This window comes from Lactuca sativa, chromosome 9 (genome assembly GCF_002870075.4).
Source record: "Lactuca sativa cultivar Salinas chromosome 9, Lsat_Salinas_v11, whole genome shotgun sequence".
Lineage (NCBI taxonomy): Eukaryota > Viridiplantae > Streptophyta > Magnoliopsida > Asterales > Asteraceae > Lactuca > Lactuca sativa.
The window spans coordinates 67,294,503-67,366,591 of record NC_056631.2 but is presented as its reverse complement, the minus strand read 5'-3'; the positions used below and the strand labels follow the sequence as shown (position 1 = coordinate 67,366,591).

Here is a 72,089-nt window from a genome sequence, read left to right as displayed (position 1 = left end):
TGAATTGTAATTATGTGATAGTTACAAAATAAGGTAAGGATTATCTTATAAGTGTGGTGAACGAATTTAAGGTTGGAAAGCCTTAGAATTCGAGTATGATAAGGATTCAAGAATTATCTTATTGGTTGCTTAATGGATAATCAACTAGATAAGGATAATGACTGAAACCCTATCTCTACACCTATATAAACACCCCTAGGGTTATGAATTCGTGTATCCCTTCCCAAGAGGTGCCAAATACGAATTCTAACCTCTCTCCTCTCTCTATATACCTTCTCCACTTGCTTATGGTGTTTGTAAGCCATTAGAGGAGTGACACTTGTGACTCTCTGCTTTCCAAGGTCAATTCAAGGAGGAATTAGATTGTTATTGCTATATAACAATCAAGGTATGTTCTTAAACCTATTTACATGTGAATTCTGATTTCCATATGCTAGAATTAGGGTTCAAAGTCTTGGATTCAAAGTATGTACAATAGAGAAACCTAGATCCGAGCTTTAGGGTTTGTATGAGCACATAGGATGTCTTATGACCAAAACCCATCAAGAACATCCTATGTGCTCATGCAAACCCTAATGCTTGGATCTAGGTTTCTCTATTGTACATGCAATGTATCCATGACTTACAATCTAAGATCTAACATATTATAAACTGAAATTAGGATTTAGAGAATTACCTTTGATTGTTATGTAGCAATAACAATCTCATTTCCTCCTTACAATGACTTTAGAAAGCTTAGAGTCACAATTGTCACTCCTCTAATGGCTCACAAACACCAATAGCAAGAGGATGAAGAACAAGGAGAGAGAAGGCTGCCCAAAAACGTCTAGAAACCCTAGAGGAACTCTTCACCACGTTTTTGGGGCTTAAGGGTGCTATATATACATGTAGGCTATTAGGGTTTTAAACTAGGAAACCCTAATCTGACTGCTTAAGCCCTAAGCAGCCCATGGATTCCTTTGGTATATCCCTTGGACGATTTCTAACGGGCTTCCCCATAGAATTCGTCCAACTTATATATAATTAAGTAATCAATAGCCCAAATGCAATTATCTTATAATTACAGTTCCAGTCCCTTAAGTTTAATTAATCTCTTTTAGCCACAAAATTAATTATCAATTAATTCTTGACTAATATTAATTAAACAATATGATTTCTCCTTTAATATATTATTCTCATAATATATTAATAAATCATAATTAATCTTCTCTCTCCATAATTCATCCTATCAAGTTGATTTGGTGAAGGCAACCCAAAAAGACCATAATTAATCTTCTCTCTCCATAATTCATCCTATCAAGTACATACCAAAATAGTTATGGACTTAGACACTAATCCAACAGTCTCCCACTTGGATAAGTCTAATAACTATTCTGTGTATGACTTCAGATCCTGATCTGCAATCGTAGCTTTCCAAAGCCGTTGTCAACTCTGATCTTATCAGATATGCATGTCCTTTAGATAAGGGATCATATATTCCTCCATTCTAGATATCGTATAGATATAAGACATGAATTCTAATCATTCTCTCTATACTATTTCCCGACTTCCGATTTATGACGACTGACAACAGACTACAATTGAACTATCAATTTAGTCCCGGCTTGGCCAAGCACTTAGGTGCCATCACTAAATCATCGAGGAACCCAAAGATATCGCTTTTATCCTACTTTGGATAAAAGGAACGGATAAACTTTGATTCAATGCTTGCTTGCACTCACTTACAGAATCACACACAACAATATCTTTTATAACACCAAGTTACTGGTGCGTTTACATATTATCAATGTGCAACCGACTCGCAAGATACAACTCACACATCTCGGTTTCAAGAATATAAGATGTTATCGTCTCACCAATCATTCGTGATATAATTCATGAAGTGATCCAAGTGAGTGTGGGTTTAATCCAATGCTCAAATCATATTCATAAACACTCATGAACGTTGCAACAACCATTTGCTTATGTCTAATACACTTTAGACAATCCACACACCAATTCATGACACTCTTCATTCATACCTACTTCCAACATATGAACGACTGTGGTCCGTTCGAATAATTTGATTATTCTGAAATAATTAATTATTCAGGAAGTCAAAACATGCAAAGTGAAACACAAGAATAATACTAATTCCATATGGCCCCAAACTTTGGGTATAAATAAAAACATTTTATTTAATCACTATATTGATTACTCATTATTTGTTGTTTCGGTTAATCAAATTCTTCCTTGAATTATTACTACGCTTGTCCCATTCTCTTAGCATACACACAATGTTTACCTATGGTCCTTACTTTGTGAAATAGATCAAATGAACACATTTCCAATCATACTTATTTCACAACTCCCAATTCTTATCACAAGTGTAAGAATATCAAATTCTTGCCACTTATGGAATATTCTAGATTCTAACATTTTATGCAATGATCCTTTCGTAATGTCATAGCACAAAAAATCACAATGATTATTGCCAATGAAATTACAAAGTCCTCTATTTGAGATTGTTACAATACAACTCCATAGATGTGATGTCTCCCACTCAAAGTACATTCCTTTGAACATCCTTTTGCATAAAATTTTCTAATCTAGACATAGACTCTCAATATCCAACTCCTAATATGGAAACATTTCCATATTTTCCATATGACAACTCATTCTTAATAGAATCTTATCTATTCATAATAATGTCGATATGGTCCATCCAATACCATACTTCCAACTACTCACAAGCGACCAATCCTCAGTGAGCTTTGGATCGTTCTTTGATAGTTGTTTAATTATCTTAGTCAAAACCAATTCTTGTCCTTTTTCCCTCTAAATGCGCTAGACATTTGGAAAATTTTAGAATGGTCAAATATTATAGCATTTGCAATCAATCCTATACCTGAAGCGTATGGGACACGATGCATAATGTCTTACATAAAGATATGATACTTTATCAATCTTTTGCCATAATATTTTATGTGTCACTTTCTCACAATTCGAACTATGAAGAGGGATGCCATAATCATAATCGAAATTTGAGAACGCACTATGTATCCTTGACTAAATTTATTAACATTCCACAACCTAAGCCTTTAGATTTGAAATGAAGCATAATATTCTCTCCCTTAATTATAGCAAAACAACATTTCAACCCTTACGACTTTGCAAAGTATAACTCTTGTTTTCTATAATTAATATTGCTAACTTGCAATACTTGCCATAATAATCATACAAGCACAACATTTATGCTCCCACTATGATGATTATTATCACATAAGCATAACTCTTATGCTCCCACTAGCTTTGACATGTATTCAGAAACAGCTTAACTTCCAGAAAACAATTCCTATTGAATTTCTTAAGTTCATATTTCTAATGCTTTGATAATCCTTTATCTAAGCTTCTCAAACTTATACACCTTTCCCTTAGATAGTTCAGATGTGTGTCTAAACAATTCAGACTTATTGCCAAATCTCACAATTCGAATCATGGAAAGGGATACCGTAACCATAATCGGATTTGAGAATACAATTTTCACAATCACTATCTTCTTAAAATCTCTCTTAGTGAAAGCATTTCCCCACAGTCATTTTCATGAAGGAGAGAATCTTATGACACTTAGATTTTTATGGTGTATGTATTCCTATCCATGCGAATTTGTCACAACCAATGTTTACGACAAATCCAAACTCATATGGACTGAACTTTCTTAATCTTGACCTTTTGCCTTATGGTAACACGGCTGCGCACCATGTCTTCCAAGTAGTCAAGCAGCTCACCCTTTCTTATCAATGTACTTTTCATTGATCAAGGTGCTTGCCTTTTATGCGTTCAAATGAGAACTCATAGAACTTACATGCATAATTAACTCAATTGGAACGACACAAAAACAATATAGTGTTAACACGATAGGTTGTAAACCTCAAGTCATGTGCTAGTGATGATCGATAAGGTTTATTCTTGATTAGTTCTTGAAACTTTTCAAGACCATTAAGACTCCCATTGACTCCTTGACATATAAGATTCTCTTTTCAATAAACATTTCTTGACAAACAAATATTCAAGAGTTAGTGTAGCTTTTATCAAAACAAAACACTTCATAAAATTGCTCCTAGTTGGTCTTTGTCTTATCCAAGACATCACAACTTTCCACATTTGATGAATGTTATAAACCTTCTTAAGATTTGTCACTCAATGTCACAATCTTAACTTTAAGACTTGTTTTGTAACGAAGTATGATTGGCCTTTTGATTTAACCATTTCTTCAATTCTTGATTTCTCTTCTCAGACATATAATTATACCAAGACTCACTTAGAGGATCAATTGAGATATGGTTCTTAATCATTAAGACCTATCATAAAACATGATAAAAGGTACTCTCCCTTCTTTTTATAATAAAGAAACTTTATCTTTCTGCCTACTTGATTCTTCTTATTCGTTCTGCTATTGATTTAAACTCTTTCAATCAATTCAGAATTATACTTAATCTTATAAGTATAATCATATTCACTAAACCTTTAGTAAATCATGACGAATATCTTTATTACTCTTGTGGTGGACTTGATCAACACAAAACTTTGTGTATTCGATATCCTAGTCCTTCACTTGACACTTTGTCAACGAATTAGTCCAATTTCCAAATATGAAATTTCTCATTCATCATGCAACCAAATCGAATGATTCCAAGTTTCTGTCTAATTGAAACTTGGGCGATGAGAAACTCTCCCTATTTGGTAAATTCTTGACATTTCCACAAATAACATAATTAAGAATCAAATCCATTATTGCTAATAATAGAAACATTCGAACATCAATTTTTCATACACGCCATTGCAAGGATAAATAAATAAACAAAATCAAATCTTATTCTATTGCGGAAAAATTTGTCCTTACAATGCAATTCATTGAAAAACTATGTTAATACATATTTCTTAGCAATCTATTCTAACTCTAAGTAGTAGCTCAAGATTCTAATCTTCAAGTAATGTGATCGAAATCCATTTCTTCAAGATTAGATACCGCTCACTTCTTCCCTTAAGCTTCCTCTCTTTTCTTCGATCCTACAAGACATCGAAATGTAATCTTATCACATCATGTATTAAGAATATAGAATAGGAACTTAAAAGAGTTAGTTAATGGATTTTATCTAAAGCAGAGCCATACGTTTTGAATCTCCCATCTCTTAGATCTCTTAGGTAAATAGGGCAGCTTCGTCTCCAATGCCCCTTCTCTTGGCAATAAAAGCAAATTGACTCTTTGGAACAGCATACGAAACTACTTCTGACTTTGCCTTTCTCTTATGATAAAACTTTTCGATCATGGCATGCCTTTCATTGTCATTGCCTATATCCATAGAGGTCTGGAAGGCAGATCCACCAATCAACTTTGCTTCTCCAGTGCGCCAAATCATTGCTGATTCAGCAGCAATAAGCATGTAGATGAGATCAATGAGGGTTACGTCGTGGTTCATCATATAGTACTCTCTTACGAACTCACTATATGAGTCAGGAAGTGACTGAAGAACCTAGTCAACAGCCAACTCCTCATAGAAAACGGATCCCAACATTCTTAACCTATCAATGTGTGACTTCATCTTTAGGACGTGTGTACACACCGACTTTCCTTCTTCATGTTTACTTGCCAAAAGGGCTTGAGTGAGTTTGAACTTTTCAAACCTTCGAACTTGTGGGTTAGGGAGAATAATTAGACGAGGTGGAGGAAGTGAAGCATGATCTCTTGTTCCTCGATCGAATTATGGAATATCATCTTCATGTGGAAAACTTGTTCCATGGGATTTGGGAAGACTATAGTTGTCGTACTTTGACATCTACAAAACGGGAGAATAATAAATTCAAGTTAGTTGATTGATTGAGTCCTTAATAAATCACCCAAATGAGATACTAAGGCTAGGATCCAAGAACATTCCACAACTTGGGAAAGGGATGTCATAACCCAAATTGCAGAACATTTGAAAGTAAGTGAATGACGATTCACTAATTTTCCACCATGAAAAATGAAGAACATATTAAGCTTTAAATGCTTTGAAAACTCCTAGATCCTTTGAGATTCATTGAACTCTTCAATGGCATGTTTAAATCTCGATATGCCCCTCGATTTGTGACTGGGATGTCGAGGATCACAAAACAGGGTGTGAACAACCATGCAAACTTACATGGTGCCCCTACATGTTTCAGTCACCTATTCGATATGCCGGTTAACCACACATGCTCCACCGAACTATGATAAACATTGAGTCACCCTTTGCTACCTTTGCTTAGATCCATTTAGTGTGCCGGTTAACCACACACGCTCCACTAATGTCTTCGCATGGGTACAAAGTGTAATTTCATGGAATTACATCAATTCACTTTTGCCTAGAGTAACTAAGATTGGGAATTTGTAAAAAAAATTAGTTACTTTTGTACTTCATTATACTTATAATGGAAGGTTTATGTCATATCCTACCCGTTCGGCTAACGACCCTCCACTAGTCAAGAGTGCGGTGGGTAAGAGTGGATACCCATTCAATCGCCATTTTATAGGCAATTTCCTTAAACACCCCTTATAGACCAGCTTCGTGAATGAGGCTTACTAACTGTAAGACTGACTGTTTACTCATACATATATATAATATTAGACTTTTAATGTTATACATAGTATAGGGTGTATTTTACACTTTTAAAATATTAGGTGGTCAAATTTAACAATTATACTTTTAATTTAATTAAATTGTGAACCAAAACTTTATGGATTTATTAAACCTCCTTTAATTATACACTTTAATTAATTAATAAAACCATAAGGGTGTGATTTGAACTTTTCAAAACAATACCAGGGTTTTAGAATTTAACATTTCTAAATTAAACTTTTAATCAACTTTTAAATTCCAAAACTTGAGGGCAAGTTTTGAAACATTTCAAAACATTAGGTTTTTAACTATTTAAATTTCAAAACCAAAACTTTTAAGTTCTAATTTAAACTATAAAACTTACATGGGCACAATTGAAACTTTTCACAACACAAGGATCAAATAACAAATAATAGATATCAAACAATTAATTTTGTCATTATCTATATTTGACCTAATCCCATAAGATAATTACCAAATTATTTAAATAATTCATATTTATCATATAAGGAAACTATTATTCAAAAGATTTGAAATTATCTTTTGTTTTATGAAGGATAATCATCCAAATATAATAAAAAACGGATTTTATCATAAAATTACGTTTTTGGTATTAATCCTTCAGCAAAACAGCAAGAAATCCCAATATTCCCTCTGTATGACCCTTGGACTCGCCGAGTCAGGGACTCAACTCGCCGAGTTCATCCACTGACTTACCGAGTCAGGTCGGACAGAGGCCAAAAAATCGATTTTCAGTTAATAATTCAACATAGCATCACATACAACAGAAACCAATCAAGGCTCTGATACCACTGATGGGTTTTAGCCAAAAGGACATCCTATGTGCTCATGCAAACCCTAATGCTTGGATCTAGGTTTCTCTATTGTACATGCAATGTATCCATGACTTACAATCTAAGATCTAACATATTATAAACTGAAATTAGGATTTAGAGAATTACCTTTGATTGTTATGTAGCAATAACAATCTCAATTCCTCCTTACAATGACTTTAGAAAGCTTAGAGTCACAATTGTCACTCCTCTAATGGCTCACAAACACCAATAGCAAGAGGATGAAGAACAAGGAGAGAGAAGGCTGCCCAAAAACGTCTAGAAACCCTAGAGGAACTCTTCACCATGTTTTTGGGGCTTAAGGGTGCTATATATACATGTAGGCTATTAGGGTTTTAAACTAGGAAACCCTAATCTGACTGCTTAAGCCCTAAGCAGCCCATGGATTCCTTTGGTATATCCCTTGGACGATTTCTAACGGGCTTCCCCATAGAATTCGTCCAACTTATATATAATTAAGTAATCCATAGCCCAAATGCAATTATCTTATAATTACAATTCCACTCCCTTAAGTTTAATTAATCTCTTTTAGCCACAAAATTAATTATCAATTAATTCTTGACTAATATTAATTAAACAATATGATTTCTCCTCTATTATATTATTCTCATAATATATTAATAAATCATAATTAATCTTCTCTCTCCATAGTTCATCCTATCAAGTTGCTTTGGTGAAGGCAACCCAAAAGGACCATGCACCATCGGGTCACGTACATACCAAAATAGTTATGGACTTAGACACTAATCCAACAACTCTAAACATGTAGATAACAAGGATGAAGTGCGGTTTAATCTTGATGACCTAGTCAAGATGTGGATATACGACATAATCACTCAAAGCTTGCTCAAAATGATCCTCAATCCGGGTGCAACCGCTCACACTTTTTGGATAAATCTTGAAACTTTATTTCATGATAATCACAAACTCGTGCTATTGAATTAGAACAAGAAATCCAGACTCTTACTCTTAGAGATCTCACATTCTCTCAATATTGTGAACGCATGAAGGTAATATCAGATCTTCTCACCAATATCGGATCTCCTATCCCTGAGCCAACCCTAGTTACATACCTCATAAATGGCTTATCACCAAAATATGACAACATAGCCACTGTTCTACGCCATCAAGGCCCTTTACCATCTTTTCTCAAATGTAAGTCAATACTATCTCTGTAGGAATGAACCTTAAATCGAAACCGACCCACTCAACCTCTCCATATGGACCATGCATCTTCACCACTTCCCTTCTTGCTGGAAGCCCTTTTACTCTTCTACCATGTGCTCCAACTAGCAACAACAACCGTGGAGGTCATAGGCCCTCTTAACCTCGTCGTGGTGGCTCACAAACCAAAAACAGTTGTCATCATCATGTTGTTACCAGTCAGCCACAATCGAGCCTGCCTTGGTCTTCATAATCGGTCCCTTGGCACCCATTTATGTGGTCCTACTCCACATGGAGGCAGCCCTATCGATCACCAAGCCTTGTTTCACATCATCAACAACATCGGCCTTAACAGGGAATCCTCGATACTGCTCCTGCTCACCCCTCGGGTACTACGTTTTCATAACATCAGCTAGCATCAGCTTTCTATGTTATCTCTCCTTTGCCTACACTTTTTCCTCCAGCATAATGGTTCCTACCATTGACCTAGACCAGCCGATAGACATTACATAGGCTCTCCATGCAATGCACCTCAATGATGGCTTAGATTCCAACTTGTATATGGATACATATGCCACCTCTCACCTTGCCTCATACACAAGTAAACTCCAATCTCTTGGCACTAAAAGTAATTTACCACATGTCTTTGTTGGCAATGGTTTACCTATTTCTGTTACACACACCGGTCAAACCATATTTCCCTCTATCCACCAGCGTCTTGGTCACCCTATCGCCCATGTTTTTAATCGTTTAATTTCTAGTCATTTTATTGATTGTAATAAAGTTCAAAACATTATTAGTTTCCAAGCTTTTCAACTTGGAAAAAATGTTTGTTTACCTTTTTCTAGTTCAAACACGTCGTTTCTGGTTTATTTGATATAGTTCACTCTGATTTGTGGGAATCTACGGCTGTGAGCACTAGTGGCATAAAATACTATATTGTTTTTCTATATCACTCCAACCACTTTGTTTGGGTTTACCTTGTTTGTAATAAATCTGATGTCTTCTCCAAGTTCCTTCACTTTATAGCTTTTGTAAAAAACCAATTCAATACTGAAATTAATTCTTTCCAGTGTGACCATGATGGTGAATTTGACAACAAAAAATTCCACCAATTTTTTGACCAACATAGAATCACATTCCGTTTCTCGTACCCTTGTACTTCCTAACACAATGGAAAATACAAACGTATGATCTGTAAAATCAATAACATCATGCACACCCTTCTCTTACATGCTCACCTCCCACCAAATTTTTGGGTTGAAGCGCTTCATATAGTGATTCACCCATTAAACCTAACTCCCTTTATTTTCATTAATAATGAAATCCTATACACTAAGCTCTTTCAAAAACCACCAACATACACTCATCTTCAAGTCTTTGGATGCAGTTGTTATCCTCACATTCCCAAACCATATAAATTAGCCCCTAGGTCCACTCCTTGTATCTTTATTAGATACCCTTCTAATCATCGTGGTTACCGTTGCTGCGATCTTGCCACTCGCAAAATCATCATCTCCCACTATGTCATTTTTTATGAGCTCTCCTTCCCTTTTCGCTTCATGACACCAAATCAAGCTTCATCCTTCTCTTTCCTTGATAACTTTGTTGCCCAATCACCCAGATCTCATGAGTTTCTTACTTCCTCTATACCTACCACTCAAGATGTCACTACCCCTCCTCCCTCACCTCTCGGTCCATCCAATACCACCCACAATCCTCCTTCCCCTCTCGGCTCCCCCATACCTCCTCCCGAACCTTTAAGGAACCCATCCTCACCCATCTGATGGTCACCAGGGGGTTGTTTGGGAATCAAGAAACCCATCCAGCGTCTTATTCTTCACACCTTTATCGAGTCTCATATTCCTCGGTCCCATATTTAAGCCCTTCAAGATCCAAATAGGACCATTGCCATGAAGGATGAGTTTAATGATCTTATTGCCAATAGAACATGGTTCCTAGTTCCGAGGCCTCCTGATTCCAATATTGTGTGCTCCATATGGTTGTTTCGTAAAAAATACAAATTAGATGGTTAACTTGAGCGCTATAAGGCTCGACTGGTTGCTAATGGAAAAATCCAACGACGCGGTGTTGATTGTGATGAGACCTTCAGTGTAGTAGTTAAACCGATATTGATTTTAAAGCTACAATTTTTGAACCGTTGGGATAAATAATCAATGTGTTAATTTAAATAACACTATGGTATCAACTTAAATTAAATTTTAGTTCAACTTCAACAAACCAAATAATATTTTGTATGTAACACCCGTTTATTTATTAGTTAAATAAATTAATTAATGAACGAATGGTAGCCTAAAATAAATAATTATATATGCAGGGTGTTGGGTTCGAGGAGTTAATTGCCACATTTCTATAAGTCGGGGGTTAATAGTGTGTGTTTGGGAACCATTTTATAAATATTTATGAAGACAAGGGCTCCGTGGTAATTACTTGGAATTAATTTAAAAGGAAATGAGGCGGAGGGGTTGATTATGTTGTAATTAAGACATTAGAGGCTATTTTGTAATATATATGGGTCGAATTTGAAAAGGATTTCTGATGTTAGTGTAGAAAGGGTAAAATATGGCCTCATTTTGAAAGAATAAGAAAAGGGAGGGACCAAAGGTGTTGTTATGCAGAAGAGTTTGATGGGCTACGGGAGTATAAAACCCATCACATGTTATCCCTAACCCTAGTATGAAGGCAGCCGCCATCATCGGAAGACCTCCAGCAGCCACCCTCATTTCCTCTCTGCTCCAGCCGCCGCCATGAGAGCTCCTATGCCACCACTTCCTGTCGATTTGAGCTCCACCGTTCGCATGCTGCCTCGCCGGTGTGAGACATGACGACCCCTGCTACCGGAGATGAAGTGTGAAGCCGAGTTCAGCCGCCAACTCTTTCTCCTTCTTGTGCGTTTTCTAATCAGTCAAGGCCGCCAGCGACCATTTCGTCACTAGAGCGCCGCCGCGACGCTGCTGCCGGCCGGAGACGTTAGGAACAACTCGGAGAACCACCGAGGAACGAGGAATACGTTGTTTTCTTTGTTGCTCGAGTCACGAACCGCCGAGAAGATGTTGGTAGGGTCATATGTCGTTTATTTTTCCTATTCCTTCGTTCTTTTTCGAGTTTTGGTGTCGTGATTGACGACTGTGGGTTTGGGTGGTGTGTGTTTCAGCTTCAAGTTCGTGTGTTGTGTTGCTGCGTGATTAGAAGCCAAAAGATACCACTACCACCATATGCCGCCGTGTAGGTGCGTTTTAGTGTGTGTATGAGCGTTTTGATGAGTGTAATATTGTATGTAATAGTTGGTTGGATGGAAATTGAAGAACCGCCACCACCACCACTGTAAGGTGGTGGCTGCCGCCATGCGCCACCGCCGGCCACCATTAGGTAGTTGTGTGGGTGTGTTTAATTAGATTAGTGTGTTTGCGTGTGTTATCGGATTGGTGTTGTAAATTGTAACCAAAATGGAATAAAAGAAATTGAAAACCACCACCTTAGGGTGGTGCCTGCCGCCACCGGCCGCCGTGTCGGGTAGCGGTGTGCTTTGCCTCGTTGTGATTGATTCGTTTGGGGTGCTAGAAACCCTAATGGGCCCAATGAAGCCTAATGGGCTTAGTGAAAACCCTAATTGACTTAATGATATTTTAGTGGGCCTAATTGGCCCAATAAAGCTCCAATTGACCTGCAAGCCCAACAAAGTGATAAAGGGGCTAGTATTTGGATTGGAAAACCCTTATGTCATTTTGGAAGAAGATAATCTATGCATATTGGACTTAATGGATTAAGTCCTTAATGGGTTAAGTAGGAAACTTAACCCTAATCGGCATTTATGTGAAACCCTAACTTCTCTTGGGTTTATTGTTGGGCCTTTCTATTGAGCCTTGATGATTGGATTATTAATGGGCCATCCAAGAATAATTATATTGAATAAAATAATTTAATGGGCATAGGGTAAGTCCCATGTAAGGGGTTGGGCCCAATTTGGAAAATTGGGCCATAAATGGGCCATAGTTGGGCCTTAATGATTATATGATATTGGGCCTTAGAATAAGACCATGTATAGGCCTGTGCCCAATTTGGAAAATTAGGCCATATGCTGGGCTTTGATTCCTAGTTGACTTTGGGCCTATGGATTGGGCCTTGGGCTTGAATACGCCAAGCTTGGGGTAATATAGTAATTATCCAAGTATGTGTTATGGTTATGTAGTGGAACCCAATTATTAATTGGGTGTTATTTTGGTATTGACAGTTCGGGAATCTGTCATCCAGCAGCTGGGGTTGAGTCTGCAGGACTTCAGCAGTGTGGGATTGTGTCTACGGGACTTCAGCAGTGTGAGGTGAGTTACCTTCCAGTAGGGGTGGGTCTAAGGCCACAATGTCGGCCCACCAACAGGGGTAGTTGGTAGATAATTGTCTTTGTGATAATTATCTTGGTATGTTTATGTGATATGCTTATGTGATGTGCTTATGAGACATGTTTATGTGATATGCTATGTGTGTTAGTGGTAGTAGCAGGGAATAGTTTTTCCCTGACTCGGTTGTTAGGATCGAAGGGTAGGTCAGTACCCCATAAATGCCTGACTGTATGATTATATGAAGATATTATATGATAGTGGTAGGGGGTGAAATAGTCCCCGATTACCAGTTGAAAGATACCGATGACGGATACCGGTTGAAAGATACCGATGGCAGATACCGGTTGAAAGATACCAATGGTAAATACCGGTTGAAAGATACCGATGGTAGTTATCGGTTGAAAGATACCGACGGGGTATACAGAACCCATGAAATGCTTATCTGTGTGTTTATGACATGTTAGTATGTGATCAGTATGTTTGTGATATGTTAGTATGTGATCAACATGTTTATGATGTTAGTACGTGATCAATATGTTTATGACATATTATTATGTGATAGTGGTAGGGGTGAAATAGTCCCCGGTTACCGGTTGAAAGATACCGATGGCAGTTACTAGTTGAAAGATACCGATGGTATTATGTGGTATGTGGTATGATGGGGGAACTCACTAAGCTTCGTACTTACGGTTTACAGTTTTGGTTTCAGGTACTTTGTTTCAAAGGAAATGAGTCGGCTTGGTCGCAGAGCATCACACTATGTTTTCCGCAAACGAGATCCTTGGGATTATACTCTGATATGGTTTCATAATATTATATTTTGATTATTCACACTCTGATTTTATGTAATAACCTAATTAAAAATGAAAATTTTGGTCTTGAATTTTGGGATGTTACATTGTAAATAGTTAAAAGTGATAAATTGTAGTGTCTTTCTAATAATGATTATAAGTTTATTAATAAGGAATAAATTTCAAACCAAAAGTGTAATAATAAATAAACTAAATTTCAATATTAAATAATATATTTACTTCTACTTATAAAGTTATGTCTTTAACTTTTAACATATTATACTTCATTTATTAAATTTAATATGTTGTTGTATGTAAACTATTATCAGTTTAAAGCTACAACTTTTGAACAGTTTGGATAAAATACTTAAATTATTACTTTAAATATAAAATTACTGGGTCAACTTAAATATAAATTTCCAGTTCCACTTAAAAAACCAAAGAATATTTTGTGAATAGTTAAAAGTGATAAATTATAGTGATAAATGCAAAAACTACATTATAATCTCAATTTAACTAAAATATTTCCTAACGATATTTTTATAATCATTAAGAGTTTTCAAATAAATAGCTTAAGTAACTTACAATAACAATAGTTAAAATTAACTATGTATAAATGATTATATTGTTACCTTTAAAAACAAAAACCAATATTTGATGTTTTCAATAATTATAATGCCATAAATTAAAATATTAAGCAAATAAATTTTAAAAAATTAATTACAAATAACAACAACTATAAATAACATTAAATCATATATTATATTTAATTTTATTCATGAATAACCCGCGGGTAGAGGACACTCAAACGATTAAGATTATGCAGTTTTAATATATATATATATATATATATATATATATATATATATATATATATATAATTCAAAATAATCAATATATTATATAAACTTAGTATACAAATCATTATATAACAAAACATTATTGTTATATTTAAGAAAACATATATTTGTAAATATTTCAACTACATAGGTATTCCGTATTCCTGCACAACGTACGGGTATTCGCCTAGTTTAGTTATAATCGAGTGAAACTGGAGCATCATAAGATGAAAAAGAATACACAGATTTCAGATAGTTTATGTAGGGTTCAAGATTACGAGGTGATGACACACAGTAGGTGGGGTGGAAGAGACTATGATGTACGATCGATCATATTTTGGATTAAGAATGGGAAGGGCAATCCATGGGTTCTAGAGTGAGGTGAAAACCCCATAAAAATTTATGTTGGAGGTGGGAAGGATGGTGTGTTATTTGTTTCCTTCAATCAACACGAGGTTGAAGTAAGTAATTTTAATCTACGTATGGTTGAGACAATTGGCGATTTTTCTATATTTGACAAGAATGACATGAATTTCGAAACTTAGTATACATGTGGTACTTCCACCGACTGATTTAGGTTAAAGGGACTAAAATGGTAGGTTACAATCCATCTTATGCCCATATAAAGCCAAAAATAAAAACAATAAGGACTGATTCAACCAACTTTGAAAATACTATAGAGCTTTTGTGTCATTTCCCCTAAATATAAAAAGCAACCATGATTTAGACCTAAGCTAAATGGCGAAAACATTTTTTTTGAAAGGTTGATTTGTGGTTAGAAGTTAGTATCACCAAATTAGTTAAATTCGCTGATGCCATAAATAGAACTCGTGACCTCCAATATAAAAGACAAACATTTAACCTAAAATCTTCGCTATTTATATAATGAGAAATCTCCAAAAACAAATACTAATACGTTGGTTTAATTTATGAAAAAAGCCTCAAATTTTATTTTGTTAACAAAAAAGTCTCGATTACCGGATAAAAATTTCAAATTAACTCTTTTCTTTACCGGTAAACTATTTTTTACGCGGCCACCTCCAGAAATAAACCTCCAGAAAAGTTTTATTATATTGTCTCGGTTTATGAAGATGTCCCAATTTTTTTTACTTCAACTCTTTTACTATTTCACTAAAAATATTAAAATTTCTTATTTCAAGTTACGAATCGGAATAAACGTCATCAAACTCCATAAAACTAAGAATCAAGGTCCTATATAACTAATTATTTGCCATAAAACAATGACGACAATATCATTTTGATTATCGTCCATATAATCTATTTCTCACACATATTTATGTTACAAGTATTATAAGATATTCAACCAAATCCTTATTACAATATACCTAAAAGTAAGTTAAATGGAAACCAACTGTTATGTTCATATAAGAAACAATTAACTAATGATAAACAAATCAATACAATAGTAGGTTAGATGAGGTTGTACGGTGTCTAGAAAAAAGTATGAGTTTTATCTTTAAATTGTAAGCATATATGAACAATTCCTTTATGGATCAATTACTTCACATGTCAATAAATTTAAACTTCAGAGCTGCAAAAATATTGTTTAAGTCTGGATTCAATCAAAGACGTGGAAAAATGAGTGAAATTTTTTTTTTTTTATGTTGAAACGAGAACAATCAAATAACATAATTAATTTGATTTAGGGTCTGCAATTAGGTTTCGATGAATAGTAACAAATCAAACTATTGGGCTATATGAATAGTAACAAATCAAACTATTGCATCGAAAGAATTAGATTGATTTTTGGGCCAACCATTGGGATTTAATAGTGATTTTCATATCCGATCCAAAACAAAATACGATGAAGAATATTTTAAGAGACTCACTAGAAAATTATCGAATCTTGAATTGATTATGCACAAAATTTGTTAAATCAAGATCGATCCTTGAACTAATTGCTTCAATCTTCAAGGCACGACTCTAATACCAATTGTTTAGGAAGAAAAACTTGAATTTAACATGTAGAATATCCAAATCCACTCTCTGAACAATACATATCATACAAATGGGAGCTCTACTCTACAATTTAATTTGACTACACTATATATAAAGGAGCTACAATAAATATAAGTCACAAGGTATTTTACTAACATGTCATAAATGGGTATTCCAAGCCTCAAGTCATCCTCCATGGAAAGTTTTGCACCCAACTCTTTAAAATAAAGTTCTGTTTTAGATGGCATACTAATATAACATTGTGATTTTATACTATGTCAAGTGATGAAATAGATGACTTGGTCGCGATTAGTTTGTACGATAGACAACAATGTCATCCATTTACATGATAGAAAATGGTCTTGAAAATGTAAAAAATGGTTAGAACCATGTAATTTTTTTGAACCAAGAAATTTCTTTTGTGTTGTGAAAGAGTAAAATGGCTAAAATAAAATAAAACAATTTGGGACTTTTTAATAAACTGGACCACAGTAATGACACTTTTCTAGAGGTAACCGGATAAAAAATAGTTTAACGGTAGAAAAGGGTTGATTTGAACTTTTTATCTAGTAATCGAGATTTGTTTGTTAACAAAATAAAATTTATGAGTTCTTCATAAACTGGACCAAAATATTAGGAATTTTCTGGAGATTTTCCTTATATAATCAAGTAATAAGATACAATATAAAAAAATAAAAAATAAAAATCATAATTTCGGATATCGGATATCGGATATCCAAAAAAAAATCATAAGTTCGGATATTGGATATCAATTGGATAATCAGATACGAATATTTTTGAACACCCATATAAATGATTGTCGACAACTTTCTTAAGCCCCTTTCAAGAAGTTCTCACATTAGTTTTCATTGTTGAGTTTCTATTAGGGGTATACAACTTACCACATCTTCTGCATTGATCATGTAGCTGACCTTTGTGTTGTCTCGCACAAATCGAAGTTTACAAAATTGTTAGGTTTCGAGTACATCCAAGAAAATGGAAAATGAAGAAAGATATGAAGAATCGATTATACAACAGTGCGAGAGATAGTCAAAATTATTATAATAGAAAGTGTTTTGAGTAGTATGGTGAAAACAATACATTCGACACTTGTTTGTACTAGTAGAAGGGTACAATAGTCTATTTAGTGTTTCTAGTGGATATAAAGTATAAACAAGTATACAACTATTTGTGAAAAGAATATCGTTTTGTTTTTTTCCGAATCTAAAAAGGTTCGGTCATGTTTATATGTAGGTAATTATGTTTTGGATTGCATTATTAAGTCGTTAGATTCCACGTGTTCTTGAGGATTCGACCTTTTATCTTTTGTAAAAGAGTTATCGGTAATGGTGCTAACATGCTTTTCTGGGAGGATATTTGGGCCGGTAACGGTTCTTTAAAGAATACATTTCATCGCTTATATGTTTTGGAGTTGGATAAGTGAATTATTGTTGCTTTGAAACAACAACAACCAGACTTGTTCTATTCTTTTAGGAGAGCGAGAGGTAGTATAGAAGAGTTGCAGTTCCTTGATCTTTCCTCTTTGATGTCTTCGATTTTGCTCATGGATTCAGTTGATAGATAGAGTTGGTCGTTGATTGGTTTGGGTTTATTTTCAGTGGGTCTGCTAAAGCCAAAATTGATAAGCATCTTTTTTTTGTTCTACGTCTCCGACTAGATGGTGTCGTTTAACCCTAGAAAAGTTAATGTTTTTGTTTGACAACTTTCCTTGAACAAACTTCCTACTAGGCATAATCTTTCTTCTAGAGGATTAGAGATAAATTTCATTGTTTATGCTATTGCAACAAGGAAGTGGAGAATGTTTGTCACTTGTTCTTTAAGTGTGACATTTATCTTAAATTCCTAAGGTTATTATACAGGTGGTGGAATTTACTGGTACCTATTATTTTTTTTGTTTTAGAATTTGATTGATAAGGTTGCTACCTTGGCCATGCACTACAAGAAGATTTGGCAACAGCAGCGATACGTGTCGCCGCTAATACCTTTAGCGGCGACATGTCGCTGCAAATGCGTCGCCGGTATTGTCTCGTCGCTAATACGCTTTTTGTCGCCGCTAATATTCACAGTCGCCGCTAATACCACACATCGCCGCTAATACGTGTCTGTCGCCACAATAGCCGTCGCCGCTGATACTCTTTTGATTTTTTTATTTTTTTTAGTTTATTTATTTAACATTAAATTTATAATCAATCCAAATATTAATCCATATAGCATTTGAAAAATCTGAGAAGTTTTTATAAATTCATACCATATTAATCCATATTATACAATCATTCCAAAACATTAATCCATACCACATTAAGTATTCTTCCAAATTACAAAACGTTTCATAAAATCCTAAAGTAACTACTCGTCCTGATCATCACAATCTCCTTCATTATTTGGTGGCGGCAATGAGCAAAACCACTTTTCCAATGCTGCAGAACAGGCCAGGTCCTGTAGTATTGTTTGCAGCATTTGCAACTATAAAGAAAATACAATATATTAACAACATATCAGAATAACATTATAATTAATTATACCATTCTACAAAATATCAAAATATCAACATATCAAATACGCTTAAACATACATCTATTTTCCATTATAGCATTTACTAACAATTACCTGTGATTGTGGTTGTTCTTGTGTCATTGGTTGTTGTTGGTCGTACATGGACACAAGAGTAGGGGGTTTACGCCCAATGCCTCTGATATGTCCGCGTCGAACACCCAATATTCTTTCAAAACAATCTTTTATATCAGTTGGTGCTAGACCGCTTGCCTCAGGAGTAGCTTGGGTTCGTTGGTTTATCTCCTCGAGTAAAGCATTAGGGCCGGGAATCAACAAGGCCAACATGAATGATGACTCTTTCATACAAAGCCATGGTGGCAGATTGTAAGTGGCAAGTACAACCGGCCACGTACTATGCGGATTACACATGTTACCAAATGGATTAAAGCCATCAGCTGCCAACTCTAGTCGTACGTTGCGAGGTTCACTCGAGAAGTCAGGGTAATCTACATCAAATTTTTGCCAAGACTCTCCATCAACGGGATGACGCATCACACCATCTTCTGATCTCCCAATACTATGTCATATCATATTTTTGGAAGTGTACCGTGAACAATACAAACGGCGTAGTCTAGGGGCCACTGGAAAGTACCGTAACACTAGGGGTGCAAACGAGTCAAGCCGAGCCCGAGCCTAGCCAGGCTCGGCTTGGGCTCGTTTAAGTTATATGGGGCTCGAGCTCGAGCTCGGATCGATTCGAGCTTTGTTTTACTGAGCTCGGCTCGAGCTCGTAAAGAGTTATACAAGCTCAGCTCGGGCTCGGGCTCGACTCGTTTTTATCTTACGTGCCTAAATAAGCTTAAGCTCGGCTCGAGCTCATTAAAAAGCTTGTTTACTAATACCCTAAATTCATAATTCCCCTAATATGTTTTTATTTTAATATATATATATATATATATATATATATATATATATATATATATATATATATATATATATATATATATATATATATATATATATAACAATAAATTATATTATATAAAGGCTCCTTTAGGCTCGTGAGCCTAATGGAGCTTAATGACAAAGGCTTGAGCTCGAGCTCGTTTAATAAAGAAGCTTAATATTAAGCTCGAGCTCGGCTCGGGCTCGTTTAAAATCGGTTTCGAGTCGAGCTTTTAACGATCCGATCTCGAGTAGCTCGTGAGTAGCTTGGCTCGTTTGCACCCCTACGTAACACCTTATGAGCCACTTTCTTACCCTTGGTGTTTTTATCAATCCACCGACTCTTTTTACAAACGGGACAAACTTGCAATGACTTGTGTTCCTTCCAGAAGAGAAAACAATCTTTTTTGCACACATGAATTGACTCGTACCCCAAACCTAACTTCTTCAGTTTCTTTTTTGCTAAATAATATGAACGGGGAACCTTGTTGTCTGGTGGAAATGTCGAATGCAACAACTCAAGGAGTTGATCAAATGAACTAACAATCCATTTGTTGTTGACCTTCATATGCATCAGCTTTGCTAAAAAATCAAGGAATGAAAATGTACAAACAGGATATAACTTGGTTTCAACTGCCTCTAACAACTCTTCAAAATCATCATCGGCACCATTACCCCCTGTATTCGAGGTTCCTTCATCGAGGTTTATATTGTTTTCTCTCAACTCCCACATAACATCATCAATAACATCAGCCATCTCGTTGCTTGGCGATACGACATCTACAACTGGAGGGATTAAAGATTCACCGTGATATATCCATGTTTTGTATGATTGACTGAAACCATATATACGAACATGACGTCTCATTGCTTTCGGATTCATGAAGTAACGATTATCACATTTCTCACATGAACATCTGGTTTCTCCTTTATGATCTAGGTGTAACATGGACCTCTCGACAAAAGTGTCGAGTCCTAGCTGGAACTCGGGAGATTGACGATGTGGATTATTAGTCCAACTTTTATCAATAGACATGATGCAATTGAAATATAATTAAAGCTAAAGTTGTAATGACCAAAATTAAGTCACTAAAAGTATATTATTTTCTAATTAATTTAATATTTTATTTTTTGTTATTAGTTTAATTTTTTAAAGTAATTTTATTTTATTTTAATATTAACATTAACTTGATTTTAAAACTACTTTAAGTTGATTTTACAATTAATTAAAAAGGTAATTTTATTTTATTTTATATTAACATTAATTTGATTCTAAAGGTAAATTAATTTTATTTTCTTATTAATATAATATTTTATTTTTTGTTATTAGTTTAATTTCTTAAAGTAATTTTATTTTATTTTAATATTAACATTAACTTGATTTTAAAACTACTTTAAGTTGATTTTACAATTAATTAAAAAAGTAATTTTATTTTATTTTAATATTAACATTAATTTGATTCTAAAGGTAAATTAATTTTATTTTCTAATTAATTTAATATTTTATTTTTTGTTATTAGTTTAATTTTTTAAAGTAATTTTATTTTATTTTAATATTAACATTAACTTGATTTTAAAACTACTTTAATTTGATTTTACAATTAATTAAAAAAGTAATTTTATTTTATTTTAATATTAGCATTAATTTGATTCTAAAGGTAAATTAATTTTATTTTCTAATTATTTTAATATTTTATTTTTTGTTATTAGTTTATTTTTTTAAAGTAATTTTATTTTATTTTAATATTAACATTAACTTGATTTTAAAACTACTTTAAGTTGATCTTACAATTAAGCCAATATCATCCAATTAAAGCCAAACATTAAGTCACTAACAAAATTAAGCACTTTGAAACCATATACAATACATTATTAGAAGTAAGTTGCTATTAATAACCTAATTAAGCCAAATGTATACATCCAATTTGCATATTCCAGTTTCATACAATTAAGCCAAATGTATACATCCAATTTCATACAATTTGCATATTCCAATTTCATCCACTTTACATATTCCAATTTCATCCAATTTCATACAATTAAGCCAAATGTATACATCCAATTTGCATATTCCAATTTCATCCATATAACGCCTGTGTTTCTGGGCTTGCCACTTTTAGCAATGTAATAGTCTAGGTTAACCTTTGCAACCCATTTTGAAATAATTAGATTGTATTACTTGAGTATTATGTGTTTTGTGCTTAATTGCTTAATTATGTGGTTTGATTAATTAAGAATAAAAATAAGCGTCAAAATTGAAGTGTAAAATAAACTTAATATCTTTGATTTATGTTGTAGTAATTGAAACGAGGTTTCCGAATATATATAGAACGCCCAAATCTGACTTCGTATGAGGAAGTTATGATTTATCGAAGTTTCGGCTTAGCAGTATGCAGCCTGTTTTACTCGATTTGAGATCGAGGGGTTTTTAGCCAAAACAATCTAAATGAGAATCGAAGATCCCATTGTTGGTATCGAAGCGATAAAAAGTTAGGCGAGAACGGACGTCAAACGAAGAAGTTATGAATTTATAACGAAGTTTGTCTGTCACGGCCTATTAAAAATAAATAATAAAAATAAAATCAAAATTAGCCGACGAAGTCTAAACAAAAGTTGTAGAGCGTAGTCTCACCTTTCCGTGGATATAAAGAACGTCGAAAACGGAGTTCGTATAAAGAAGATATGAATTTCCGAAGTTTGATAAATAATTTGTATTTATTTTTAAATCAAAAATCCGGCATTATCCGAAGCCGAGTCAGCGGTCCGATCCGACTTACGCCCCGCGTACTCCGAAGAGGGTCGACACTTCGGATGACGCATGCAGTGACGATTTCGGAAGCAGTACGCGCTGCGTACTGCAGTACGCCCCGCGTACTCCGAGGCTCCAGCCTCCTATAAATAGGATCCGAAGGCAGCCAAGTCTTTTGCTCATTTTCTCTCTTTTCTCTCTCGTTTTGCATCGTTTTGCGTGCCAGAAATATCCCGAAGCCCCGGTATCATACTCTAGCCCCGAGGCAAGTCCCGAGATCCCGAAGATCCCGAGAAGTGCGGTTTCTGAGTCGAAGCTCTGCCCGCGAGAAGTTCGATTTTTTAGGAGATCTTCCAGATCTGCTGAGGATTACTACTTCTGCAAGTCGTAGTGCTGTCCGATCATCTTCTGATCAAGTGAGTGTATACTACCTTTCATAAACACGATAATAATACAAGTATGGTTTGAGTGTATTAAGTATATTGTTGTTTATATGTGTGAATGTGTATTCACTTTCTTCTAACTCATAGATATGATTTATTTTCTATGAGATATGTGTTATGTGTGTGTGTGCCTCATCTGTTATGTGAAATATGTGTTGATTAAAGCATGCTATACAGGTTTTTAACTATGTATACAAATGTATATTTTTATCTACTAATATGTTGGGTAGAACATGGGTAGATAGTTGGTGTGTAATAAACAGATGAGAGGCCTCGTTGTTGTTTGATTTAGTCATCTAGCGGAGTTTAGATGACGACCACATACTTTTCTAGATAGTCTTGTGGAAACATTAGTAGGTTCGCCACCTGTAGGTGTTAATGAACTTGGGTGTTCATTCGCTGCACTCCATCCCCCTCATGGTTGCCTTATTTGACTTATATTGTTGAGGTACCCCCGAAGCATGTGTTGTCGCCCCGATGAAATATTCTTAGACTAGGTCCCTTATGATTAGTTGTATTAGGGACATTAAAGTGAGAATAACGGGAATGGGTAATTGGGTTATTGTTGGTTGGTGAAAATTAAATATGATATTTATTGTAGGTTGAAAACCCTATATGCTCACCAGGCTCCCAAGCCTGACCCACTCAGTTTTAATTGTATTTCAGGAAGTGGCGGAAGGGCATGAGATGGATAAACCATCAAGTTGTTTTGTTTACAAGTCTGCATATGTTTATATTTGTTAAATGACTTGTAATGTATTCGTTTATGCTTATTGGTCTGTATCGGAACATGACACCCCGAGTTTTGATTATAATGAAAATACATTTCTTTTATGAAATGCTTTGGTAAACATTGTTTTATCATGTTTTGTTTTTGGGAACAAATTCCGCAACTCTTTCAAATCAAAGGATTTACTCTGAAAATATTTAAAAGCATAAATGAAAATCGGTCTTTTTTGGCCGAGATTTTGGGGATGTCACAATCCAATTTCATACAAATTTATACATCTAAATTTCATTTTAAAGCAAAGTGGTATAAACATAAATTACAATCCAACAAATGTATATATTCATGCCAAATTTCATTTTTAAACCAATGTAATCTAAACATAAATTACAAAACATACACAAAATGCATAATAAAATTCCCACAAATCTGAAAAAACACACAATCCAACAAAATGCATACAATCCAACAAAATGCACAACCACTTCATATCTCAAAATAATAACATCATCACTCAACAAAATTGAAAATTACTCATAATTTATCATCTAAATGAACACCAAAACAGAAAAATCATAAAAAAAAAAAGAAAAAAAAAGAGGAGGAATTCGACCTTTGATTGGGGGCAATTTCGGAATGTAGCTAAATATCATCGGTTTTTGGGGTTGTGACGTTCTTGGGGGAAGGAGGGGCTAGCACCGGTCTAATAAGCAATTCCTAGTCCACCAAGTTGGAAATTACTCGCGAGATTGAAGACAGACAGAGGGAAAAACGAGAGAAAGAATGCAGAAAAAAATGGCAGAAAGGTAGTCTGGAAAGGGATATCTGCGTAAAACATTAGCGGCGACGGGCAATAACGGTGACGCTAGGGCATTAGCGGCGACACTAGGGTAATAGCGGCGACATGTGGAGTGAAAAGTCAGCGCGTCTTTTCGCTTTCCTCTACAGCCGTTGGATTGAAAAGAAATCAGACGGTTGGGGTTAAAATGACGCGGATCGCTGTAACAAAGCATTAGCGGTGACACCTAGCAATAGCGGCGACATGTAACGCGTCAACTATATGTCGCCGCTATTGCTAGGTGTCGCCGCTAAAAACGTCGCCGGTAATATCAATGTATCTTGTAGTGATGTCAAATCGTACGTAAGGAGTGGGCTATTTGGTGCTTTCATAATTCCTTTTTATTGGTAGTGTTAAACCTAAAAAGGGTCAAAGCTATGTTCCGGATAAAAAGCTATAGGTGTCGGAAAACTAGTGCCACTTGGGCTATCCGGTTATATGTCTATTTCTTCCATTAAGATGTTCTTTTTTTTTTTTTTCTTTTGTTTGGCTTCTTACTAGCCTTTTATAAAAATCTATCGTTCTAAAAACAAAAAATTCTGATTGTTTTGTGTATTTTTAAATAGTCCGGTTTGTATTATCCACCGCTACATTTACCCATTAAAACTCACGCATGAATTAATATCTGTATATAGATATTAGTTTTAGACAACGTTACGATAGATCTACGAATTATCATCTGAAATGAATCAATTAACTTCATTTCAATTGGTATATTAAATGATAAATACTTTTTTTTTTTTTTTTTTTTTTTTTTGCATTTGATTCAAGTTCTCGAACTAAGCCCGTCTTATTTGTCTACAGCTCTTGGTATAATAAATACACAATTACACATTCACAACATCATGTACGACAATAAAAACAACAATTGCAGAGGGACCCTTTCTGTTGCTAATTTGTTGTCATATTTTCATTCCCTCCTAGGTCGACAATCCATTGCTAGTTCTACATTTTTAGTGACGGGTAGGTGTATAGCTAAATCCATCCCCTGATGAGTTTTCTAATTGTGAATACTGATACTAATCAGTTCCATTCATATCAATTTGTTTCTTCTTGCCATTCTCTTTTGCAACCGATTCTTCTTTTTCTTCTTCCTCTACCTTAATGTTCGCACATTCTTCTTCCTTTGCCTTTGCTTTTGCCTCTTCGTTCTCCTTATACTTCACATCGAAAAAATCAATAAGGCCACCAAGAGCAATGTCAGGATCACTATCCTTCAATAGTTGCTCTGCCACTTCAGCCGGAGTGATCTCTACCTTAACAATTAAATCTTCGATTTCTTCAAAAAGATTGTGTTCACTGATCCCAAGGTAGTTAGAGGCGAGTAGCCGAAACCCACATGGAGTGCAGTATGACATGTTGATGTGAACGTCCATACGACCGGGACGAAGGAGTGCAGGGTCAAGTTTGTCTTTTCTGTTTGTGGTAAATATAATTATCCTTTCGTCACCACAACTCGACCACAATCCATCAATAAAATTAAGAAATCCAGACAATGTTACCTGAAAAATAAAATATAGATATATAAAATTATAAAATTATTAATCTATTCTAATAAATAAAAGGTTTTTTTATCATTTGTCACATTCTCATTCAATTTGCCAAATATCATTTTGTGGTTATGTTGAATTAAATTTTTTTTTTCTACATGTCATTTTATGAGTTTTTCTATTTTAGTAAATTTCAAATAATATTTTAATATAATAATCACAATAAATATAGTAATAAATAGATATAAATTTCATTAATCAATTTATTTTTTGATTTCACAATTATTAAAATTAAAAGTCATTTGTTTCTTTTATTTATTTATTTAAATTTAAAAAGTTATGGAGTAATAAATTATGATTTTTTATTTTCTTATAAATTGATATAACCAAACCATAAATTTCAATTTATTCCCATCAATTTATTTAAGACATAAAAAGTTAATTTAGTGATATAAAATTAAGTATATCTGAATTTTTATAAATATTAAAAATTACTAACCTTGCGTTCGTCATGGTAACCCCATCCTTGATTTCGTCGAGTAGATCTCGGTGGTTCTGCAGTCACACGATCGTGCAATTCCACCGAGCAATCGATGTCCTCCACCACCAGTATCGACCGATTAGCAGTGGACACCAACAACTTCCGGAGCTCCGAGTTTGACCTTACATCAGTCAACTCCAAGTCATAGATGTCAAAATTCAAGTAATTGGCCATGGCAGCGATCAAGCTTGATTTTCCGGTACCCGGCGGACCATACAACAGGTAGCCTCTCTTCCATGCTTTTCCGACTTTCCGATAATATTCTCTTCTCTCTATAAACCTATCTAAATCCTTCATCACCTTCTCCTTAACATCTGTTTCCATAGCCAGCGTCGTAAAATTCGCCGGATGATCTAGATTCACCGGCGCCCACATCGACGGACAGCCGGAACGCACCATCATCGTATCTACAGTGAATATTTTCACGCTTTTCTCTTCTTGTTTCCTTGTTTTCGAGTCATTAATTATAAACGGGAGGTAATCCTTCAAAGCTAGATCCTTGTGTTTCCGATGAAAGGTGAGTTCAAGCATTCGAACATCGGATCCGGTAGATCTGTTCATACCATCGTTCTGGTAATGTTCTCTCGTCGGCGCCTTATTAGACACCAAACACCACTTGAATTTGACTCCGTTGTAGATATCAGTGAACTCTTCGTTGGTTTCCATGGCGACCTTAATGTCTTTCTCGTTAGCGCGCTTGGTGAGCTTCATACGGTGGATCTGAGGAGAAATTCGGGAGGAAAGGTAAAGCTCTGTGGCCTTGTAGATTTCATTTTTTGCAAACCCGTCGAATTCGTAGATCACCATGGTTATCTGTGTGGAGAATTTGTTGATGAAATTTCGGAACCCCAAATGGAGGTAGTCTTGGAATTCAGGAGGTAAGTAATCGCGTGCGACGCTGCGAACCACCATTGCCGCCGCGGCGACAGAACCGATAGTGGAGACGACTGTTTTGGCCATGGCGATTCTGGATTCAGTTGTTGACGAAGACATTTTGGAAATCGAGGGTTGGGATTTAGGGGATTTGGTAAGGATGTGGAAATCAAGGGTTAGCGTTCATTGTGGGAGTGATTGGGGGTTTTTATAGTATTTTGGTACGATACGACGAGGGTGAGTTGACTTGTTGACTTTGATCATGGACGGAGTTTTAAAGTCTGTTGTTTTTTCTAAGATACTACAAGTAGTCTCTGCCGTGAACCCCAATCAAATCTTTAAAAAACAGAGGTTGCATGGATGCTGAAGTGGAAAGTTTGCAGACATGTAATGATGTAATCAGTTTCCTGATAAAATGCTATTTAAGATATCATTAAAAAATAAAAACATATAATTTATTAACTTTTTGATAATTTGAACCGTTTGTAAAATATTACATTTCAGTAGTATGGTATATAAAACAATACAAATTATTAAATAATATAAAGAACATACTCTGTAGTAATATAGATGAAGAAACGCATTTTATAATGATATAAAAATACAATATTGAATGACATTCAGATTTATATACCGAATATAACGTAATAAAACTTATGATATAAAATCAAAATGAACACGATGAATTATTTATAAAAAGTATATATATAAAGGAAAAAAAACTAATTTATAATGATATAAAAATATATTTTGTGATAAATAAAAAATATAGCATTTCGTATTGAAATAAATTTATAAAAGTATATACATAATTTTTTTTTTGCATACACACCATGTTTCCCTTCTGTTTTTATTACATGTCTAGTCTTGCATCCGATGACCGTCAACCTCGTCCGTTTAGCGCACCCGCATGACATATGGGGTATTTTCCTCGTTTTATATATGACACGTAAATGGTTATGCCAAATGTTTTATCCCCATCCCAATCATTCGCTTGTTTACGTCATTTTTTTTAAAAAGAAAAAAAAAACTCTCAACTTATTAAAGTTCAAGAAACCCTACCTTCTCAACTTTCTTCAAGATTCATCAAAGTAACAATGATGCGTTGGAGGATTAAAGAAAACATTGGTGAAATCGACATTGGAAAACATTATGGTAATCATTTTTATGCTTAACAATTTCATCTAAAACACACATTTTCACTAAGTAAGCTCAAGCTTTCTCCTTCATAATTGGTCATTTCCACAATCTTCTCCATCGTTATTCTATGATGGAAAGTTTAAGATGTTTCCTGGAAAAGAGAGAGGCCAATGGAAAAGAAAAATATTTTGATCTAGTTAACATTGATGAGTTATGTGTTCATGATACTAACGACATGATGAAGTCCATTGGCTATGTTGAGGAGGGTAAGTTGCTCTATTATCACTTCAAAGGACCATTTGTATATTTGGACTTTGGTTTGTTTGTTTTAGCTAGGAGCATTGCCATTAGCTACCTAAGGACATACATGGGAAATGTAACATACATGTTTTGAAATCCTGTTTTGTAATGAATAAAATTCTGAAATATTATGTGAAATTGAGTGTTGAGTTCTAACAGATAGTTTTTACTAGAAATGAAGTAAAATTATGTTTAGAATCACTCAGAAAATATTGGAAGTCTTATGAGATTCCAATTAAAAGTCAAATAGTGAAATTTAGCGAAAATATAAAATTTGAAATAAGTAAAATTTTATTATTGAAAGTTGTAAATAATCTCGTTAGAAACTTGTAGGCGAAAACCTCGTTGAAATCCGAGTTATAACGAAGAAGTTATGATCAATCGAAGATTCGCGACAAAACCGACACGACGCCGAATGACGTAAAAAGTGAGTTTTTGATAAACTACTTTTTAGCCTTAGTGATTTAAATGAAAATCGTAGTATTCGTTAAACCGAGAAGTTCGATAAAAAGAACGCCAAAATCTGACTTCATATGAGGAAGTTATGATTTTTCTAAGTTTCGGAATAACAGTAGACAGCTAAAAACTCGAAATAAAGATCAAACGATATTTAGCCGACACGACCTAAACGAGAATCGAAGGTCTCGTCAATAGTAGTACAATAGTAAAAAGTCTGACGAAAACGGACGTCGGAAGAAGAAGTTATGAATTTTTAACGAATTTACCTGTCCCGGTTTGTTAAAAATAATAATTTAAAAATTAAAGTCAAAATTAGCTGACGAGGTCTAAATGAAAGATGTAGAGCGTAATTTTACCTACGCGTGCATATAAAGAACGTCAAAAATGGAGCTCGTATGCGAAAGTTATGGATTTTAGAAGATCGGGGCTCAATTTCCGAGAAATTATGGATAAGACCCGGGGAATCTCGCATGAACAGTAGCCGCTCTACCCGGATCCGACGCATGTTGCCTTCCGATTCGTCCGAAGCCGCGGCCCAACCAGCTTCCGACGCGCCTCGCACCGCTGGAGTCGTCCGAGCCGAGCCGTCTAGCGTCCGACCCTCGCATCCGAGCCAGCTGTTGCGTCTGAGCCTCGCTGCTGCGCCATCTGCCTTCGCCTCCTGATGCCACGTGTTCCTTCTGCCAGCGCACCCTCCGAACCTCGGCCCTATCAAAGGAGGGCTGCTAGCCTTCCCGGGTAATCTTTAAAAATTGCCATATTTTACCCCTTTTCCATATTTTCTTCGTATTAAAATTCCCCGAAGTCCTGGTATCGATTATAACCCCCGAAATACGCCATGAAGTGCCCGAGAAGCCCGGAAAATTTATCTTTTCGGTTTTTGAAGCCCTACCTTCGTAGAGCCCGGTTTTCAATTAAGCTCCCGGTTTTCAACATAGAAAGTCATATTTAAAGCCGAAGCACTGCCCAAATTACTATTTTGACCCCCGGTTAATTCAAGGTGAGTTCAATATGTAGGAACAATTGTATGTTATGTTTTATATATGCTATGTGCTTTTCAGTGTTATTATTCCGAGTTATTTTCCCATGTTATTTTATTCGCTATTTTTATAGCAAAAGTAATACCTTTGACCATGTGATCAGTGAAAGGACTTAGATTTACATTGGTACTGGTACATAGCCTCTGGCCATGTAGAGCATGTCTCCGTAAGAGAATTACTTCTATTCTATGGCATTGGCAATTGGTTAGACAGGGCTATAAGCTTGAAATCTACCAAGATGTTAATCAGAAATCTTATGTCTTCTGTGCCATTTGGGCCGAAGCTTTATTGATGTATATCAAGTATGGAAATTATTATGTTTCATTGATTGTATACCTTTGAATCAAGTCATTGTTTGATATGGAAAGCTTAACACATGATTCACATATGCCTTTGTTGCTCCTTGATTCTTTTTGCTTCTGCCATATTAAAGTATATATATGACATAACATTATATTGTATCTATTATTGAACTCACTAAGCGTCACCGCTTACCCTATCAATGTTTAACAATTGCAGGTGATAAGTAACCAGTATAATCATATATTGTTGAAAGAATTAGAATAGTTTGTAATAATACTTTTGTACTTCAGTTTATGTTTGTATAAATTACAATATCCTGGGTAGTTATGTAATATATAACACTTTGTAATAGTCGGTTTGTATCCAGTAGTTTGTAACCTCTTTATCAATGTAAAATATTGCTTTTATGAATATGCAAATAGCATGTTTTGGAGTAATAGTATTGTGAAGTATGAAAGTTTTGGTCTTTCAGAAATACGAAAGTTGGGGTCTTTCAGGAAAATAGATGAAGTTTATATTAATCGTAGTAAAATTATGTCTAATACATATATTTAAGGTCCCTTAACCCGAGTAAAGTTAGAATAGATGAAAATTTTGAACCCCTTCATGTTTTAGAAGACTTTTCTTGAAATGGAAGGACTCTAAAATAGGGGACTGTAGTGGTTCTAAGAAACCTGAAGTTTGGTTAACAAAGAAATGCAAAGTGCCCAAAGTATTCAAATAAACAAATTGTTAATTTCCACATAAGGTTCATTTTGCTAATAATGATCTTAACCCATCAAAACAACAATCATTATTTACTTGGTTTATGCAAAAGGTGTTCAACACAAATACTTGGAGTTAGACCATTATGAGTGGACATTTACCGATCCAGATTTATTACTTCATTACTGGGATCCAATTTGACTGACAAAAAACCACTGTACATTATCTGTAAATTTTCAAGGTAAACGTTTTTCTTGGTTGTTTCAATTTCATCACCCGTATGAGCTAAAAAAACTTGTTTTCATATTAAATCATTGTTCTAATGACAAAATTGACTTATTACCTCCGTGTTTCACTTTCATCATCTATAAGAGTTGTCATTTCATTGAACTGTTGGTCAACAGCTGGCACCATCTTTAGATGTATCTGCCAAGAGAGATGTTAATAGGCATGTCAATGGTGACAACAACATAACTTAAATTTAATACTAAATACAAAGTAAATGTATATGTTCTTTTTGAACGTTATAATATTTAACTCACTTTTACAAAATATTGCTTATATGTTGTTTTTTAATGTAATAATATTGAACTCACTTGTACAAAATATTGTTATTATAATTTCATTAGTTTAAATACTTGATTAAAAAAAACACAACAAAAAACATCAAACACGCTCAAATTAAAAGATACGCATAAGTAATAATATATTATATCCACTAAAACCACCATGAACCAAAATACAAAGAAGGGGGCATATAAACACTTCAAAATACAACTTTCAAGGCCAGGGTATCAATTGTTTTAACAAAAACATATTTAGACATCCAACCACCATCAACTGGTGTTAGATTTCACCATCCTACAATTAGCATTCAATTGCACATGGATACAACTGTAATTATTTTAGAACATGACATGTACATATGCATTCTCCATTTCTTTGTAAATATGGAAAACACATAAGCTTAAGAGAATAGTATTCATATATTTTATGTCTTATATAACAAGTAGAACCTAAAAATTTGATAAAGAGAAATAGGATCTACCTGGGCTCATTATCACCGATCCAAGTTTTCGTCGCATATACCAGCATCGTATGTCCACTTTCAACCTATCACAATCCTTATTTCATTAAATCATTGAATCTTATGTTAAGCAACTATTATCTCTATGGATACATAAATCAAGATTTAAGTCAGTTGAAAGTATTATGGACTAGGACATATGAACGTTAAAAAGTTGCCACTCAAAAACTAAAATAGGTAAAAACATGGCAGTTAGCAAAGGCAATAATATTCTTAAATCTTACTTGGTTTTTGCCAACCCTTGTCCTTCCTACTGCAAGATATTCCAATGCCATGGAGAAATATACCAAACACAAAAGCTTGTCTTCAAGTATCTATAAAAGCTAACCAACATTAACAAAAAAAAGATAATAGAATTGGTATGAAAAATTCACAGATAAAAAAAACTTTATCAGAGGAGAACCTCATATGGCACTTGGACCAAATTTTTCAGTCCCCATAATTAGATTGAAGGTGTTTATAGTTAAGCAACATCAAGAAATACAACTTCCTAGAAACTATGTTTCCCCAACACAAATTCTTCAACAAATGAAGAAAAGAAAAAAAGTGATGTTTACAAAGGAAACATCAAAACTGGAGGCAAAATCGTCAACTATTGTTCCATTTGCAAATTTCTTGTAACAAACTCGACATACCAGGAAAAAAACCCAAAAATAAATTATCTAAAAACCAATAAATAATCTTACCAGGAAAAGACCCGACATCAGAATCATCTAGATATGAAACATCTTCAAAACAGGTTGAGATGAGTAAAATTAACATAAAATCAAAATTAGATAAAAAAAAAGTTGATTCTAGATTTGTACCATGATAAATATATAAACAACTTCAAGATTAGTAAAATTAACCTAATACCGAATATAGATCCAGTTTTTTCTTTAGAATACAATGAATAGAAGTTAAAAAAACTCACATTTCTTATTGTTTCAGTACTGGAGCCTTAAATGATGTTTAACCCTTCTCGTGTCTTTAAACTTGATATCCCTTCATTCAACAGAAAAACGCCAGGGGAAGGATGGAGCCAAAATCTAATAAGAAAAGAACACATTAAATACATAAAATATTAGCAGATTGAATGGATTTCAATTTCAAGGAGATTGTGAGATCGAGAAGAGGAGGTAGGGTTTCCGGAGGATGTAACGATGACGTCAGGATGGTGGTGGTAACAGATGCGTAAGAAGGGTTATGGTCACATAGGGATACCGAAGATGGAAGCGTGTAAGGAGAGAGATAGAAGAGATGTTGTTGGTACGATAGTAGTTTGGGAAGAAGGCGAAGCAGCGTAGTGGACAGCGGTGGTGGTAACGACGGTGTCAACATGAGGTAATTGTAATTTAGGGTTTCTTGATGAAGACGACTGATTTAGGGTGATTTAGGATTTTATTGAGTGAATGTGAGTCTAGGAATAAAAAGTATTGTTTAATTCCCAAAGAAATTCAGTAAACGGTTCATGTAGCTGTATTGTATTGGATAATAAGTTGTACATGAAGTAGTAGGTATTGTATCTTTTAAATTTGAAGAAAGATGCAATATGCTTAATAATATAGTATATATATAGTATATATATATATATATATATATGTATGTATATATATATATATATGTATATATATACATATATAAACAAAAGTGTTATGGTTTTATGTGTATTAATTAAAGAATAATCTTAGTTATTGTAAATCCCTGAATTATAGGTAGCATCCCTAATTTATAGGAATTAACATTGATTGTACAACTAGGATATCCTATGTAATTAGCCTATAAATAGGCAGTTTTCCTCTGGTGAATAAATTATCAATTCATTCCAAAAGCTTCATGGTGTCAGAGAAGTAGACGCCTCTTTTTCTCCTTCATCTCTTCTAACAATATTTGTTCTGACCTTCTCTTTCTTCAATAGATCTCAAGCTTGGTGACAAAAGCAGTCTCACATCAGATGCTTCTTTACATCCTTCCACCTTCAATAACCTCAACATCTATGGTTCATCCTCTCACAGTAATGAACTTGTATCTCTTATTACCAGTCACAAATTCAATGACCATAACTTTCTTCAATGGTCAGAATCTATGATGATGTATATTAGTGGAAAAGGAAAGGAGGAATATCTTATTGGAGAGATCGAGAATCCAAAATCAGATGATCCAAAGTACAAAACATGGAAGGCTAATAATCACATGATCAAGTAATGGTTGATCATTTCTATGAATAATGATATAAGAGAAAACTTTCTTCTATATGCGACTGCAAATGAACTTTAGGACGCTGTCAAAGAATCCTACTCCAATTTTGAAAATACATCACAAATTTTCAAGACTGAAATCGCCCTTTATGACCTCCGCCAAGAAGACACGTATGTCACGCAATACTTTAACACTCTTACTCGGTATTGGCAACAATTAGATCTGTTTGAAACCTATTCTTGGAAGTTTACTGGTGACACTACTCTATACCGAAATATCATTGAGAAAATGAGAACTTTCAAGTTTCTTCATGGACTCAATAAAGAAATTGATGCAGTCAAGAGTAGTATCATGAGTATCGAGCCTCTTCCTCATGTCAAGGAAGCATTCTCATAGGTTCAATAGGAAGAGAGCAGGAAAATGGTCATGCTTGCTGCTTCCTCTAATCCATTAACTCAAGATTCTTCTGCTCTTGCTACCCGAGGACAACAAAAGGGACGACCATGGTGTGAGCATTGTCATAAATATGGACATTATTGAGAAACATGTTGGAAACTTCATGGAAAACATGTTGATTGGAAACCAAAATCATGGAAAGACAAAGAAACTCATGGAAATATGGTTGTTACTCCTTCAGGTTTTGTCGAAGGAAAATAGGACACATCCAAACCATCTCCTTTCACCAAAGAACAATTGGAGCCACTTTAGATAATTCTTAGTCAGTCCATTCAACCAAATACCACTCTTGGTATAGGGTTGTTGACCATTAAAGGTAACCATTCATTAGCCCTTATGGTCAGTAAACAACATATTAACCCTTGGGTTCTTGATTCTGGAGCATCATATCATATGACAAGAAATCCACGCATTGTTTCTGAGTTTCATGCAAGTCCAAAACATTACACAATAAAAATTGCAGATGACACATCCTCCAAAGTTGAGGGTGTGGGTTCAGTCAAAATAAACCAAAATCAAACCCTCAAATCTATTCTTCATGTTCTCAAATTGGAATATAATTTACTTTCTATTCGTAAAATTACATGTGAACTCAATTGTGTGGCTAAGTTTTACCCAGATATTTGTGTGTTTTAGGACTAGGGTTCGAGGAAAATGATTGGCAGTGCTAAGACATGTTATGGGCTCTATGTCTTACAAGATGACACTCTTTCTGTCAGGACATCTCAAAAATTCAACTTGTTCTCTTTGAATAACCACTCTCGTTCCAATAAATATAGTAATATCATGTTGTGGCCCTATCGTCTCAATCCCTCATTGTTTATTAATAAATGTCCTGACTCTCTTTGTTGTGAAATTTCCCAACTTAAAAACATACTCGAAACACTTATTATAGTATACCATACACACCTTTCAAACCATTTTTATTAATGCATAGCGACGCGTGGGGCCCTCATGAGTTAAGACTATAACTGGACAAAAATGGTTTGTATCTTTCATCGACGATCACACTAGGTTAGCCTGGGTGTATCTCAAGAATTCCAAATCAGAAGTGGGTTAAATTTTTAAAAATTTTCATTCTATGATTCAAACTCAATTTCACACCAATATTCAAATCCTCAAGATGGATAACGACAAAGAATTCTTAAATTCTACTCTTAGTTCTTATCTCACTCAACATGGTGTTCTACACTAAAGCTCCTGTGTAGACACCCTTCATCAAAATGGAACTGCTGAAAGAAAAAACTAACATCTCCTTAAAGTTGCTCGGTCTCTCATGTTTTCTACTCAAGTTCCCAAACACTTCTGGGGTGAAGCTGTTCTTACAACCACTTACCTTATAAACTAAATGCCCTTACGGGTTCTTAACTGTCAAACTGTCTTGATCCTAAAGTCTTTGGTTGCATTGGATTTGTACACAATCACTCTCATAGTTGTAGCAAGTTAGATCCCAAATCTATTAAGTGTATCTTTATTAGGTATTCATCGCATCAAAAGGGTTACAAATGTTATCCTCTAGCAACACGAAAAATATATAATTCTATGGATGTTACCTTCTTTGAAAATCATTCTTACTACAAAGTTGAGCTCTAGGGGGAGAATGTAAATGAATCTCATCTGGTACTTTGGTTCCTCCTCCTCCAACAACAACAACTTCTCTCGATTAAACATCAATTCTAAGGTGCATCTGGATGGCACCAACTACAACAATTGGATGCGCAACATCAAAATTGCCCTTCGCTTCGAAGACAAGGTATACTTCCTTGAAAAACCTTTGGATGAGATCGACAAATCAAAGGCCACTCCTGATGAAAGGTTGTCTACAGAAAACACTATAATGATGCCAAAAAAGTTGTGTGCATCATGGTGAAAACAATGACTCCAAAATTGCAAAGGAACTATGAGGATTACTGGTTGTACGAGATGAACAAGGACCTTATGGAGAAATACCATAAGCGAGCTCGTTAAGAAAAGTATGGGGTGGTAAAGTCCCTCATTGCTAGCAAGATGAAGGATGGAGAGTCTGTGAGTAACCACATTTCGAGAATGCAACGATACGTGGATAGGCTAATCAAGCTTAATCTGAATTTTGACGAAGAGCTGGCAATCGACATAGTGTTGAACTCTCTGCTAAGTTGTTATGATCAATTCACATTGACTTATCATTTGAACAACAAAAATGAAACTACTTTGTCATAATTGCACAACCTCCTTCAAAAAACAGAAGCAGGAATGAAAGGAAAAGGTATTGCCTCATCTCCTACAAGTGCATCTGTTCTGGCCATAGGTCAAGGGAAAGGGAAGAAGAGGAAAGGTCCTCCCAAACAAAACTATAAGGGAAAATCCCAAGTGGGGTCGTCAAGTACAGGACCTAAAGGAAAATCCAGTTCTGATGCTCCTCCTGTCTCTGACCCCAAAGAGGTCACTTGCTTCTATTGCAATGACAAGGGGCATTGGTAACGAAGATGTCTGAAATACTTGTAGGACATCAAGGATGGCAAGGTGAATCCAACATCGGCAGGTATTTACACTATCATATCTAATAACTCATCATATTCTCGTTCTTGCGTCCTTGATACAATATGAGGGTTTCATATTTGTTCTGGTTTGCAGGGGCTAAGAAGAAGTAAAGATGTGGAGCATGGAAAGATGAACTTGATCATAATAAATATGTGATCTTCACCTATCACCAAGATTGGAGTTTATAGCTTAGTGCTTATTAGTGGGTTAGGTTTAGATTTATTAAATTGTTGCTACTTGTCAGAGATGACATGAAACATCATTTCATTTCATGCTTTATTTAAACAAGCTTTTAAATATTCTTTTAATAATAATAATGGTTCTATTTCTGCTTATAAAAATGGTGTGTTTTTAATTTGAAGCTTTACCTTGTGATGGTGTGTACGAAATTGTCATGATTGTAGACAATTTAGGAAATAATGTTTTTCATATTGATTCGTCTAATGGTATAAACAAAGTGTGCTTATGGCATTGTCGTCTTGGACATGTTAACAAGAAATGCATGACCCAATTCCAAAAGGATAGAGTGTTGGAATCATTTTACTTAAGGTCAGATGATAAATGCAAGTCTTGTTTATTTGGAAAGATGACAAAATCACCTTTCACTAGTTCTTGTGAAACATGTGAAGGACTGTTGGATCTCAAACACACAGATGTGTGTGGACCCTTCAGATCCACCACAAGGGATGCCAATCGATTCTATGTGACTTTTACTGATGATTATAGCAGATATGGCTATATCTACTCAATCAAGCATAAGTCAGAAACCCTTAAAAAGTTCAAAGAGTTTAAGCAAGAAGTCGAGAATCAAATGGGCAAGAAGATAAAGAAGCTTAGATCCGATAGAGGCGATGAGTATCTTAATATTGAGCTCCACGACTACCTCAAGGAATGTGGAATAGTTTCGCAATTGACTCCTCCTAGGACACCACAACTTAATGATGTGGTTGAGAGGCATAATCGAACTTTGTTGGACATGGTTCATTCCATGATGAGTCGAGTTTCACTTCCAGTCTCCTTTTGGGGGTATGCCTTAGAGACTGTCGCCCACATTCTTAATCTTGTTCTAACAAAGAAAGTTGCCAAAACACCTAGACTTGGCAATGGAGCGGGTTTGGAGCGAATCGGCCTTGATCCAAACCTTTTTAACAAATTTCAAAATCCGATCCAAACCCGCTCCGTAACCCACAGGGTTTTAAATAATCAGACCCATACCCTTATCCATCGAATCAACAAATATCCAAACCCGCCACGTAACCCAAAGGTTTTTTAAATAATCAAACACATTTTAATTAATTCCTAAAATAAAATTTCTTAAATAAAAAAATGTATACTATATCTTAATACTTAAAATAACATTTTTTTAAATAAAAAAGTTGATTTAGAAAAGGACGTTACGTACTCGAAGAATTTAAATCGGAACTAAAATTCACTATTGCAACAACTTTGAATTGATTTATGAATGTCGGTTGTAGTGATAGTGAATAGCATTTGCCAAATTTTTTCATGTTAAAATTGATTTATTGAATTATAAATGGATATTACGATTTCTTGATGAATATAAATTGAATGACATTATGATTCTTGATAGAAGTCTATAAGTTTAGAAACCGAATTATCGATTCCTATGTAAAAGCATTTTTTCTTTGGCCTTTGCCCTTTGGACTTTTGATTAGAATTAAAATTAAACGTTAAGAAGTATAAAATATAAATGTATAATTCTAAAATTTATATGGGGCGGGTTATAAATTGAGCGGATCGGTGATGATCCATACCTGGCCCACTTAATAAAAGGGTTAGTGGGTATGGATCATTAACGGGTAAACGAATCAAAAACTACGCTCCAAACCCATATAATTTTTACGGGTTTGGATCAGATCCGGGTCAAAACCCGATCCATTACCAGGTCTAAAAACACCTCACGAGATGTGGAAAGGGAAGGTTCCCTCGTTAGAACATATCAAGGTTTGGGGTTGTGAATCCTTCGTAAGACAAGAGACTCACGAAAAGCTTAAACCTTGAAGTGAGAGATGTATTTTCATCAGCTACCCACATAAGTCCTTTGGATATTTGTTCTACAGACCTAGTGAGAACGTGGTCTTTATAGCACGAATGAGAGTTTTTCTCAAGAAAGAGCTAACATGCAAAGATGACAGTGGGGGTACTATTGATCTTGAAGAAATTCAAGAGTCAAAGGATGAAGGAAATTCTACAAATTATAGGGCTCAACCTGAGGAAGAAATTCCAGTTGAACCAATTGACAAGTCGTTACCTCTTAGGCGTTCCACTAGAGTTAGAATACAACCAGAGTTGTATGGTTTCCATATTACTGCAGAAGGTGATATGTTTATCTGTGATAGTACACTGGTAAATTTATGAACCGGATAACTACAAGGAAGCCATGGTAGGCCCTGAGTCAGCCAAGTGGAAAGAGGCAATGGACAACAAGATCAAGTTCATGTATGCCAATTAAGTTTAGAATTTGGTTAACAATGTACCAGGTCATAAGACAGTTGAGTGCAAATGGATCTTCAAGAAGAAGACTGACATGGATGGAAAGGTACACACTATCAAGACTCAACTGGTTGCGAACGACTTTACTCCAATCCCAGGGGTTGACTATGATGAGACCTTCTCACTAGTAGCTAAGATTAAATTTATTAGGATAATCCTTGCCATAGCTGCATTTCATGATTATGAAATTTGGCAGAATGATGTCAAAATTGCTTTCCTTAATGGGAAGTTGGTTGAGGATGTTTACATAAGTCATCCAGATAGAGTGTGTAAGCTTGAGAAATCAATCTATGGATTGAAACAAGCTTCTAGAAGTGAAGATGAATCTTGTGTATATGTCAAAGCTAGTGGGAGTATAGTAACCTTCCCAGTTTTGTTTGTTGACGACATACTTCTTATAGGAAACGACATTCCAACTTTGCAAGAAGCAAAGTCTTGGCTTTGAAAGTGTTTCGCTATGAAGGATCTGATGGGTTTTGAGCATTCTAACACTTCCTAAGTGTACATGCAAACCTAATAACCTTGGATCTATGTTTGTCTAATTCTCATGCAAAGTTGATTTCCAAGGTTATGATCCTATCTAGCATACATGGGGAACAATTTTAACTTAAATGAAAGATAGAACTACATACCTTGTTGTTGATTTTGATCCTTGAAACCTTGTGAGCCTAGCACCCCAAATGTGATGCCTCAAATGCTTCACACAACACCAAATGCTATTGAGTAAACTTGGAGAGAAAGTATAACACTCTAAAAATCGGCTCTAGCCCTCAAGCATACATGTGTAGCCTATTTTGGGAGAAACATGAGCTTTATATAGTGTTGACACATTTAGGGTTACACCATGTAAACCCTAATGTGTCATGACTCTTCATTTCCATGACCCATGGGTTTGTAACTCCCATGGAGCCTCCATGGAGCATCCAATGGGTTCAACCCAACTTGATTATCCATGGAGCCTCTTATCCCACTATATAAGTTATGGATGATTTACATAATCAACCCATATATTTAATTAGTTATCTTTTGATCACTTAATTAATTCTAAAATTAATTCTTGATCAAACTAATTAAATAATATTATTAATATATTAGAACTTATAATATATTAATAAACCACAAGTGTTATTTCTCTCATTTAGTCTATCCAAAATTAATTAATTCTAAAATTAATTCTTGATCAAACTAATTAAATAATATTATTAATATATTAGAACTTATAATATATTAATAAACCACAAGTGTTATTTCCAAGGTTTTGATCCTATCTAGCATACATGGGGAACAATTTTAACTTAAATGAAAGATAGAACTACATACCTTGTTGTTGATTTTGATCCTTGAAACCTTGTGAGCCTAGCACCCCAAATGTGATGCCTCAAATGCTTCACACAACACCAAATGCTATTGAGTAAACTTGGAGAGAAAGTATAACACTCTAAAAATCGGCTCTAGCCCTCAAGCATGCATGTGTAGCCTATTTTGGGAGAAACATGAGCTTTATATAGTGTTGACACATTTAGGGTTACACCATGTAAACCCTAATGTGTCATGACTCTTCATTTCCATGACCCATGGGTTTGTAACTCCCATGGAGCCTCCATGGAGCGTCCAATGGGTTCAACCCAACTTGATTATCCATGGAGCCTCTTATCCCACTATATAAGTTATGGATGATTTACATAATCAACCCATATATTTAATTAGTTATCTTTTGATCACTTAATTAATTCTAAAATTAATTCTTGATCAAACTAATTAAATAATATTATTAATATATTAGACCTTATAATATATTAATAAACCACAAGTGTTATTTCTCTCATTTAGTCTATCCAATTGCATGGTGCCATGCAACCCAAATGGACCATGCCGGTTCGGGTCAAGTACATACCAGAAATAGTTATGGACTTAGACACGTTATCCAACAGGATCTGGGAGAGGCTGCTTATAATTTTGGGGATAAGAATTTTGTGAAACAGGAGTAAAAGGCTAATTGGACTTAGTCAAAGTACCTATTTGGAAAAGGTGCTAAAGCATTTTAGCATGGAAAATTCCAAGAAATGAGAACTGCCTATACAGAGTAATACCAAGTTGAGTAAGACTCAGAGCCCAAGTACTGATGTAGAGATATCAAAGATGAGTAGAGTTCCATATGCTTTCGCCGTTGGATCTATCATTTATGCTATGATGTGTACTCGCCCTGATGTGGCTTTTGCTTTAAGCATGGTCAGTCGTTATCAGGGAAACCCAGGTAGAACTCACTGGATAACAGTTAAGAATATTCTTAAGTATATGCAAAGAACTAAGGACTGGGTCCTTGTGCTTGGTGTCAGTGATAAATTAAGAGTAACTGGGTATATTGATGCCAGCTTTCAGACAAACAGAGATAACTTTCGTTCTTAATCTAGTTGGGTGTTTACCCTTAATGGAGGAGCATTAAATTGGAAAAGTTCCAAACAGGAGACAATGGCTAATTCTACCTATGAATCAGAGTACATAGCAACGATCAAAGCATCAAATGAGGTGATTTAGTTAAAGAACCTCATTGGAGATCTTGGAATTGTTCCACCTATCAAGGAACCAATGAAGATTTTTTTTTGATAATGAAGGGGCGGTTACCTTAACAGAGGAACCAAGAAATGATGGCAGATAAAGACATATCGACAAAAAATATCATTTCATCATACATAGAGTAGAAGAAGGTCACCTCGTTGTGAAGAGGGTGTCATCAGAAGAAAATCCAACGAATCCCCTCAGAAAGGGTCTGAGTAGGGTCAAGCATATTCAATATGCTAGGAGCATTGGTCTGAAGGATGATATTAGTTTTAGTAGTTAGACAGGTATTTAGGAACTTGTAATGAAATAAATGCAATTGACTTTTGGTGATTAAGTAATGGAGATTTATTTATGAGTTGGATTACTACCTTCTGTCTATTATTTATTTTATGTTTCATTTTGCATGTTTTATTTCCCGAATAATTAGATTGTTCAAACATCCATAGTTGATCATACTTTTGGAAGTAAGTAGTGAATCAAGACTATCATGAATTGAATTGTAAATTGTCTAAAGGGTTTTAGACATAACAATGGTATTGCTGCAATATTCGTGAGTACTTTGAAATAGAGAATTTAAGTATTGGATTAACCCACGCTTAGAGAATTACTTCATGGAAATTATCATAAGTAATTATGAGATGATAATATCTTATAATCTTTAAACGAAGATATATGAGTTGTTGCTTACAAGTCGGTTGTGCATTGATGATACGTAAACGCATCAGTAAATTGATGTCATAAAATGTATTGTTGTGCATGATTTGATAAGTAAATAGTACAAGCATATAAGTTATATTTTATCTATTCCTTTTTACCCTTAGGGGGAAAAGGCGATATCTTTAGGTCCCTCAATGATTTCGTGTTCACTTATAGTGTCGGGCCCGACCAAGACTAAATTGATGTGTTCGATTAGTAGTTCTTTGTCGTTGCAAATCATAAATTGGGAAACAAAGTATTGGACATGAAATTGATTATGTTCCATGTCTCATGTCCGCACGATATCTTGAAGAACAAAGATCCCTTATCTTATGACACGTAACTGACTATTTCAGAGCTCGGTAGCAGTTTTGAGAGCTACAATTTGCTGATCAGTTTAGAAGAATATACTGGCAATTATAGTTATTAGACTTATCCAAGTGGGAGACTGTTGGATTAGGTGTCTAATCCCATAACTACAATTGGTATGTACGTAAATTTATAGTAGCACAATCCTTTTGGGTTACCCTCAAGGCTAGCAACTAGATAAGATGATTTTGGAGAAATAGGTTGATTTATTATTTGATTAATGAATTAAAATAAATGATTTATTAATATATTATGAAAATAATATATTAATTAGATACAATAATATTTAATTAATATTTAATCAAAAATTAATTTGGATTAATTTGGGATTAAAAGAATTAATTAAAAGTGCAGGGACTAAAATGAAATTATTCAACTGTTGACCAAGAGGGAACTAGAACCCTCCATAGGCCTTGGACGGTTTTCTATGGCCTAAGGGTTTCTAGAATAGTCTTTGGTGGATAAACATGAACGTGGATAACTGTCCGGTTTATGATTATCTTGGATTAGGGTTTATCTAGGGTTTCCTAACTGCACTATATAAACAACATAAACCCTATAATTTACCGCCACTCATTCACTTGAAGAGCCAAAGATGAAAATTTGAAGCCTCTCTCCTCCTTCTCAATCATCTTCCACTGTTAGTGTTAGGTGTGAACCACTAGAGGCATGACATTTGTGACGCTTGCTTTCAAGGCTTCAACAACATAAGGATTTGGATTGTTATTACAATATAACAATCAAGGTATGATTCTTCTAACCCTAACTGTGTATTTGGATTATATACTAGCATTCTAGGGTTTTCTATTTTGTTGTTCAAGTTGTATGTTCAATTAGAGAAAACATAGATCAAAATTATTTAGGGTTGCATGCACACATAGGATTATATGTTTTGCATAATACCCATCAGTTTGGTGAAGGAGTCGGTGGAAGTGAGGGATGACGTCGATACAAGGTATGTACGTACATGGAATATTTTAGTGTTAGGTAGGCCCCATACATATTAAAATATTTCATTTAATATGTTAATAATAAAGAAAACAAATAAAATAATCAACAAGGGTATTTTTGTCATTTCAAATTGGTTAGGGACGAAAAATGCAATAAAACCATACTATTGGGACGGTTTAAGTGCAAAAAAAAAAGTAAGGGAGCAAACAAGAAATTTTGACAAACCACAGGAACAATTTTAGTAATTTGTTCTAAAATCTATTTAAAAGGATGTCGGGAGAGAAAATCATCTTAATAGGGAGAGGGAGGATCAACACCGCTCGATGGTGGAGTTTGAGGATTTTTTTTTTTGATGAAGATGAGGTGAGAGTGGGGGGTATAGAAGCCACCATCCATTAGGCTTCTTTTAAATGTTTTTAATGAGGGTAAAGAACGGTCATTAGTGAAGGCAGAGGAATTTTTTCACTGGGGAAGGCATCATCATCACCAAAACTCATCATGCGGCTGGAGACAACATGATATCTTTGTTCCTCAATCTAATTGTCTAGTTCTCTCTTTCTCACAATATTTGTGTCTCTCTTTATGATGTCCGACGAGAGTGTCGATTGTCGACGATGAGGGTCCATCCCCATCTCTTTTTCTCGTGTGTTTTCTCTCCCTAATTTTAAAGTGGAAACACATAAGAGGTGAGAGAGAAATGATTGGGAATATTAACCTCACATAAGAGGGTTAAATTAGTTTTTGTATTAACCTCAAAAGATAAACAAAATAGAAATTAATTTTAGGGGTTGATGTATATTCTTATTTTTATAATTAAATTTAGTTTTTTTTTTATAAAATAAAAGAAATTAAAAATATAAAAATAGTCATTTTATATAGTTTGGAGTCCATTTATGCAAGTTTTAGCATCCGTAAAAGACTGATCCGTGCAAGTTTAGAAACCACAAGGGGTTATTTGCATTAAAAATAAATAGTAAAGATTAAAAAATTATGAACTTTAATAAACCACATAGACTATTTATATAATTTTATCTAAAAGAAAAACTCTAAAACTTATTATTACTATATTTTTATGGATGAAGTTATAATGAAATGAAAATATTAAATTTACACCATCATTACAACTTCAGGCAAACCAGCAATCGAAATCCTGCCTTTTCATCGATCTCATGCAAGAATTTTTCTTCCAAATTGCTGTGGTTAGGAAATAAGAACTTGTTCAAAAAAATTGGTTCGTTTTTTTTATTAGAAATGCGGACAAATTCAAGTCAACATCAACAAAGTCAAAGCTTTCATGGGAAGCTTATGTTTTCTGTTTACTCATCAGCGTCCCTGGCAATCTTTCAGTATGAAAAACACACCTTAAATACGCCTATTCTACTTCAAGGCAATCAATCCACTCCAAAAATGGTAAACACCAGAGCCAAAGTCCAAAAGATCCAGAACACCATGAAGCTCTGCTTCATGGAAGCTGCCATGGCGGATTCCACTCAACTGACGACTCAGTCTGGAGCTCTGATCGGTTCCAACGATGAACTTTTAATTGAAATCCTTCGCCGGCTTCCAGTTACCTCTGTTCTTCGATTCAAATCTGTATCCAAACACTGGCGTTCCCTTTTGAGTCACCGGCGTTTTACCCTACTGTATAAAAATGCTTCCTCTGGCCTTTTTGTTCGCAATTTGTATATTCCATTTAATAATGAAGACCGAAGCACTCCTCCTTTTCGTAAGCTCGACTTCTATCATGATCCTAGTGGTATTACAATCGTTCAGTCTTGTAATGGATTGCTGCTTTGCTGTAGCGATCGGGGGCATGTACGTGCTCGTAGATATTACATATTCAATCCCACAACCAAGCAATTTTCCCTCCTCCCATCGGTTCCCGGAGGCATGGATGTTCGTAAAACCATCCGTTTTATGGGTCTGGCATTTCATCAAACAGATTGTGTTCACTACAAAGTTGTTTGCTTTCATCGTGCTAAACCTGATGAGTATCTGTTTGCTAAACCTGATGAGGATCTGTTTCGGATTCAAATCTACTCATCTGAGACAGGGAAATGGAAGATTTCAGATCAATCTTTCTCTGCGCCTTATTATACGAGCTTCAGCTCTGGAGTTTATTTGAATCACGCGCTTTACTGGGCTCCCACCTGTGTTAGTCCATCGTACTTTAAGCTCGACACAGAAGAGATACAATCGCTGCCATTGCCGATGGCGGTGGCATCTTTTGGAGGTTATCGAGACGGAGCAATGCCCCTTTACTTTGGGGAGTCACAAGGCCATCTACATTTGGGGGAGAGGGTCGATCGCTTTGAGAGTCATTTACAGCTGAATGTGTATGAGATGTTGAACGATCATTCTGGGTGGTTTCTCAAGTATGGAGTGGAGCTTGATGAGGTTCCGATTGCGTACCCGGAGATGATCCATAGCTACTTAGATCCATCGAGCCCGCATTATTACAAATTCGAATTTTTTGATGTGGTTAGGGGTGAAGAAGAAGAAGAAATGTTCATTGTGATCAAGATTCCAGGAAAGATTATAAGGTACAACGTTGTGGACAAGAGTTTCAAGGCGATATTTGATCTTAATCATCTGTACGCCATTTCCTATGGACGAATCGGTCACTCGGAAGTTCATCGCTATATCGAAACCTTGGCTTCTTTCTGACATAGGAAAGCTTATAGGTGTTATTATATAGAAAAAGTATTTTAGTATGGTAAATGTTATACGTGTATTGTTATTATAGCTAATAAATAAAAAACATATATGTAAAAAATATAAATACGTTGTTATTAGGAAATATATACAGTGCACTTGTTTATAGGTAAGAAAAATACTTGGATGGCAAATCGGAAAGTTGTGTCGTATTTATAAGGTTGGAGTCTCTTATTTTGTCACATTGTCATTTAGGCGTCACATGTGATTTTTACCAAAAAAATGTAGTTTTTTGCCACACTCAAAGAGTGGTGTCACATTTGTTTTTGTTTGAAAATTTTATTCATTCTTTCTTTTATACCCGGCGCATTTTGTCCACCATTGGTCTCCTTTGCTTTGTCCCTTCCCATTGGGGGGGGGGGGGGGGGGGGGACTTCAACGGACTTATCGGAATGACGAAAAAATTCATAATTGAAGACATTATTGAAGACACTTGTCCTTTCAATGTGGAAGGGATTATTATATTTATCATTATGTAAAGTGTCGGTAGAATAATTAGGAGTGTTATTTTATTTATAAAAGTGTCGGTATGATATATCTATGTAAAGTGTCGGTAAGTGTCAATTATATTATTAGTGATGTAACATAAAGTGTGTAACCCTCAATAGTCTAGGGGGCTATAATGTAAATATGTATGTTATATTGCAATCGACGATTGCAACAATAATTGTAACCGGCTCTCTTGAGCCTATAAATAGGGTCTTTGCCCAAATGAAATAAACAAGCTAAGTTTGAGTGTTTAAGACTTGAGTTGATCTCAATTGTCTTCTCTGTTGAAATAGTTGTTCTATTTCTGAATAGCAGAGTTCTATCCAAACATATCCATATAATCATCTAATCATTCAACACAATTTATCATCAAACTAATCCAACGCATCATTCAGGTATAACCTTCTGCATCATTCAGGTATAATCTTTTCTTAATCTTTATTAATTCCGTCATGTTGTTAAATTTATCAAATCAATTAATCCGTCATCATATTATATTAAATTTGGTATCAGAGTTAAGTAACGTTCTTATTATTTTACATATTCAATCTATCGTTAATAAGAAAATAAACATATGCAACATTGTAAACATAATAATGAAAGATCATTGTTTTTAAATACTTATATTTAAAAAGTCATCACCAACAACTAAGATATTTATCATAAGAAGATTTAATATCATAAATATGTCTAAAGATATTTTCAATCGTTATATTACTTTTATTTCTTCATGATAATATCATTTTGAGTTTTTACAAAATTTGAAATTTTATTAAAATAATACTCGTTTTTAAAAATAATCAAATTAATCAAATTCATGCTTAAAATATATATTTATGTCTAACAAAATATTGATGAATTGTATACCTAATAGAAATATTATTTTAAAAATACAACAAATCCATGAATCTATAAATAATTCTGAGCAAAATCTCAAGGATTCCTACAAACCTCATAATCAAGGTACGGTTTTAAACAATAACTATATTCATGATGTTAGATATTTTATAAAAACTAGTATTAAAATTCGTTATAAGCAAATACGTCATCTAAAAACAAAATTATTTGTATTTTAAAAAAAACATATAACTTCTAAATATTAATAAGCATTCATTTGTACTATTATTTCTATCCTTAGTATGACCGTCTTTATTTGTCACCATAAACATTATATAAATAATCATCATTATAAGTCATTCAAGCTATAAGTATGAGTTTTTCAAGCCTAAATACAAATAAACAAGAATTAAAATTTTTTCGTAAAACATTAAAACAGTCTAAAAAATTTCTTCTAAATTTAAAAATAGACTCGAACATATCAATAATAAATTATATATATAATATTGAAGCAATACATATAATAAATAATAGTATAAATTGGAAACAAGAACAAATAAAAAACCTTGAAGATAAAATAACCAAATTAATTTGTTAAATAAATTTTAAAATAGAAAAAGCATTAATAATAACTAATTCACTAAGAAAAAGAAACTAAAAATTTTATTTAATATATATGGGAACTTTACAAGAAAAAGTAGAAACACTAACTAAATTATTTGCAGCATTAGAAATTCCGTCTGAAATTCAAGAAAATAATATAATCGAAAATAATTCAGATAATGATGACGCAGAAGTAATATATGATTTTTCTTCAGATGATGAAAACCCTTATTTAAATCCATATAGAGATTCACAACACAATTTTGGATTAAAACGAAAACAATCATATGTTGAAGATGATTATCAAAGTCAATACATATATGGACCACCTTCGTTAGAAGAAAATTTTTTATATAGACAAGGAATGGTAAAAAACAAACAAAATAAATGGGAAAAAAATACATCCACAATATATACCTAAACTATTTACTTTTCCAACAAATTCAGATATTCTTTTTATTGATTGTGAGCAAAATCCCGAAGCAAAAATTCAAGAATGGAGTAATAAAATGGGAATTCAAATTCAACTAACTAAAGAATTAAGAAATCTACATCCAAAAAAATTTCTTAATTATATTATACATAAAACACAGGGCAATGCATATCGTTTCCTTTCATCTCTCGATGAAACAGAGACAATGGTGATAGCTACCACTGGCGCCATGGAAACATTTAAAAATGTATTAAATCGGCTTATTCAAGAATTCATAGGAAAACAAATAGAAGATAAAACATCTCAAGAAGCTTTTCAATTAGAATCATTATGGCATTTAACTAATTTACGAATTTGTAACATGTGTTATTTAGATCCATTTATATGCGAATATTCTGAACATTATTATAATCTGGATTTTACTAGAAAAAAGATAGCATTAGACATGTTTTACCAAAAATTACCATCATTAGTAAGTCAAAGTGTAATAAAAGATTTCCAAGAAGCATTACAACAAAATAAAATTGCAGATACTTTAGGAGCAAAGATAAGTATATTAAAAGCATGGATGCAGAAAAAATGTTTAGAACAAAAAACAACACAAGATGCAAGAATTGATTTATGCTGTGATACCCTATCTAATAAAGTTAATCAATATGGTTGTAAAGATAATAAAAAACAAAAATATAAAAAGAAAATTTGGAAAAAACAAACCTATAAACCTAAATATAAACAATATTATAAACAAGGTGAAAGAAAATATTTTCGAGACAGAAAACAATATAAGAAAAAATATCAATCTAACACAAACTATTGTCCATCTAATAAAAAAGATTGTAAATGTTGGATATGTCAAGAAGACGGACACAAAGCCTACGAATGTCCAAAAAAGACTAAAAAAGAAAAAGAAACAAACTTACTAAAAATTGCATATGATCTTGGCTATGAACGTATAGAAGATTCAGAGATAGATTCAGATATAGATATTTATGCATATACAACTGATACTGATTCTGATTCAGGTAAACAGTCCTATGAAGGAGGCATTATTGGGTTTAGAACATGAGGGAAACCTCATATCTAACCTATCCAAAGTATACATTGCTAAAGCATACATTGGTATGAAAATACCATCCAAAGTAAACAATGATAAAGTATACAGTGATATGAAAATATCACCAAAGCATACATTGATATGAAAATTCTCATATCATCATTTAAAATATTAAAAGCAAACATCATTAAGCAATCATTCAGGTACCCAAAAGGCGCAAATATTCATTCATTGAAATGGAAGCCATCATGAAGCAGGTCAAACACCAGCTCAAACAAAAAGAGGAGCAAGAGGCATCATTAATCAGACAGCTTGAAGTAATCAAACGAGAAAAAGATCAACTACAACAAACAATACAAATTCTATCATCCTGTTCAGCATCTAAAGAAGAAGCAGCCAGCAGCTCAACAACAAAGCAACCAAAAGAAGAAATTTAAGAAATATCATCCGATGAAAGCCAACAAACCATGACGCCAAACCATAAGGAATATCCACCACTACAAACAGATCATAAAAAGAAATGGTACGTAATTTTCAACGGGGGAAACAAAGGAGTATATGACGACTGGGGAATCGCCAGTTCATATATTCTTGGAAAAAAATATCATTCACAAAAGCTACAGAACGAAAAATGAAGCAAAAACCGCATACAACGAAGCATACAAAGCAGCAATAAAAGATAACGTCGAATGTTCAAAAACAGTTCTCCTAACACCACAAAAACCTATATCTAGCTTCACACCACAAAAACCCGTATCCATCCCAAAATCCCTTAACCAGTTAAATGCAAAAATTGCCCTTGAATCCATTCTATCAACAAAAGAAAAAGAAGCCATGAAAAAACCATCTGCCAAAAAATTTGCCGAATTATGGGACAGCCTCATTTCATACACCGAGGTCCATTCTTTGATGGGCTTTTACCCAGTAGCCAGACGCCCAGGTCCTAAAGCAGTCTTCTTAGCCGACCTATCAGATCCTATGACTTTATGGGATTATTTTATTCATGGATTCATCGACACCATCTATTTAGAAGGCACCAATCTACACTGCATCAGCGAGTTCCCTTCTGCTGTGCAAACCATCATCAGAAATTATAAAGTACGATTTGCAAAACAGGAAAGAGGATTATTCATTAAAATGCACTCTAGCTACCCAATTTTTGATGAAGACTCTCAACTAATTGTCCCAAGTATTACTTTCGCAAATATGGGAATAAGCAATGGCTCAAAGCCAACAAAAGATGATCTACCACGAGAATCACCAACACAAGATCACCTAATATTTGCACTCACCGGTGTCTATTTAGCATCATCACGCATAGGCAATGGTAAAGATCAGAAGTCAAGAATCAGAGTGAACTACGCCAGTAAAACCTTCATTATCTATTCGTTAACAGACAGTGAAATCACTCCGGAAGCAATGAAAGCAATCGAAACTTTCGAACAACCTTTCGAAAAGTTTTCTCATCAACTAGCTGAATTACCTTTTGATATCAAAAAACAACTTTGCAAACATATTATGCATGCACCAAGACACAATTGCAGTCACTGTTCAGAAAACACAGAAGAAACACCGTTCATGGAAGATTAACAATGAAAGAAGAAATTATTCAAAAATATGTCTTTTCGGAGGCGGGAGGAATGACGTAAGCAATGACGAAAAAATTCATAATTGAAGACATTATTGAAGACACCTGTCCTTTCAATGTGGAAGGGATTATTATATTTATCATTATGTAAAGTGTCGGTAGAATAATCAGGAGTGTTATTTTATTTTATAAAAGTGTCGGTAAGATATTTCTATGTAAAGTGTCGGTAAGTGTCAATTATATTATTCGTGATGTAACATAAAGTGTGTAATCCTCAATAGTCTAGGGGGCTATAATGTAAATATGTATGTTATATTGCAATCGAACGATTGCAACAATAATTGTAACTGGCTCTCTTGAGCCTATAAATAGGGCCTTTGCCCAAATGAAATAAACAAGCTAAGTTTGAGTGTTTAAGACTTGAGTTGATCTCAATTGTCTTCTCTGTTGAAATAGTTGTTCTATTTCTGAATAGCAGAGTTCTATCCAAACATATCCATATAATCATCTAATCATTCAACACAATTTATCATCAAACTAATCCAACGCATCATTCAGGTATAACCTTCTGCATCATTCAGGTATAATCTTTTCTTAATCTTTATTAATTCCGTCATGTTGTTAAATTTATCAAATTTATTAATTCTGTCATGTTGTTAAAATTATCAAATCAATTACGGGTGCAAACGAGCCAAGCTACTCGTGAGCTACTCGGGATCGGATCGATAAAAGTTCGACTCGAAACCGATTTTAAACGAGCCCGAGCCGAGCTCGAGCTTAATATTAAGCTCGTTTATTAAATGAGCTCAAGCTCGAGCCTATGTCACTAAGCTCGATTAGGCTCGCGAGCCTAAATGAGCCTTTATATAAAATAATTTATTATTTTTTTTATATTAAAATAAAAACATATTTCGGGATTAGGGATTTAGGGTATTAGTAAACGAGCTTCTTAACGAGCTCGAGCCGAACTTAAGCTTATTTAGGCACGTCAGACAAAAAACGAGCCGAGCCCGAGCCTAAATCGAGCTTGTATAATTATTTATGAGATCGAGCCGAGCTTAGTACAAGAAGCTCGAATCGAGCTGAGCTAAAGCTCGAGCCTCACATAACTTAAACGAGCCCGAGCCGAGCCAGACCAGGCTCGGGCTCGGCTCGACTCGTTTGCACCCCTACATCCGATGTAGTGTAATCGGATTCAGATGTTCTTGAGTGTTTTGAGTCACTATTGATATGTTTGTCGGATGTTTTGCTGTTTTGCCATTTTAGTTATCTTTGAATAGATTCCGAACTTCAAAAAACTTGAAAACCTTCTTTTGCTCTTTTTGTTACACGTTAAAAGCTTTTTGCAAAATTACATTGTCACTTTTCCCGCTTTTCCATTACCGTTTCATGTTGTTATACAAATCGTTAAACAACATGACTTCTTTGTTCATCTTTCCCCATTTCAAATATATTTGATGTTTAGAAAGATATGGTGATAGGTTCATTCCTTTGTGGAACCTAGCTCTAACACGCATAAAAATTCAGAGATGTTTTTGGTCTGCTCCTGTCATCGGATTTTCTAAAACGTCAATCCATGACTGTGCGTCTGTGCCAATACTAACACTTCTTGGGGTTCCCATGATTTAGCCTCAATGTTCTCTTTTCTTTTATTTTGTGCTTGATCGGGTTGAGCTTCTTGAAAAAATTCGGGTTCGAAATCGGAAATGGGTGTTCACGATTGTGATTGTGTTTGTGGAACAAATTCGTGTCGTGTTTGTGAAACATACTCCAGTTGAGACACAAACTCAAAAGGATTAAAATTTGGGTCGAGTTGTGGTTGTTTGTGGAAGTGGTTATGTAGGTCGTTGTGGTTATGAGATTTGTTGTGGATAATAAGGAAACATACCGCCATAGTGATAAAAATGGGGCGAATAAATCTGTTGATTGTATGAATGTCTTGGGGTTGTGGTGTTTCTAGTGAGTGTTTTTTGGTTGGTAGATTTTTCGGAGGATGACATTTTGAAAGGTTTTGAAACAAAAAAAATGGTAAAATTTAAAATGTTTGTGAGTTAGTTCGGTTAAAAAACTTATGTACTTATAGAGTTAGTAAAACAAATTAATTTTGAATTTATGACCGTTTTGAACGGTCAAAAAAGCTAGTGAATCACAATCAAGGAAGAAGCACTCCCTTCCACTGCAGAACTACGGCCCTAGCCACACCCTACCCACACCCAAGGGGTAGTGTTCAAGTGGTCCACTGTCGCACCCACTCCCTTGATCCTAATGTACAATGTTATGGACAAGAGTTTCAAGCAAATTTTTTATGTCAGCAACATTTTCCATTGGAGAATTGGATACTCTGAAGTTCATCATTATATTGTAACCGTGGTTTCTTTGTGACAATGTAAAGCTTATAGGTATATGTTATATGTGTATTGTTACTATTTTAAGTTACATATTTTTATTATTATTTAATTACTAGGTTATAACTCGTATATTACATGGTTGATATAAGTTATAATGACTATAAATTCGTAATCATTAATCATAGATTGCAAACAATTATTTTTATATAGAATTTGATGTTTTGTTTGTAAATCTATCATTGTTATTTTAAATTAATTATAAAGATAAGTATGTTAATAATATTAAAAATTATTGTGTAGCACCTGGTTCTCGGTGCGTATTCTTTTGTTAAATACTTTGCATTTTGGCCTTGGACTCGGCGAATTGAACAGACTTATCATCATTGAGTTCGAAAAAAACACGAGCATGCGATTACGGGTGCAAACGAGCCAAGCTACTCGTGAGCTACTCGGGATCGGATCGATAAAAGTTCGACTCGAAACCGATTTTAAACGAGCCCGAGCCGAGCTCGAGCTTAATATTAAGCTCGTTTATTAAACGAGCTCAAGCTCGAGCCTATGTCACTAAGCTCGATTAGGCTTGCGAGCCTAAACGAGCCTTTATATAAAATAATTTATTATTTTTTTTATATTAAAATAAAAACATATTTTGGGATTAGGGATTTAGGGTATTAGTAAACGAGCTTCTTAACGAGCTCGAGCTGAACTTAAGCTTATTTAGGCACGTCAGACAAAAAACGAGCCGAGCCCGAGCCTAAATCGAGCTTGTATAATTATTTATGAGATCGAGCCGAGCTTAGTACAAGAAGCTCGAATCGAGCCGAGCTAAAGCTCGAGCCTCACATAACTTAAACGAGCCCGAGCCGAGCCAGACCAGGCTCGGGCTCGGCTCGACTCGTTTGCACCCCTACATCCGATGTAGTGTAATCGGATTCAGATGTTCTTGAGTATTTTGAGTCACTATCGATATGCTTCTCGGATGTTTTGCTGTTTTGCCATTTTAGTTAGCTTTGACTAGATTCCGAACTTCAAAAAACTTGAAAACCTTCTTTTGCTCTTTTTGTTACACGTTAAAAGCTTTCTGCAAAATTACATTGTCACTTTTCCCGCTTTTCCATTACCGTTTCATGTTGTTATACAAATCGTTAAACAACATGACTTCTTTGTTCATCTTTCCCCATTTCAAATATATTTGATGTTTAGAAAGATATGGTGATAGGTTCATTCCTTTGTGGAACCTAGCTCTAACGCGTATAAAAATTCAGAGATGTTTTTGGTCTGCTCCTGTCATCGGATTTTCTGAAACGTCAATCCATGACTGTGCGTCTGTGCCAATACTAACACTTCTTGGGGTTCCCATGATTTAGCCTCCATGTTCTCTTTTCTTTTATTTTGTGCTTGAGCGGGTTGAGCTTCTTGGAAAAATTCGGGTTCGAAATCAGAAATGGGTGTTCACGATTGTGATTGTGTTTGTGGAACAAATTCGTGTCGTGTTTGTGAAACATACTCCAGTTGAGACACAAACTCAAAAGGATTAAAATTTGGGTCGAGTTGTGGTTGTTTGTGGAAGTGGTTATGTAGGTCGTTGTGGTTGTGAGATTTGTTGTGGATAATAAGGAAACATACCGCCATAGTGATAAAAATGGGGCGAATAAATCTGTTGATTGTATGAATGTCTTGGGGTTGTGGTGTTTCTAGTGAGTGTTTTTTGGTTGGTAGATTTTTCGGAGGATGACATTTTGAAAGGTTTTGAAACAAAAAAATGGTAAAATTTAAAATGTTTGTGAGTTAGTTCGGTTAAAAAACTTATGTACTTATAGAGTTAGTAAAACAAATTAATTTTGAATTTATGACCGTTTTGAACGGTCAAAAAAGCTAGTGAATCACAATCAAGGAAGAAGCACTCCCTTCCACTGCAGAACTACGGCCCTAGCCACACCTTACCCACACCCAAGGGGTAGTGTTCAAGTGGTCCAGTGTCGCACCCACTCCCTTGAGCCTAATGTACAATGTTATGGACAAGAGTTTCAAGCAATTTTTTTATGTCAACAACATTTTCCATTGGTGAATGGGATACTCTGAAGTTCATCATTATAGTGTAACCTTGGTTTCTTTGTGACAATGTAAAGCTTATAGGTATATGTTATATGTGTATTGTTACTATTTTAAGTTACATATTTTTATTATTATTTAATTACTAGGTTATAACTCGTATATTACATGGTTGATATAAGTTATAATGACTATAAATTCGTAATCATTAATCATAGATTTCAAACAATTATTTTTATATAGAATTTGATGTTTTGTTTGTAAATCAATCATTGTTATTTTAAATTAATTATAAAGATAAGTATGTTAATAATATTAAGAATTATTGTGTAGCATCTGGTTCTTGGTGCGTATTATTTTGTTAAATACTTTGCATTTTGGCCTTGGACTCGGCGAATTGAAGGTCCAACTCGTCGAGTAGAATCGAGAAGGGACACGGGACTTAAGCGATGGACTCGGCGAGTAGACCCTGTTTGAACAAAAACCCTAATCTGAGGGTTTGAACCCTATTTAAACACCTTAACTCGGCCTCCTTAGTCCCATTTGCTCCCAGAAGACCCCCATAGCAAACCCTACTCGTTATTGAAGCAATCTAAGGCATTTGGAGTGACTTTGGTGCTTTTGTGATCCAAGGAGGGAAGGAAAAGCTTGAAGGAACAAGAGGAGGCTAAAGGGATCCGAGTTTGTGCACCATTTTCAGCTCATTGAAGGTAAAAAGCCTGTACCTTGCTCTTCCATTTGCTAGATCCCATTTTGTGAAGTTTTAGGGCTTTTCTAAGCCATTTTGGTCACCAACCATGATTGCAAGCATGGTTTGGAGTTGATGTTTCGGATCTAGGCCCTTAGAGGGGTTACAAGGCAGAAAGGAGTGTCTCTTGCACTCAAAGAAGGCCCCATGCTTTGAGAGGGCTTATTTAAGGACCTTTTAAGCTCAAAGTCCCATGCAAGCACGTAAAGGTTGTAAATTTACATGCTAGATCGATTGTAGAAGCATAGATCTATCTTTTGATCATAGGTTGTACGTCAGAAATCGAAGATTCAGTGAGTGGTTGTGACCAACTTGACGAGCCCATTTTTGGACTCGGTGAGTCCAAGGTTCTGTCCCATATCAGTTGAGGGTCATATGGACCCAGTTGAGTGTGGAAAGGTTTTAAGGGGGTCCCAGGGAGTGACCCAACATTCTGGACTAAGCCATTGTTCTGGAAATTCATGGGACTCGACGAGTGCATTAACAGACTCGGCGAGTCCAAGGCAATCTTCTTAAGGATGAAGATGAACTCAACGAGTTGTTCATACAACTCGGCGAGTCAAGAACATGACCTGTGTATCAGTTGATGATGAACTCGATGAGTTGTTCATACAACTCGGCGAGTCAGATGAGGATTCACTTGCTGTTCATTTAGAAGGAAAACTCGTCGAGTCATCGCCTAACTCGACGAGTAGAGATGGGTATGAGGTCTAATGGAAGGATAGGGACTCGGCGAGTTGGCGAGCCAACTCGGCGAGTCAGGTCAACTAGAAGTTGACTTTGACTTTGACTTGGTCAGGGGTAAAATGGTCTTTTTACCCTAAGGATAGTTAGCAGTGTATGACTAAGTGTTTTGTGGGAATTTTAGCCGGAGGATTTCCGGAGCAGCAACGGCAGCAGTCAGAGGATTCCCGCACAGTACAGCAGCTACTACGAGGTGAGTTACCTTCCAGTAGCGGTGGGTCTACGGCCACAATGCCGGCCCACTAGTAGGGATCATATGTTAGATGTTTGTCTTTGTGATATTCATCTGCGTTGCTACTACCTGATATGTTATACGTTAGCGTGATATGATATGTGATAGTGATAGAGTTCGGTTGTTAGGACCGAAGGGTAGGTTAGGCACCCCATATATGCCTAACAGTATGTTATGATATGTATAGCTGCTAGCATGATATGTTATATGAGATAGAGGTAGTAGGAGGGGGAAAAGTCCCTGAGATTCGGTTGTTAGGACCGAAGGGTTGGTCGGACACCCCAGATATGTCTGACAATAGATTATGCTATGATATATGTGATAGTAGTAGTAGGGGTGAAATAGTCCCCTAGGTACGGTTGTTAGGACCGAAGGGTAGTCAGCACCCCGGAATAGCTCGACATGGGTAGGTCAGCACCCTAGAATGACTTGACACGTGTAGGACGGCACCCCATAATGGCCGCATGGGTAGGTCGGCACCCCAGAATGGCCGTACGGGTAGGTCGGCACCCCAGAAATGCCTAGCAGTATGTATGTGATGTGATTGTATGGTATGTGGTACGATGGGGGAACTCACTAAGCTTCGTGCTTACAGTTTTCAGTTTTGGTTTCAGGTATCTCTTCAGCAAAGGGGAAGGAGCTGGCACGGTAGCGGCGCATCATACACACTCACTTTGTTTTCCGCACTATGAGATATTCTGGGATTTGTACTCCGACATTATTATGTTTTGCGATTCGGTTTTCAGATACGAGATATGTTTTTATTAAATGATATAATCGGATGATATTTTGTTACAAATGTTTTGCAAATCACTTAATCAAAAATGAAATTTTTGGACGTGAAAATTGGGTCATTACAAGTTGGTATCAGAGCCCTGGTTTGAGGGATTCGGACACACCTTCGGGGGCATCTGGACTCAAACCGAGGGATTAAAAGATTTTTTAAGAAAGTGGTTTTCTAAAGAATAAAACAGAAGAGTTTTTGAGAAAGAACAAGTGTGTGATGTGCGCTACCGGCCGAGCTCAAGTAAGTATTCCCCAAAGTACCCATACAATGTTATGCTATGTTTATCAGATTCAGTAGAACTACATGCTAGAATAGGACTAAGGATCTAGGAATGATGCCTTATGTGTCTACTTTATGTGCTTCAGCTTATGAGAATTGCATGCTAGTATTGAGTAGACAGTAGTAGGATAGCCTATTTAGGTTATGCCTGGTAGTACGAGCTTAGCATTATATGATAGTTCAGCTTCTCATTATGAGGATAGATTTGATTGAGTAGTTTTCCTGCGCCTGAATGCTACTTGCTTTGTGCTTTGTGGGACTCTGAGTGATGGGAGTTAGTCATTAGGTGAATACGTCACATTACATGTGATCAGGGTTGAATAATCTCATAGTGTTGGATTTGGCCCTATTGCGCAACTCTTGTTTGAGTCCAACCGTTGTAGGGACGAGTATGTTACTCGAAGGATTATCTGAGCCTCATCGCATGTGATGGTATTCAGGTAATGGCTAACTGGCATTACAAGGAGGCCTTCAGCAACTGAGGACCGGTTTAGGTGGAGTCAGAGATTTTCTCTAGGGCAAGCCTAGAATGGGAATAGCAGAGGATCAGCAGTGGTGAAAGGGATCTGGCGGAGTCAAATTTGTCCTTGAGGAAGGTACAGATAGATGTGGAAGGTAGTATGGGCCCGTACTACTGAAAGTAGAGGATCCGTACCCGAATTAAGGAGGGCTGAGGCAAGACCAGGGAACTTGTAATAGATGTGATCCCTTTAGAGGTATCAGTATCACTAATGGTTGCCTGTATGTATTGCAGAATGGTGGTACTACGTCCGAGGCCAGCAGTTCGCAGTTCAGGAGAGGGATCGGGTTCGGGATTAGGTTCCGAGCCAGTAGATGAGAGGCTACGCGAATTCATCGCGTCAGAGATCACCAGAGGCATCCTTGAGTCGACCCCCATCATTTTCGGGTCGATTAAGGAAGGGATAGTTGAGCTGATGGAGGACCACCTCAGGGCGTTTAGGAGTGACATGGCATCTGGCCAGTCAGGATCTCGTACATTGTCCTTTAAGGACTTTAGGGGCAGTGGTGCGCCGGATTTCCATGGGGTGAAGGACCCCATTGTTGCCAGACGATGGATTGCAGACATTGAGTCCACACAGCTGACCAGCTTCTTCCTCGAGGAGTCGAAGGTGAGATATGCAGCAGGGTGTTTGAGAGACAGAGCTAGAGATTGGTGGGAGTCTGTTGGTGACTCATTGGGAGCCTCGGCTGTTGAGGCTATGACATGGTCGGATTTTGTGACCCGGTTCCGAGTAGAGTTTGTGCCAGCGGTAGAGCTTCAGCAGCTGGCCAGAGAGTTTTTGGACATGAGACAGGCTACGGAGACTGTGGCGGAGATCACCGCCAAGTTTCGGGAGAGGGCATTGCTGGTGCCCCAGTATGCAGGAGATGAGGATATGAGGAGGACCCGCTATCATGACATATTGCGAGCCGAAATTCGGGAGCATGTTAGTTTTTCAGCTTGCCCTACCCTGGAGTCCATGATTGCCAGGGCAAGGGAGAGGGAGATTGATCTGTTGCATGTCCGGAAGAGGAAAGTAGAGGAGGGGCAGTCGATTGGGGCTTCGGGGAAGAAGCCCAAGGGATCAGATGGTAGGCCGAAAGGCCAGTCAGGACCGGGCCATTGCAGGAAATGCGACATGCCACATGAGGGGGCGTGTAGACTGGGATCGTTGGGCTGCTATAAGTGCAGCAAGACGGGGCATTTCAGCAGGGATTGTACTGCCCCTGCACCGGTTATTCATACGTCTGAGTTGCTGTGTTTCCACTGCAACCAGAGGGGCCACAAGAAGGCCAATTGCCCCCAGTTGACAGCAGCATCAGCGCTAGTGAAGGCGCCAGCTCCAGTGACCCTGTGGATCACTGATGGCTGGCAGGGCAAGGCAGAGGGTCCAGTGGTGAGGAGTCGGGCATTCTAGTTGACTGCCGAGGAGGCACGCACTAAATCCGATGTGGTGACGGTATGACTTCTTATTTATGTTGTTATGATATACTACTGTGATTTTGATATGTTATGTATGTGCTCTGTTTAGGATCGTTCCATGTGAACGGTATCCTAGTTTAGGTACTATTTGATGCGGGTGCTACCCGATCATTTGTCTCTCTTACGCTTAGCAAGAAGTTTCCTGAGTCTTCGGACATGTTGGATTTCCCTTTAGAGGTAGAGATTGTTGATGACCGATCGGTGCGAGCATCGACGATATTCCGAGAGTGTGTGTTGAGATTATTCGAGGAGCGTTATCTGGTGGACTTGGTTCCCATTCCGTTGAGAGGGAACAAGGTGATTATAGGCATGTGGTGACGAGTATGACTTCTTATTTATGTTGTTATGATATACTGCTGTGATTTTGATATGTTATGTATGTGCTCTGTTTAGGATCGTTCCATGTGAACGGTATCCTAGTTTAGGTACTATTTGATGCGGGTGCTACCCGATCATTTGTCTCTCTTGCGCTTAGCAAGAAGTTTCCTGAGTCTTCGGGCATGTTGGATTTCCCTTTAGAGGTAGAGATTGTTGATGACCGATCGGTGCGAGCATCGACGGTATTCCGAGACTATGTGTTGAGATTATTCGAGGAGCGTTATCTAGTGGACTTGGTTCCCATTCCGTTGAGAGGGAACAAGGTGATTATAGGCATGGATTGGTTGAGCCCCAATGGAGCAGTGATAGATTGCGCACAGCAGCTGGTTCGGATTAGGACCCCAAGTGGGGGAGAGTTGGTAGTTCAGGGCGAGAGGCCACAGAAAGGACCAACCTTATGTTCAGCAGCGAGAGCTAGGCGTTACCTTCAGCAGGGTTGCGCAGGATATGTCGCTTATGTTATGGATACCTGGGAGGCGGGAAAGGCGACAACGGGCGAGGTGCCCGTGGTGCGAGAGTTTATGTATGTATTCCCCGAGGAGTTGCCAGGGATACCTCCGGAGAGGCAGGTGGAGTTCAGGATCGACCTAGTCCCTGGTGCGGCTCCGATAGCCAAGGCACCATATCGGTTGGCTCCTCCTGAGATGCAGGAGTTATCTACACAGCTGCAGGAGCTGTTAGACAAGGGATTCATTAGACCGAGTAGTTCTCCCTGGGGAGCCTCGATTATGTTTGTGAGGAAGAAGGACGGGTCGCACCGGATGTGTATAGATTACCTGGAGCTGAACAAGGTAACGGTGAAGAACCATTACCCACTCCCGAGGATTGATGACATCTTTGACCAGCTTCAGGGAGCATCTTGGTTCTCCAAGATTGATCTGCGTTCAGGATATCATCAGATGAGGGTCAAAGAGTAGGCTGTGCAGAAGACTGCATTTCGGATGCACTATGGTCACTACGAGTTTGTGGTGATGCCCTTCGGGCTCACCAATGCTCATGTCGTGTTCATGGACCTCATGAACCGCGTGTGTAGACCGATGTTAGACCGGTCTGTGATAGTGTTTATTGATGATATATTGGTTTATTCCAAGATGCAGGAGGAGCACGAAGAGCACCTGCGGGAGGTGTTGGAGACTTTGAGTAGGGAGAACTTGTATGCTAAGTTCTCCATGTATGAATTCTGGTTGCGCGAGGTGCAGTTCCTTGGGAATCTCTTCAACCAGAATGGGATTTCAGTGGACCCGACCAAAGTGGAGGCCATGATGAGATGGGAGGTTCCGAAGTCTCCATTTGAGATTCGGAGTTTCCTAGGATTAGCCGGCTACTATCAGAGATTCATTCAGGATTTCTCCAAGATATCCGTACCGCTGACCAGGCTAACGAGGAAGGTCGTGGTCTTTCGTTGGGGGCCTGAGCAGCAGGCCGCATTCGAGACACTGAGACAGAGATTGTGTGAGGCGCCAATCTTAGCCTTGCTAGAGGGCATGGAGGATTTTGTTGTGTACTGCGATGCGTCCATCTCAGGTTTGGGCGCAGTATTGATGCAGAGAGGGCATGTCATCGCCTACGCGTCGAGGCAGCTGAAGCCTCACGAGGCGAACTACCCGAGGCATGATTTAAAGCCGGGGGCTGTTGTGTTCGCCCTCAAGATTTGGCGTCATTACATCTATGGGGTTCGTTGTACCATCTACACGGACCATAAGAGTTTAAGGTACCTCATGGATCAGCCGAACCTAAACATGAGGCAGCGTCGGTTGATGGACGTGGTAAAGGATTACGATTGCGAGATCCTTTATCACCTGGGTAAGGCCAATGTGGTGGCCGACGCGCTTAGCCGCAAGGCAGCGCCAATCAGGGATATCTGTCTGAGGATGACAATGGTAACTCTGTTGTTGGAGCGGATTCAGGAGGCCCAGCAGGAGGCCATGAAGGAGGAACACCGGAAGAGCGATCGGATCGTGGGGCAGGTTTCCTCCTTCGAATATGACAGCCGAGGATTACTGACACTACATCGTAGGGTGTGGGTGCCATACCTCGGGGGTGTGCGCTAGGTTCTGATGGAGGAGGTGCACAAATCTCGGTTTTCCATTCATCCTGGGGCGACGAAGATGTATAGGGATCTTCGTCTGGATTATTGGTGGCCCTACATGAAGCGGGATGTGGCATGGTTTGTGGAGCGGTGCTTAACCTGCAGGAAGGTCAAGGCTGAGCATCAGAGACCTCACGGCAAAATGCAGCCGTTGGATATTCCACTTTGGAAATGGGAAGACATCACGATGGATTTTATCACAAAGCTTCCCAGGACCGCGCAGGGAGTGGATTCGATTTGGGTCATCGTCGATCGATTGACCAAGAGCGCCCATTTTATCCCGATTCAGGAGAGTATTTCGGCCGAAAGGTTGGTCGATATCTATATCAGGGAGGTAGTGGCGCGACACGGGGTGCCAGTGTCGGTGGTTTCAAACAGGGATGTGCAGTTCACTTCCAGGTTTTGGAAGAAGTTTCATGACGAGCTGGGTACTCGTCTACATCTTAGCACCGCCTTTCACCCGCAGACAGATGGTCAGAGCGAGCAGACCATCCAGACCCTTGAGGATATGCTGCGAGCATGCGTATTAGACTTCGGAGGTAATTGGGATACCTACCTTCCATTGGCAGAGTTCTCCTATAACAATAGTTATCATGCGAGCATTGATCGTCCTCCCTTCGAGATGTTGTATGGGAGGAAGTGCAGGACCCCGATATGTTGGGGCGAGGTAGGCCAGAAGGTGATGGGGAGCACTGAGGTAGTGCTCAGGATGACAGAGAAGATCCAACAGGTCCGGAGCAGGATTCAGACTGCTCAAAGTCGGCAGAAAAGCTATGCCGATAAGTGTCGATCGGACTTGGAGTTCCAGGTCGGTGATATGGTTCTTCTGAAGGTGTCGCCATGGAAAGGCGTTATCCGATTTAGGAAACAGGGCAAGTTGGGCCTCAGGTACTTTGGGTCGTTCAAGGTTATAGCTCGGGTGGGCAAGGTGGCATATAGGCTGGATTTGCCAACCGAACTCAGTCAGATACACAGCACTTTCCATGTTTCTCAGCTGCGAAAGTGCCTGGTGGACGACTCAGGGGTGGTACCCTTGGAGGACATTCAGGTTGATGGTAGTCTGAATTACATCGAGCGGCCTATAGCGATCCTTGACCGGAAGTCAAAGGATCTGAGGAACAAAAGAGTGGAACTCGTGAAGGTGCAATGGCAGCACCGGAAGGGGTCGGAGTGGACTTGGGAGCCAGTGGACGAGATGATGGAACATTACCTCGAGCTGTTTCAGGATCGAGCAGCAGACTTCGAGGACGAAGTCTAAAATAAGTGGGGGAGATTTGTAGTACATGGTTCTTGGTGCCTATTCTTTTGTTAAATACTTTGCATTTTGGCCTTGGACTCGGCGAGGTTAAGGTCCAACTCGCCGAGTAGAAGCGAGAAGGGACACAGGACTTAAGCGATGGACTCAGCGAGTCGAGTCCCGGACTCGACGAGAAGACCCGGTTTCGACAAAAACCCTAATCCGAGGGTTTGCACCCTATTTAAACACCTTAACTCGGCCTCCTTAGTCCCATTTGCTCCCAGAAGACCCTGATATCAAACCCTAGTCGTTATTGAAGCAATCTAAGGCATTTGGAGTGACTTTGGTGCTTTTGTGATCCAAGGAGGGAAGGAAAAGCTTGAAGGAACAATAGGAGGCTAAAGGGATCCGAGTTTGTGCACCATTTTCAGCTCATTGAAGGTAAAAAGCTTGTACCTTGCTCTTCCATTTGCTAGATCCCATTTTGTGACGTTTTAGGGATTTTCTAAGCCATTTTGGTCACCAACCATGATTGCAAGCATGGTTTGGAGTTGATGTTTCGGATCTAGGCCCTTAGAGGGGTTACAAGGCAGAAAAGAGTGGCTCTTGCACTCAAAGAAGGCCCCATGCTTTGAGAGGGCTTGTTTAAGGACCTTTTAAGCTCAAAGTCCCATGCAAGCACATAAAGGTTGTAACTTTACGTGCTAGATCGATTATAGAAGCATAGATCTATCTTTTGATCATAGGTTGTACGTCAGAAATCGAAGATTCAGTGAGTGGTTGTGACCAACTCGACGAGCCCATTTTTGGACTCGGTGAGTCCAAGGTTCTGTCCCATATCAGTTGAGGGTCATATGGACCCAGTTGAGTGTGGAAAGGTTTTAAGGGGGTCCCAGGGAGTGACCCAATGTTCTGGACTAAGCCATTGTTCTGGAAATTCATGGGACTCGGCGAGTGCATTAACAGACTCGGCGAGTCCAAGGCAATCTTCTTAAGGATGAAGATGAACTCAACGAGTTGTTCATACAACTCGGTGAGTCAAGAACATGACCTGTGTATCAGTTGATGATGAACTCGACGAGTTGTTCATACAACTCGGCGAGTCAGATGAGGATTCACTTGCTGTTCATTTAGAAGGAAAACTCGTCGAGTCATCGCCTAACTCGACGAGTAGAGACGGGTATGAGGTCTAATGGAAGGATAGGGACTCGACGAGTTGGCGAGCCAACTCGGCGAGTCAGGTCAACTAGAAGTTGACTTTGAATTTGACTTGGTCAGGGGTAAAATGGTCTTTTTACCCTAAGGACAGTTAACAGTGTATGACTAAGTGTTTTGTGGGAATTTTAGCCAGAGGATTTCCGGAGCAGCAATGGCAGCAGTCAGAGGATTCCCGCACAGTATAGCAGCTACTACGATGTGAGTTACCTTCCAGTAGCGGTGGGTCTACGGCCACAATGTCGGCCCACCAGTAGGGATCGTATGTTAGATGTTTGTCTTTATGATATTCATCTGTGTTGCTACTACCTGATATGTTATACGTTAGCGTGATATGTTATGTGATAGTGATAGAGTTCGGTTGTTAGGACCGAAGGGTAGGTTAGGCACCCCATATATGCCTAACAGTATGTTATGATATGTATAGCTGCTAGCATGATATGTTATATGAGATAGAGGTAGTAGGAGGGGGAAAAGTCCCCGAGATTCGGTTGTTAGGACCGAAGGGTAGGTCGGACACCCCAGATATGTCTGACAATAGATTATGCTATGATATATGTGATAGTAGTAGTAGGGGTGAAATAGTCCCCTAGGTACGGTTGTTAGGACCGAAGGGTAGTCCGCACCCCGGAATAGCTCGACATGGGTAGGTCAGCGCCCCAGAATGGCTTGACATGGGTAGGACGGCACCCCAGAATGGCCGTACCGGGTAGGTTGGCACCCTAGAAATGCCTGGCAGTATGTATGTGATGTGGAATGCTACACTCTATATTATTTCCATTAAAAGTAAAACACTTGTCTTTCCCTTGATGCACTATGATATATGTCAATATATACAAAGAGTCTATCTCTATGTATAGAAATTGTATAAAAAATAAATGTGTATAATCTACTTTCCATAACAAACCTTCCTCATATTGAGGAAGGGAATAATCATCGACTAATACACCCCCACAGTTGAATCGGAAGGATGATGAACATTGAGGATGTTTTTGAAGTCTTCAAAGAGGACGAGAGGTAGACCTCTAGTGAAGATAGTTGCAACTTGATAATGAGAGGGAATGTGAAAAATACGAACTTGACCATGTGGTACTTTCTCCCGAACGAAATGAATATCGAGCTCTATGTGCTTGGTACGTTGGTGTTGAACTGCGTTACACGATAGGTAGAAGGTGTTAGCATTATCGCAATATACCAACGTGGTTGTGGTTTGTGGAATATGAAGCTCAAGCCTTAAGTTTCGAATCTAACATGTCTCAGATACTACATTGGAGACTACCCTATATTCTGCATCTACGCTTGATCGAGAGAGAGTATTGGCTAGTGTTTGGAAGACCATGAAATGAGGTTGTCTCATAGATAGATACAATAGCCCGAGGTGGAACGTCTTATGTCCGGACAACCTGCCCAATCGGCGTTTGTATAGGCTAGAAGTTTCTTGGAGGGTGATTTTGTGAGTAGTAACCCATGAGTGATCGTAACTTTAATGTACCGCAAATGTCTTTTAGAGAATTAAAATGGGATGTGCGAGGAGCATGCATGTGTATGCAAATTTGCTGAATGGCGTAGCTGATGTCTGTTAAGGTGAAAGTCAAATATTGGAGGGCCCCGACAAGTTGATGATATTGCACACCATTGTCAGGTAGTGGAGTACCATCATTGTTGTTTAATTTTGTCTTGTTGTCAACCGGTGTGGAGGAAGGGTGGCAAGAACTCATTCCCGCCCTTTCAAGAATTTTGTTGACATATTTTTGTAGTGATAAGAAAAGCGAGACTTTTCTATGGGATACAGATATGCCAAGAAAATAGTTTAGGGGTCTAAGTCCTTCATTGCGAACTCTTTTGCTAACAGCGTCGTAAACTCATGGTGAAGATGAGGTGATGAGGTAATAAGTAGGATATCGTCGACATAAGGGAGTAGGAATACCGTGTGGGTACCCTTTTTGTAGACAAATAACGAGCGGTCACATTTTCTATGTTTCAAGCCCAATTTGGAGATGTAGTCAGCAAATCGTTGATACCAAGATTATGGTGCTTGTTTGAGGACGTATTGAGATCTTTTGAGTAGACATACATGATTCGGGAATGAGCGGTCTAGAAATCTGGGTGGTTGATGCATGTAGACCGTTTCGTGAAGTTTTCCGTGGAGAAAAGCATTTTTCACATCTAGTTGGTGAATTTGCCACTCATTAGAAAGAGCTATGGATAGGACCATACATATTGTTGCCAGTTTGACCACGGTGCTGAAGGTTTCTCCATAATCGATGCCTTCTTTTGAGACCTGCATCACACATCAAATGAGCTTTGTATCGCTCTAAAGAACCGTCATATTTGGTTTTATGACGAAAAATCCCTATAATGCGCACTATATTCATATGATGAGTTCTTGGGACTAAATCCCACGTGTTATTATCAATAAGGGCCCGAAATTCATCAGTCATGGCACGTTTCCAATCTGTTTTTTTGAGAGCAACAAGGGGGTTTCGAGGTAAAGAAGAAATGGAGTTGTTTGTATGGAGATTGTAATGTTGTTTCGGTTTTGAAATACCCGACATACTTCGGGTATGAATGGTGCGAGTAGTGGCAACATATGTGTTTGAGGGAGCTATTTTCGAAGATGAAATAGGAGAAGATTGGGCAATTTATGGTTGTGTTTTTAAGGTAGAGATGGACCGAGGACAATGAGAGGAGGTGGGGGAGGGTTCGTTTGAGAGGGGATCTTAGTTGGTTGGGTGGAGGGAGGTTCGGTGTTCACTTGCGGATTTTGGGTGTACCAAATGGGTGGGTGTGGGTCCGATGATGAGCGGGTGTGAGAAGAAGGTTTCAAAGATGATAGTTTCGAGTAAGGAAAATTTGTATCATCAAAGATAACATGTCGGGAGAGGATAATGGTTTGGGTTTTGATGTCAAATCATTTGTAACCGCGGTGATTAGTTAGGTGACCCAAGAAAATTCAAGGCTGGGAACGTTGTTGTAGTTTGTAGATTGTGATAGATGGGGTGAGTGGGTAGCATAAGCATACAAATATGCAGAGATGGGAGTATGTGGGTTCCAGATAATAAAGAAAATGTGTAGGGGTGAGGTTTGCAAGAGGTTTTCTAGGAAGGATGTTTAGGAGATATGTTGTATGTTGGAGGGCATGATGCCAAAAATTGGATGGCACATTGGAGTGGATGAGAAAGGTTTGAAGGATGTTTTTTATTGATCGTATTTTGCATTCCCCTTTGCCATTTTGCGATGATGTGTATGGGCAAGAGAATCTGAATTAGATGCCATTTTGTGAACAAAAATTTTGAAAGTTTTGATTGTTAAATTCTTGGCCATTGTCACATTGTATGGTTTTAATAGTGTGGTGAAATTGAGTTTTCATCATGGAAAAATTGAAGGAAAATAGAAAAGAGGTGGGACTTTTTGGCAAGAGGATATGTCCACAGGAAGTTTTTTTGTCATCTAGAAATAAAATATAATATCTATGACCGCTTGAACTTGGTATGGGCGAGGTCCATAAATCCGTCTGAGTAATATCAAAAGGTAAATGAGTAATAGATGTAGAACTAGAAAATGGAAGTTTTATTTGTTTACCCAGCACACAAGATTGACAAATAGAAGATAAATGTTTAGAACTAGGAAAATGTAAACTATAACGTAAAGAAGATAAAACATCCACGCCCGGGTGTCCAAGGCCATGATGCCATAAATATTTGGTTATTGAAGCAAAAAACAAACGGTTGTGTGACTTGGGAGGCGGACTGGATAGTGAAGGGGCAAAGATCGCCATTGTTATTGCATCGCAGGAATGGAGTCTGTGTCAGGAAGTTCTTCACATCAAAACCGGATGGGTCAAATTCAACAGAAACATTATTGTCAGTTGTAGGACGACGAATATATAAAAGGTTTTTGATAAATTTAGGAGTGTGAAGAACATTTTTCAGATGTAAAGGAGGAAGAGGATAAGGGAGAGTTTAGTGACATGTACCATGAATTGGAATACTAGAGCCTTTACCAACGATTACATTACAAAAAAAGACCATTATTAACATAAGACGTGAAGTTACCTGATTGGTTAGTCATGTGAGATGTGGCTCTGGTGTCAGCATACCAAGTTTGATTTGGTGGGTTCATTATCATGGTGTGAAATGCTTGCTCGAGATCAGTTGGTGTATAGCTTCCTTCTGATGCAGCATAAGCTTGTTGAGGACGGTTTCCTAGAATACCAGGGCTAGTGAAGGTGGTCTAAATTGCCGAGTTGGGTATGGACAGGGAGGATAAGCCCATGGTGTGTAGTTGGGATATGCCCATGGTGGCGGTCCAGACCATGGTTGAGAGGGACGAGACCCCCGGTTGTATGTTTACTGTGGAGGATTGTTTTTGGTATTACGTCCTCTTCCACTGGAGAACCATCCATGACCTCATCCGTTTCGGCCTCATCTACGCGCACGACTATGGTCTGTTGATTGATGTTTCTAGAAATTGTTTGATTGGTGGAGTCGGGTGTGATCGTCGGAGTTTGAATGAGAGCCGGTGGCTATTGTTGAAACAGCTAGGGATGTGGCAGAATTTCTATTTGTGACAATAGAGGCATCATATTGATATGCTTTTTAGGATTCCTCCATGACAAGTTTGGACCGAAATTCATAAAAATCAGGCAATGGGGTTTTTTGTTGAATGAGCATGGCTAGCCCTTCGTAGCTTTCATTAAGGCCAACAATGAACTGTACAAAAAGTCGTTGATTTGAGACTGGATTTTCGACATTTTCTAGTTGGTCTGCTAACATCTTCATATCTTGACAGTAACAAGAGATGTTGGGATGGTGATCAAGTCTTGTGGAGACGAATTTACTGTCAAGATAGACGACTTGTGTGCTTTGCTTGTGTTGAAAAATGTTTTCAAGGACAGTCCAAGCTTGAGATGCAAAGGTGTTAGGTTTCAGAATGGTGTGTAGAAGATTGTTTGAGATGGTCTCGTATATCCATTGGAGGATGATGGCGTCAAGACGTGACCATGTTTCATATTCAACAACAGCTTTGGTTTTCTCGACCTCAGTAGCTGTAGAAAAAGATGGAGATGAGGAAGGTGGCTTAAATGAAGAGTCGATGTGATTACCAACTTGAAAGGCCCGACAATGGATACGAAATAATTCTGCCCAGGAGGTGTATTTCCCATTTTCCATCTCAAGGGTAAAAGTAATGAAGTTTCAAATGTTGGTTACTATGATAGTTGGGTGGTTCTTGGGATCCATTGAAGAAGAGATGGTTGTTAGAAGAATGGAGAAAATGAACTGGGGCGGCAGAAATGGA

General features: G+C 36.9%; 4 protein-coding genes across 7 annotated transcripts; 2 read left to right on the top strand and 2 right to left on the bottom strand.

Moving 5' to 3' along the window:
- Positions 1-25,569: 25,569 nt before the first annotated feature.
- On the bottom strand, positions 25,570-34,157 carry LOC111901602 (AAA-ATPase At3g50940). 4 transcript variants are annotated; one of them, XM_023897475.3, is made up of 7 exons: positions 33,650-34,157; positions 33,423-33,464; positions 32,961-33,050; positions 32,698-32,762; positions 31,993-32,075; positions 26,788-28,065; positions 25,570-26,300 (listed from the first exon to the last, which is right to left on the bottom strand). In XM_023897475.3, exons 6-7 carry the CDS (start codon positions 27,820-27,822, stop codon positions 25,818-25,820), a joined length of 1,518 nt encoding a protein of 505 aa, XP_023753243.1. In that variant the 5' UTR covers positions 27,823-28,065; positions 31,993-32,075; positions 32,698-32,762; positions 32,961-33,050; positions 33,423-33,464; positions 33,650-34,157; the 3' UTR covers positions 25,570-25,817. The 4 variants fall into 4 exon arrangements, with proteins under 4 accessions (XP_023753243.1, XP_042754171.1, XP_023753244.1 ...); XM_042898237.2 differs by lacking the exon at positions 33,423-33,464 and having other exon boundaries at positions 26,788-28,109; XM_023897476.3 differs by lacking the exon at positions 33,423-33,464.
- An 11,960-nt stretch (positions 34,158-46,117) lies between these two features.
- LOC111901601 (F-box protein At5g07610) lies at positions 46,118-47,800 on the top strand. Its single transcript, XM_023897474.3, has one exon. The coding sequence runs from the start codon at positions 46,231-46,233 to the stop codon at positions 47,644-47,646; it is 1,416 nt and encodes a 471-aa protein (XP_023753242.3). The 5' UTR covers positions 46,118-46,230; the 3' UTR covers positions 47,647-47,800.
- A 3,868-nt stretch (positions 47,801-51,668) lies between these two features.
- Positions 51,669-52,700, top strand: LOC111901782 (uncharacterized). The gene has a single exon (XM_023897653.1). It carries the CDS (start codon positions 51,669-51,671, stop codon positions 52,698-52,700), a length of 1,032 nt encoding a protein of 343 aa, XP_023753421.1.
- An 18,689-nt stretch (positions 52,701-71,389) lies between these two features.
- On the bottom strand, positions 71,390-71,962 carry LOC111901781 (uncharacterized). Its single transcript, XM_023897652.1, has one exon. The coding sequence runs from the start codon at positions 71,960-71,962 to the stop codon at positions 71,390-71,392; it is 573 nt and encodes a 190-aa protein (XP_023753420.1).
- Between the last annotated feature and the right edge of the window lie 127 nt (positions 71,963-72,089).

Coding starts and splice junctions, on each gene's coding strand:
- LOC111901602 (XM_023897475.3), bottom strand. CDS start 27,822: ATGTCTTCGTCAACAACTGAATCCAGAATCGCCATGGCCAAAACAGTC. Junction 26,301..26,787: donor GTTACCATGACGAACGCAAG/GTTAGTAATTTT, acceptor TTTATTTTTCAG/GTAACATTGTCTGGATTTCT.
- LOC111901601 (XM_023897474.3), top strand. CDS start 46,231: ATGCGGACAAATTCAAGTCAACATCAACAAAGTCAAAGCTTTCATGGG.
- LOC111901782 (XM_023897653.1), top strand. CDS start 51,669: ATGACGACTGGGGAATCGCCAGTTCATATATTCTTGGAAAAAAATATC.
- LOC111901781 (XM_023897652.1), bottom strand. CDS start 71,962: ATGGAAAATGGGAAATACACCTCCTGGGCAGAATTATTTCGTATCCAT.